This window comes from Thalia democratica, chromosome 6 (genome assembly GCF_965202585.1).
Source record: "Thalia democratica chromosome 6, ktThaDemo2.hap1.1, whole genome shotgun sequence".
Taxonomy (NCBI): Eukaryota; Metazoa; Chordata; class Thaliacea; order Salpida; family Salpidae; genus Thalia; species Thalia democratica.
This window is the reverse complement of record NC_139170.1, coordinates 18,798,537-18,870,625: the sequence shown is the minus strand read 5'-3', so window position 1 is coordinate 18,870,625 and position 72,089 is coordinate 18,798,537. Positions and strand designations below refer to the sequence as shown.

Genomic DNA, 72,089 nt, shown 5'->3' with positions numbered 1-72,089 from the left:
AAATGTTTATTATTAATAACTAGTACAAGTTTTTAGTTTTTCTAACTTAAAAAAGATAATGTTATAATTCCAAATACCTAATACGATTGATATTATATAGTTTTCCTGTTATTTTTATTTGTTTACATTAAACATTAACAATGTACTAATGAAATCCATTTAATATAAACGCAAATTTATAATAGTTTGAAGAAGAACATAACTTAAAAAAAAAATTAAATACAAAACAATTTGATAAAAATTCAACAGTTAGTCGAAATGAACACAGGATAAAAACATTTTATCAGTTTTAAAAAGTTTACTTTTCTTAAAATAATATTTAACTTGTTAGATTTATAAAACTATAAATAAGTAAACAAATTTATTTTTTATTACATAACATAAATCAAACAATTTAAAAGTTACTTCGTAAATGAAGTTCTCACTTTTATAAAAACTACTTGTTAGTAATTTAGTAATGTTTTAGCACTTATCCACTCTAATTTATCTACCGATCCAACACTAGAAAAAATACTTTAAAACTTTGTTTTACTACTAAACCCGTAGGTTTCTAAATTTGTTTTTATCTTATTAAGCTTATAACTACGTACAATGTAAGTACTTTTAGTTGTAAATTTTAATTTTTTTCTTATATATTTGTATATTCGGATTATTAAGAAAAACTTTATATTAAGAAAAAATCAAACTAAATTTATTAGGTATATAACTAAAAAGTTTTCATTTTAAATACTACAAACTGATAAACAATTTTTATGGCTAAAACTTTATTCAAGTTTGTTTTTATATCTTAAAAAGTTTACAAACAACAGTTTACAATGAATTAAAGACAACTTAATAAGCTTTCTAATATTATATAGAGCACTATAAGTATACATCATTCAGTTTTTATACGTACAAAAAGTAATTAAACGCAATTAAAAAAAAAAAGTAAAACTCATGTTGTTTGAAAAACTCTTAACTATGCTAATAATTTAATAAATATTACTGCAGTAAACAACAACACTTTTTAGTTTATATACGCAGTAACAGCACCTGCAAGAAATGCAACAACAGAAGAAGTCATCAAGTAGAATGAGTATCCAAGTGTCGGGCAAATCATTAAACTGTTTTTATATGCACAAAATAATACGATACCAGCCATAATACCTGTAAAAAGATTTCTTTAGAATTTTTTTTCAAAAAGTTTACTTTAGATGCACTTAGATCGTCAAGCATCCAGTCGTGAGGATACAAGTGTGAAAAACATAAGTTTTAATTGATAGATTACAGAAGCTTCATTTATATGTCTCTGTTTTTTTAACTTGTTTATAATTGGCAGCAAAACTGTAGCTAAATAAAACAAATGCTCGGTATTGATCATTTTGAAATTTATTGAGTGCGACATTTATGATTACGTTTTAAATTTGAGAGGGTTACAGCTAATAAATTAAAACGTTCACACTTTTTTCTCAAAATATTTTATACTATAATATTAACATTAAAGTTTTTTTAAATATTTTTTAACCTTTAGTAGCAGTTTAATAATTACGATTAAAGGTATTTTTTTATTTTTACCCAAAATAGTTGACTGAACTAAGTTTAATTATCAAAGTACTAAATTGATTTTATTTACTTAAAACTTCTTACACTCAATCAATATTTAAAATTTATTTATTCCATGCCTTTTTACTAGTTAAAGTTTTTATAATAAGTAATCCTTATTAAAAAACTCTTAAAAATACTTACTTGCTAAAATAAATCTACTTTTAGTTGAAAAATTTACAAAAGTGTTAAAGTTCAGTAATGTTCTTGATAAGTACGCACTTTTGAATTACTTTATTACAAATAACTTTGTTGTCAAAATGCAATTTTTAATTTAGACCGGTACTTTTTATGTACGCATTTTTCGGTTGTGTTCAAAATATTACTAAAAAGGAAGATAACTGAACTTAAAAGTTTTGTAGAAAAAAGTATATTAGTAAGTAAGTTTATTAGTTGCTAAAGATACAATCTTAAGTTAAATGTATTTAAACTACATAGTTTTTTACGTAGCGAAGTGTACTTTTTATTTTACATTGAGTCTATTTTTGGTTTAAAAACCAATTTCTCAATGGTTTTACTATAAATAAAACTTTGTACTACTTTTTTCCTAATGATTTACTAAATTAGTTATAAATAACGGTTAAAATCTCGTTTTAACATTATGCTTATATATAAAAATTTAACGAAGTGTGATTAAGCTTGTTAAACTTAAATTTTCATTCAAATTATCAAAATCATATACTTTACAAGTAAAAACTAATATTTTACAAAGTATTTTTTTGCTTTTAAAGTATTAGAAAACTTAATTAAAATTTAAAAAAGTGTATGTTATTCTTACATCAATTTAAAAAATGATTAATTCTACCTACCAGTTGTAGTGCAAAAAATAACACATGGGATTTTTTGTGATGTTTTTACTTTGATAAGGCAACAAACCAAAGAAAGTACTATGAGAGCGTCAACAACAATGCTACCATATTGTACTGTATGATGATAATCCCACTTTTTCAATTCTTTAGGAAGAGACACTGTTAACAAAGTTACTACTGTTAGTCATCAGAATGTAAAAATATTGCTAAAAGATTTCAAAATTCTATCTGATTTTGTTTACTTTAATGTTTATGTATAATTAAAAACTATTCTTTAGAATCATCTTATTATCATATTATGATACAATAAAATATGACATAATATATTATTTCTTTTATACTCAATATTTTTTTGATAAGTTTTTACATTTGACTACCTAGAATAAGGTTTATAAACTCAAGTTTACAGATCAAAACTTAGCAAAAAGTTTCGATGTTTTTAAATTTTTAATACTATAAATATCTGCAAAATTAAATTTAGAAATAGGTTCATTTTGTTGAAGTTTTAATTACTGTTTTCTATTAAAATATAAAACAAACAAAAATAACTTTAAGACAAAAATTTATTACAATTTAATTTTTGAACTAAAACTAGCTTATTAAACTAAACTTTTTGAAAATTATTTAAAAAAATTAGAAAAATTGTATTAAAATATAGTTTTGTAACAACTATAAAAATTTTTATCAAATGAATAGTTAGAAAACTATGTGAATTTCTCTACTTTTTTGATGTATTATTCATAAATAAAAAACTAAAAATTGAGTTGAAAATTAAATGCAAAAAAAAAAAATCACAAATTCAATACTAATATCTTAAAATAAATATATAACTTAAGAGCTTTACGTTTGTTTTAAGTGCTAAATACAACTTTAATTTACCTAATCTAATTTCACTTGTTTCATGTTCGACTTTTGTCATGAAAACTCCAAACGTAAATCTAAGAAGTATTATACTTCTAACTACAGTATTTAAAAAAATTAACAGTGTAACAATTTGATTTTTTATCTCAATACAAACTAAAGTTATAAAAAGTTCTTAGATTTATTAATTTTTAGTAATTTTTAAATATTTTAGTTTTAAGACTATATTAATTTCTTAAAGATACCTATTGTTTATTGAACGATAAAAACGCGCTCAAAAAGTTTGGTCTAAGGGCCTGGTATACGAAAAAACCGTAAAGTGATAATTTATGTGATTAAATCAATGTTACAAATTATTAAACAATTTTTTATAAATAATGTTTAAGTAGTAAAAAACATATGAACTAACTGTAGAGTCTCATCACTACAAACATTCATAGCAGGGGTAAATTGGCCTGCTAAAAACAATCCGCAACCAATAAGAAGGCAAATAAAGTTTTTCATTGTTTTTACAAACTAAACCACAGAAATAAAAGTTTTAGCTTAGTTTTAGTGTTAGAGTGTTATACTTATAAAAATATTTTTTATGGCGTAGTTTATTTTTTTTACTTATTAAAATTTATCTAAAATTAAGAAAAAAGCAGTTTTAAAGTTTGATATTAAATATTTTCTGACAGTATAATTTAATAACTAATAGATTGAAACTAGTAGTAATTTTCTCCTTCAGTATCATTTAAAGTTTTACATTTAAAAAAAGTTTGAGTCTAAAAAAACGCTTTAAACATCAACTAAATAATCAAATTGAGGTTGAAATAAAAACACTAAGACTAAATTGTTGATACAGTTTTTAGGTAGTAAAATGTTAACAAGTGTTAACTAATTAAACCACTGTTTATTCACACTATAATACAAAGTTCTTAATGAACAAATTTATTTGTTTAACTCTAAAATACATTTTATATTACTTAAAAGTTTTCATTTTAGTTTAAGCTCAAAATTAACTGGTATAAGTGACCTTTAAAAATTATTTTTACATTTTTAAAGTCTCACTATAAACTATTATGATAATAATTTGAAACGTTAAGTAAGCATAAGTATAGTTTGAAAAAGTTGACAATGTAGTTTATTGAACACGATAAAGAAATCGACGATGCCCAAAAAAGTTGTCAACTTATCTGATGAATAAAATAAACTTTTAACTGTTACTACTTGAAACCTAAAAATAAAAAATATTTAAATCACTCTGCTCGCTGTTATTAATAATAAAACTAAAAGTAACACTACTGTATTAAAAAAAAAAACTTCTAAAAGGCTTAAGCTTATTAAATGTTGTTGTTAAGTAAATTTAAGTATATTTTCAATTAATCTACATTTTAAAATTTGACTTCCTTACTATTCTATTGTAATATTATAACAGTTAATTACTTTAATTATCGTGTAATAGTTTTTATTATGTATAAAAATAAGTACAAAAAGCTTATTGAAGGCTTGTTAGCTTTAAAGTATGTACTATTAACTAAAAGTTTGAACTACTACAACACAGAATGCCGTATAAATAAAAAGAGTGTTTAAAAAAATTAGTATCAGTGAAACAGAAACTTAAGATTTAAAAACGATTTAATAGAAAAAATAGCTTATAAAACACTGTACACAAAAAACTTTAGTACAGTAACCTCTCGCCTCTTTACGCACTCGTGACGTTACGCACTCTCGTTTAGTTACGCATTTTAGAATTCTAATAAATTCAAAAAGTAAAATTTTAATTTCAATTCCTCAAAGTTCTTATGACATGAAATTTCTTTCCTACTCAAAAAATCCATTAATATTTCTTCTATACAATGCAAGACAAGTTTATCCTTATGTGGGCAAAGGTCAAATTAACATAAACAATTTTTATTAAAAACTTTTTTTATATTTTATGTATTTTTGTTCAAAAAAAGAGCTCCATTACAGCACCAAATGCATATTTTTGTAAAAGGCTATAGAAACAAATTTTATATAGAAACCACACCATTTCTTAATTGTAAACAAATGCTTAACTATAAGTTGAATTCGCTAAGTAGAATAGAATATAAATGTTAAGTATTAAATAAGTCACATATAAATAAAGTTAAAGATAAAATCTAATTATTTTTAAAGTTAGTAAAATGTTTCTAAAAGTATAATTATTTTATACAAAATTAAATCCTCTATTTTAAATAGATGTATAGCTTTATCTTTTGTTTTCACATTTATAAATAAAGTAAACAATTTTTTAAAAGTAGGAAAGTAGCCAGTCTGCTTTTAACTAGAAGCCATACCAAAAAACAGCCATTATATTAAGTACACTTGGTACCTCTCGTATCTTTACGATCTCTCATATCTTTACGCATTTTTTCTGTGGACACAATGTGCGTAAATAAGCGAGAGGTTACTGTATATCTAAAAATGTTTATAAAATTAAAACGTTTTCTAAAAAAAAACTGAATTAAGTTAGTGCTTAAAGGTTTATAAACTTAAAGTTTAACAACTCTATTTACTAAAGTTCAAGTTTAAAAATTTAAGTTAAAAATCTTTAATTAAAAACTCAAATAAGGGTATTTCAAAACTCTAACAGTTCATACTACGACCTTCTAAATACGACTGGTCAACTTATAATAATTGTAATTTAGAAATTTAAAAATGCGATGTTTCAAAAGATGACTTGTCCTGAACAAGACGTTAAAATGTACCCAAATGGTGTTCGAATCTATAAATGAAAGGTTTTTTTTGTATACCAGGTCTTAGAACTAACCATTTTGAGCGGTTTTTTGACGTTCAATAAACAATAATAATTATGAATTTCAAAGGCGACATTTTAAACTACAAAACACAAAAATTTAAACTACACGAGTTTAAATGTAACATTTAAACTTCAGAGGCTTCAAACTAAAATTATTTCAAACTAAAATTATATAAACAATTACTGTATAAAAGTAATAAAAAAAAAGTTAGTTTTTAGAAAGCAAATTAAAAGTGTTTTATCATTTATCAAATATTTAAAGTTTTCATATCTATTTTAAGTTTTAGTTTTGAGATAGAGTAAGATTATTAGTTTAGGTTATACAGACTACTGAAAGACTTTTTTTGCCCTTTTCTCATAGTTTGAACATTTTAATTGAAATTTTTAAGGGTATAGCTAGCTGTAAATGTTACTCTGTCTGGGTTTAATTATTTTTGTTTAGTAGTTTTTGTAAGTAAATGTACAAGAGTTGTAAAGCTTTTTTAGTTTTTCCGTTGCAATGTTAACAAAACAATGCTTTCAAAAATGCTTAAAGAAGTTTTTATTTTTCCTTAAGTTGAAATAAAAAACTTTTTAAAGGCTTGTATATTTAAATTCTTGGTTTAAATATTATGTTTTAATTGTATTTACTTACATTTTAAAAACAAACTTCACTTCAGGAATTAAAACCCAAACTTTTAGCTTAAGACTTGATTATGTAAATCTTAATAAAAAATTACACGAGTTAGTAAAAACAGTTTCCTTTTGCTCTATGAACTGATGTAATCGCCTAAAAGAAGATATGTGAAAATACTTTTATTGTGTTTTGTATATATATATTACAGCACTAAAAAGATAAGTGTCAATATTTAAATAACTGAAAACACTTAGTTTTTCCGTACTACGCTGTATTTAATTGACAACTGTTTTTGTACATATAACAAATTTTCAACATTGGTTTGATGCAAGAGAAATAAAAGTTTAATCAAAAATCGCTACAAATCAATAAAAACTATGATTTTGTATGATTTTGCAAGATCAGTTTGAATTACCGACGGCGTAAATTAAAAAATTAAATTCTTTAAGTATACCGTACAAAAAAGTTTCAATTGCTTATATACCAACAGTTACCAAAAATAAAGGATTACTATAAAGCACTAAATAACCAATATAAGTATGGTCGTTTTAGTTTTTACACATAATCAAGTAGTTATCAATCTAAAATGGATAAAGAATAGTAATTTAGTCTGTTTGGTCCGTGCATAATAATGGTTTAGCTTTAGATACTACATTGAAACAAAAACTGTGTGAAGTTATGAAACAAAAACTTTTAAATTTTCAGCAGGTAGTTTAGTATTTATTATTAAAAAAATGCTTGATGCTCTGTATTCTAATGAAAAACTGTTTCTACAATGATAGTTTGACTCTTAATGTCCTAAAACTAATTAAATTATAATAGATTTTGTAATGAATTATATGTTATAACACTGACGTCAATGAGGTTTATGCTAATATTTAATAAACTATATTAAAATAAAATTAAAGTTTAAAAGCCTAGATATTTTATCTCCTACATGTTACATCTAAAAAGCTAAAATTAATATATAAAAAAATTTAAATTTAAACTTAGGTGAAACATGTGTAATAGATATTGGAAACTTTTGAAGTAGCTAAATTGTGACTCCTATTCAATATATATATATTAAATGTTTATTACACACAACATAACAACTTTTTATAACAAACACAATTGGAAATGAATTGCACAAAATGTATGAAATAAAAACTTTACCACAAAAAACATTACTTTAAGGTAAAACTAATATGCTCTTATACATATTACAATTGGAACTCATTAGCTTCTTTTTTTGCCGCATTAAACATCATCACTTGTTTGCACTCTCCACCTTTCTGTTGGTCAATTTCAAAAAGCCTAACGTTCATCTGGTCGTCTTGAACGAAAATTCCGATAAAACCGACGTGACTCTCACTGAATCCTACTACTCTGAAGGTGCGGACCTCTTTTGGTATTTTTAAGTAAGCAAATTCTTTTTCTCCAGAACCTTTGAAAAGACTTGAATTGCGACCTTGGTTAACTGAATCACTGAGCTTATAAATAAGCACATGCTTGGAGTTTTTAGCGCTGACAAGATAACTAGAATCGCTGTTAAACTTAAGAAAATCTACTTCTCCTTTTTCCTTTTGTTGAAACTGTTTCAGTAAGTTACCTTCAGTCGAATAAACCCTAATGATTTTACTATTCAAAGGCACAGTAGCAACAAGTGTAGCCCCGAAGTTAAGGGAAATGTTGGAAATATTACGACTGTGAGCTTTAAACGCTTCAATAACTTTTGAGTCGTTTAGTGAAAGCAACATGACAGAGTTTAACTGTCCATCTGAAGAAGGACACGCCAATAACGGGCCTCTGTTATCGTAACTAAGGGAAACAAGATTGGCTGTCAAGTTAGAAAAGTTCTTTATGTGTTCAATCTCTTTGAGACTACAATTCATGACGTTGTTCATTCCTAAAAGCTGTGTTGCAACTATTTTGGTTTCCAAAACAACAACAACATGCTCCCGACCAACTTTAAAATCTTGAATTTTTTCGTCGAACCTGTGGATGTTTTATTAGAATTTATTTTTGAAAATGATAGTAGATCAATAAGGACTATTTGTAAAATTAATGAAATTTGAAAATTTGAAAAATACAAAAATAAACAACAATAACTTTAAAAAAATACTTACTAATAATTGTTTTTATAATAAAAAAACAAGTTTTTAAAGCTGTTTGTGTTTTTTTACTAGTAAACTGTTCGTTTTTTATACCTATACATTGCGAATTCAAAATGTATACAATTCAATTAACTTAAGTTAGTCATATTTAAAAATTTTATACTGAGATCATTGTTCTTACTTTTGAAGGCACTTATTAAATCCACCAAGAGGGCTTATTATGCACAGTTGACGCTGATTATCCAATGAAACGTATAAAATTACGTTTTCAATTACATCATACAAATGATAAGTACCTTTCTTTAAAACTGTTTCTTTCTGTTTAATAGGCATATAAGATTCTAAAAATTATTATAACCTGATATTTTACAGTTTGTAAAAGTCTTTTTTCAACTGAACATAGGAAAATTTACTACTCTTCAAAAGCTTTAAGGCTTAGTCTTGTCTAACTAAGGACTATGAGTTTCTTTATAACAGTCGTTATGTAAATATATAAAAAATAATTGAATTATAAACTGAAATCTATAAAGACGTTTAAAAAGTTATATCGAATCGTGTGAAATAAACTAAATATTTACATTTAAAAAACAGCTAATAATTTCTAATTAACATTTAATCCTCGATTGAAATATTTTGAATTCTAAAATAAAAAAATGAACATTTCTATACAGTATATTATTTTTATGTTGGATTTTTTACATATAGCTGCCTTAAACTAAATTTATTTATTTATTTATTGGTTATTTAACTATTTTATAATACTTATGTAGATAAAAACTAAATAAGTTGAATAGGAATTAGTCCAAGCAATCAAAAAATAAAAAGATATAGAATAAGTTTTAAAAACATTTCTATAACTTAAATCCACATAACTTACTTTTGGTTCTGTAGCATAGTTACTAACTGGAAAGTAGCTAATAGATTCATCATCAGGTAGATACAAACAACTTCCATTCCAACTTGACTTTACGACACAGCTAGAAACTTTAGACATTTTTAATTACTTGTGCTTTAAAAAACATTTTTTCTTGATTATTTATGTTATTCCAATCTACATTTTTAAAACAACCAAATACCTTATTCTTTATATTTTTTTGTTTGCAATTTGATTCATTATAACTGTTATGATTTCACTTGATCTTTTAATTGTTTTCTTAATGTCTCTAACTACATTAATTACAACTTACTGTTCTTTGAATAAATAGCGCATAATTGTTTATGCACTTTGTATTTATCTGTTTATAAAGATAAGTTACAATAATAGTATAAAAAGTTACTAATTTAGTTTATTCAAAGCCAACTTGAATGATTTGATTTGTCTGTATCCTAAAATAAAATATGTCAGATTAAGCATACATTTTTAAATCTTGATTTTTATCAGGTTTAGTTAGAAATAAACTATAGTTTAACGTGTTCTAACTTGTTTAGATTTTTTAAGCCTAAAATCATTAACTTATGTTACTTAATTTTTACTTTCAAAATTTTAAAAAATCCAGTTTTTTCTTTGAATTTTAGGAAATTTTGTTCATTAAATGAAAGTGCTAAAGAAAAGGTAGATATATTCAAAATAAACACAAAAATTTAGTTTATAACCAAAAATAATAAAAAATAGTTATGTAATATCAGTTAAACTAAAAGGCTTACACACCACTTTGTAATTAAAATGATATTAATAGAACACTGTTACTATACATTATTACTATATTATATAAAAAAATTTTTTTTTTTATTCAAACAGACTTACCCTTAAAAATGAAATATTCCTTAAAAAAAAGAAAGTTATTGCAAGGTTTTTCGGTAGTTATTTATAGAAATTACTAAGTACAAAATGTAAAGATTAGATATCAAACTTATTTATGATAATTAAGTAATAATTAGTAAAAATTTTGAAATTTTTCTAAAGTTTTTAGAGGAAAAAACTTAAAGTAAAAAAATCTTTTATGGGATTCAGCATTTTTTTAAATGTGCTACTTTATTTAAACTGTTGATTTTAGCTTTAAAACTAATACAATTAAAAAAAACAAATTGAGCGGTAAAATTGAAATGTACTACTACATAAAATGTAAACTTCTAAAATTTTAACAATTCTATATTCGCTAACTGACACCGCAAGTAAAAAATAAAGTATAGTAAAAAATGTTTAAATGTTAACTATACAAACTAAATAAGATATTCTGCTATCAAAGATTAATACTACTACTTTTTAACTTAGTTAAAATAACATCATGTAAAAGTATTTTAAAATTTTTCGTATAATAATTTCCAGTAATTTTGTAAAAAAAAATTAAGTATAACAAAAACAAAAGTTATAAAAAGCAATTTTTCAATGTAAATTAATTAAAACGATAACTGGTACCATATAAAACCAATAAGTAGTTAGATGTTTTAGAACTTAAAAAAATTAGGTTACAACGTTTAACCACAATGTTTAAAACAAAAAAAAAAAACTGTGTTTTAGATAGATAAAAATGAAACTTTGACTTTAAAATTTTTTCAAGTATAAAAATATTAAAGTTAGTTTTTTTTTTCTTTTTTTAATAAAAATATTATAAAAAGTTAAAGAATTTTTTTTGATAGACTAATGCAGTGGTCGTCAAGCTAATTAATTCCTGTGTACACCAAGCTGCAAAAAATAAAATCGGTGCACCCCAAGATCTAAATTTAATAAGCTCCGCTAGTGGTGGGACTACGTAAACACTTTTATTAGTACATTTCTCCTTAAAAGTAATAACTCAGTTTGTATTTACATGCAAACCATTTAACAACTGAAGCTGAAACTTTTTATTCGATCCTCTTTCTAACTGACCTCTTTATTTTTTTACCTTATTTTCACAATGGTATTTTAATTATATGGCTTTGTCTTACATACTTATTAATTGAACATCTCTCTGCAATTGCTATAAAATCCCAATTTAGTATTTTTTAAATACTTTATTAACTATTAACTGTATATTTAATCTAATTTTATGTATTTTTTTTGTAATCTCAAAATTTCGTGCACCCCTAAATGAGTTTCGTGTACCCTAAAAATTTCGTGCACCCCAAAAAAAGTTTCGTGTACACCTTGACGACCACTGGACTATTAAATGGTAAAAAAAAACGTTTACGAGCTGTACACCATCATTAAAAAACATTTTTGGTTAATAAATGAAATGATCAATAACATTGAAATTAAAATATTCATGAAAAACTTATAGTTTTAATAAAACATTTTCAAAGTATTACTTAGAAAATAGTAACAAAACTGAACTATTAAAATATGACTTAATGTAAAATGATAGATACTTAACTATTTTCCACTTAATAAAACAAGAGATTAAATACATACGAATATATGTGCTACTTTAAAAATTCCAACTGTATTTTCGCTGTAGGGGTGTATTGAACATAAGATTAAACTGCCAGTATAATATTTATAAATATAAACTTTTTATAGTCCATAAATCATATCTGTAAGAGTCACAAGCTTAATTTAAAATGTCCATACGACTAGAAGATCAGCGTAAGGTTATAAGTGTAGACATATTTTTCATAAATAAAATGCAGAAGAAACATTTTCGTTTTAAAGTGATATTAAAATATGAAGACTATTCAGTTTTTTATTTTGAAATTTAACCAACATTAAACAGCTTAACTTCAATTTTGCATATAATGTATATGCAACTTTTATGTTGAAAAATGTGTATGATGTTACTACTGTATTAAAAGTACTTTTTTTACCTATAATGTTTTTTAGGCAACATTATCTAAATAAATATGTTTAAGTTTTAATAAACTTTAAATACGTAGTCAGCAACGCATCTCTTAGTATTTTAATAGCCTGAAGTTGAAAGGTTTATTTTTTACTACTGTTTTTTTATCTTAATTTGTATAAAGCTATAAACACACTTAACGAAACGCAATTTACTAATTTCAGTAATTGTTAAAAAACTTAACATTTTTATAAGTGTTTTTGTAAACTTTAAAATCAAACAAAAATACTAGTACAAACAAAACTTTAAATAAATAAAACTCTTAAAAAACATTTTTTATTGTTTAAACATTCATTAATATTTTTTTAAACTGATAGTAATTTTAATTTCTATAATAACAATACTAGAAAAATATAATCTAAATGATTGCAAGTACATAAACCACTAACTATAGTTTTGTTATTTTCTATATACTTGTAAATTATATATATTCTTATAAAGAGCTTTATACGTACTTAAAAAAACACACATACGAACAAAAAAAGCTAAATACATTTATAAATTTATACTTCCGTGAGTTACTTCCGTGATGTACTTCTAAAAATTACGCATTTTCACATTTTTAGATACTTTAGTTTTAAGTTAGGAGAAAAAAAATTAATTTAAGAATTAAAAATGATATGAAATTTTAGTCTAGAAAGTTTAAAATTGAATTTATATACATCTAAGCAAAAGGTAACTACAATGAATTTAAAAACCACAAGTATGTGAAATAGTTAAAGTGTCAATCAACATGACTTAGTTGACGTGAATTATTAAGGTAAAATCGATATGAAGAACAAAAAAGTTTTTATAAACTGAAGTAGTTCTATGTATCATTTTTAAGTTTATAGAAATTTACATTTTGAGTTATAAACAAAAATGTCTAATAACCGAATTTTATTATGTAAACAAATTGTTAGTCTAGACCAGTGTTTCCCAAAGTGGGCCAAGTGGCCCCCTTGTGGGCCATGACAGATACTCAGGGAGATAAAAAAAAGGTCTTAGGTGTTTTTATAGTAGTTTTGAAACTTACACTAGATATTCTGTAGTTGTTGATAAAGAGCAAGAAAAAGAAAAATAATAATAGGTCTTAGGTGTTTTTTATGGTTGTTTTTGAGTATTCTTAGTACAAAGGGGCCATAGCTTTTTTTATTTCTTTAAAGGGTCCATTTGAAAAAAAGTTTGAGAAACCATGGTCTAGACTAGGGGTGGGCAACGTTTTTCAATCAACGGGCCGGATACAAAAAAAAAAGTCTTATGCGGGCCGGAGCAATTCAAATTAGTGGTTTACCGGATCCAGTATCCGGATCTAGCCAAAGAATGACTTTTTAGATTCGAATCCGACTGGAAACTAATTTTAAGCTGAGATACGGATCCGGTCGGATTCTTATGTAAATAAAAGTTTTGGATCCGGCCGGAATCTAATTTTATGGATACAGTTGATCACTTTTTAAAATCCTTCAAATTCAAAAAATTTCTCAACTTAAGATGTATATTGAGACATATCAGATGTTTAAATGAGGTTTATAAATAGAATTGAAATTGCAATTGACAAAGGTACATATGTAAAATACCGTATTTTAAAAACACTTTGCTTGAGTCAATTTCACAAAAAGATATTCCAACTAAGTTAGAACAACAAAAAGATATTAGGACAAAATGGTGTATATATTAGTACACATTAATTTATAAAGTAATTTTTTTAGTATGTTTTTGAAGTTAAATTCTTACAGTTTTGTTGTGTAAAAATATAATACAAAGTTTTATAAAACATTTGTAATATTGACTCAACGAGTTTATTAATATTGGAATACGAGCCTGTAAATTCGCTTCCGGGCCGATCATTTTCATTTGCGGGCCGGATCCGGCACGCGGGCCGTACGTTGCCCACCCCTAGTCAAGACTAATTAGTTTATAATCATTTCTTAATTACTTCAGTGAAAGGTAATTAATAGGAATTTAAAAACAAACAGATATGTTAAACACTTTATATTTAAAGTTTTAATTAAAATAGATAACTTAGGTGTGAGTTTTAAGATATAAGTCGAAAACGAAAGCATGAAAAAAATATATAACATGCGAAATTAATATTTCTGTTTTGTATTTATTTAATCAGCTCAGATTTGATAAAAACAAGTTATAAAAAAAGTTCGGTAAATACTATAAAATAAAACTTCTAAACTTAAAAATATGACCCTTTAGTTAAACATTTGCGAAGCCGAATTAAAACTGTATAAATAAGACAAAAAGATTATAAGATTTAATGTAAAGTAGTACTATTCTTTTTTATCATCTAAATATAAAAATTATTAGTATAGGAATGAACAATGTTTTATAACTTATTAGATAAAAAAGTAAAATTCTTTGTAACAGCTTAGCAATACATGTATCAAAAGTTTAAACTACAACCTGCTATAATATAACAATTAAAACACAAAAAAAAGTTTGTAGCTTAGCTAACTTCAAGTTTAAATGTTTGAATTTTTAAGTTGTTTTGTTTAAGTATATAGATAAATAAAATTTTAATGCAGCAAATCAAGCTAATAAACTAAGTGTTTTAAGGAAAAAATGAACTTAAACCGTGAGTAAAAATGTTTAAACAAAGCAAGTTAAGTAGTCTACCATTTTAAAATACAAACTATATCGTCGAACAACATTCATTACAATATTTTACGTTATCATGAACGAGGTGACCAACTATACTATTAAGTATTTATCTAATGCTTTACTTTTGTGTAAATATGGTTAAATAGTTTTGTTTTATAATATTAAAGCAACAACTATCGACAACTTTTATTGAAAATTAAAACATATATAAAAACAAAACAAAAAGAATCTAAAAAAAAGGTAGTTGAAGCTAGTAAACTGGTATTTCATTCAAGCTTCTTAGTGGCTTTTGCTTGCTTATGTGCTGCTCTGCAGTGATTTTCCAGCAGAAAAGTACTTTTTTACTTTCTAATGATGATGGATTTCTTCTTTGCTTTTTTATCAGTTCTTCATTTTTTCGATCATCAATATCACTAAGTAACAAAGTATTTAGGTATTTAACAACTTTTATATTGTAGTTATTATAAAGCTAGTAACTTTAATTACACTGGTAAAGCTTACAAGCTTAAATTTGCAAATCTACATTGTATAATTAAAAAAAGATTGATTATTGTATCAGAAGTTTAATTACTAACTAAAGACTGTGTTTAAATTTATTTAGCAGTTTTAAAGTTAAAATATTTTTTATTTAGCTTTTAGCTAAAAATAAAACAACTATATCTTAAATTAGTTTTGTACAAAAACAACTATTTACGTTTCAAGCAAAGCTTTATGATTGTTAAGAATTATGTTTACATCTCCATTCAAAAGGTCTCCAATTATTCCATGAAAAGCTTTGTTCTTTTCCTTTGGGCTACTTAGAATAGAAAAGTCTAAATGAGGTACCATGTGATGTTTCCTTAAAATAACCTGTAGAGAATATTTTTTTAATAATGTTGATTATGCTTATAGCTGCAACATTCTTTTTTAAAGTTTAGTTAATATTGTAAAATACAACTGTTATAGAAAGTATAATAAATGTAAAAGGTAAACATTTAAGAGTGAACTAAATAGTTTAAGTTATGCACTTCTTTACTATTAGCTATTGGTTAAGAACTTTAAGTAAGCATTAAAGTACCTGATATACTGCATCATCTATCTGAATATTTACCCTCGCATTCGACTTGTTTATTTTAGTAATTTTTAACATACAACCTTTTGATACTCGCATTTTAAAATCAGAGTTAACAGAGAGTTTATAACTTTCAAAATCATTTTCTATAACAATTTCATTTGGGCTCATCTGTATAATTAACTTAATAACATCATTGAAATTACAAAATTGTTTCTGTTGTTTATTCAACAACAATTTTATTTACAAGAAAAACTAATTACACTGTTATTTGATATTTTTTGAATTAAATTGAAAAAATATAAAAAACTCAACAAAAAACATTTTAACTTTTTTTCTTCAGATAGTTTGCATAAAGTTTAAAGATTACCAAAGATTTTAAAGACTAGATATTTGCGATTATAACCGTAACATACTGATAAAATAAAACAAGTAGAGTTTAAAAAATACTTATCTAATTACCAAATTAGCGAGTGTAAAAATACTTAAAAATATTAAGAATAGTTAAGAATTGATCATAAGATTAAACAACAAGTATGCATTTCAGTTTTAGAACCACTTTTCTACAGTTACGTGTCTTAACTAAAAAATATTGCTCAATTTACTTTAAAGAAAAGAGCTTATTAAATATAATATTATATTTTAACCTCTGTTTTTTATACGCTCGAAAGGTTTGGTCTAAGGACCTGGTGTACAAAAAACCTTTCGGTTATCGAGTCATATGTCAGAACAGTTTAACGTCATGCCCAGGACAACTAGTATCGAAAGTATTTTGAAATATAACTAACAAAATCAACAAAACAAAACTAAAATTATTTATCGACTCCGATCAGTAAAAACACTAAAACAAATAAAGTTAGTAAATATAGAACGTTATCATTTTCAAACTTACAAAAAGTTTTAAGTTATTTTGAGGAACAATAAAGGACATTTCTGTAACATATGTTGCTTCAAAATGTTGATTCTTTTCAGAACTAGTAATTTCGTCCTTTAGCTGAGTACCGCTAGACATTTCCGCATTAATTGTTATTTTCTTATCTTCATGAAAAATGTTAAATATCTAAAATATTAAATTATTATATTACAGTTATGACCTAAAATATAAAAAACTAAAAAATTATAAGTAACCATAATTTAATGCAGTAAAAGTTTATAAAACCTCTAAAAAGGTAGAAAGAAAGTGTTTCCTTATCTGCATAGTTATTTTTGTTTAAATCTTTAATTAATTTACTAAAATTACACAAAACAAGTTATTGTAATCTAGAACACCATGTAGTTTATAGTTGTACTGAGCACTAATATATACACATTTTGCATTGTCAGTATTTAGAATGGTGTTTATACTGTAAAAACTTATATTTACTTAAAGTGTACAAACTTCTCTATTAGGAGCATTCCAGTTAAAGCACAAATTAGTCTCGTTGTTAACTGCAACCACAAAATGCGGGTCGCCATAAAAGCCCGAGGGATCTTCGTCGTTTTTGACGTTAAAGTTGGGTAAAAAGTCATTTCCGTGGTCCTTGTCTTTGGGATTCTTTATAGACAAACCAATGTTTGAAGCTGTCAAGTAGTCTACATTTATTGGAACTTTTTTTAAAACTTTTAAACTTCCATTTGCTTCATCATCTGTTATGACTATCGAGGTGAATGGAGTAACGTAGTTGTACCTTTTTCATATGTTTAATAAAATATAAAAACAAAGAAAAGTTCTGCTTATAGAAAATTACTAAAAATGTCTTCTTATCGTTGGTTTTAACTAAAAAAGAAAAAAAACATAGTTATATGTCATTAAAATAAAAAAACAGTAAATTAATAATATTTTTTGTCTAACTTTGTTGCAATTTGTATAACTTTTAACTCAGTTATTTGCTTTTCTTCTGTGTTATTTGATTGTGAATATGTCAACCAATCTTTTAAAAGACTTTCAATAGTAACCAATGACCATATGAATTCATTTGGGTTCTATTTTAAATTATACAAACTAAAATTGACACGGTTTTTTTTATTTATTTTAATAAAGTGTTTCGGTTAAAATATCTTAACTTTTCGTACCAATTCTAAAACGTTAAAATTTTATTTTATTTAATTACTATGGAAAAAACATTCTATACTGTTGAACTATAACAGTTTTATACATCGAGTTGAAAATTTAAGAATTAATAAATTGTTTATATACTACATCACTTTATCATCAGAAACTATTTTTTTTATAAACTAATCGACTTAAAAAGAAAATGCCTAACAAATTCATCAATCGGTATTTTTACGTATGGGATTTTAGAAACACTTCGGTCTGTATCTATTTCAAAATCGAAAACAACTTCATCGTTGATGGAAGAATTTCCTTTTATCTAAAACGTATATAAACTAAATTTGTAATAAGTATTTTACTTATGTTTATATTTTTTTTATTAGATAAGGTAAGATATAGTCATTTTTCTTAACTTTTATATTAAAAGTTTATAAAAGAGCAGCACAACTTATATTGTAACAGTTACCTGACTTAGAATAATGCTGCTTTCGTTGCTGTGTAGTATTTTCCCAGCAACAACTACTTCTTTACCTTCGTTTATGTTATCAAAAAAACTTTGCGTACTTTCAAAAACTTTTCCTTTTTCAAACTCGAAACTAATATCACGCATAGAAGGTGTTGTTACATCCCCAACAAACTTTGTTATCTGTTATAAACATTTAAAGAATTCTATCAATTTTACTTTTTACATAAAACATTACAAATTAAAAAAAAAAATTCCAAATTTAATAAAATTTAAACAGAGCTTACTTGGTCCACTGTATTGTGATTTATTTTAATTTTTCTTTCCACACCATTCGTTTCCTTAACAAACTGTTTTAATTCCGTTTCACTTTCCCAAAAATTTCCGAAACCGACTGCGTGGAAAGGGGAATTTTCAGTGTTCAAATGTTGTAACCTCGTTGCGTTTATTTCAGCGTTGTTTCTATTTTCAAAATTAGTATAAAGAGCAATTGTAATGTTTTACTATTTATATTTGTTAAATTATAAGTCGTTATACAAAATTATATTCATGTTTTTATTTGGTAGTAAAAAATGGTGTTTAAACCTCGTATTGAAAAAAAGATATTAATATTGGGTAAATATTAATATTAAAAATACTAACGTTGGGCTTGCTGTCAGAAGAAAAACTATCTTTTTATAGTTGTCGTAATTCAAAGGCAGTTTTTCAAATTCAGTCACTGCATTATCAGCTAAAAAATCATTTAAGTAAAAAAATAATAGACGAGTAAAACTTATTTTATTGAAACTTAAAACTTTTAAACTACAAGTAGAATCGATTGAAAAATATAAATAATTCAAAAAGGTGTGTAAGATATTAATAGAATATTAAAGGGAATTTATTAATATTTATAAAAAAAATTTCAAACAATTTGTTAACACTTATTCTACCTTGGTACGGTTCAAACAACTTATACGCGAGCTCTATAGCTTCTGTTAAGTTTCCGCGTTTTCCGTCATTTGTTGGAACTAAACCCTCAATAAAGTCACATGACTCGTCCACTGTTTGTGACGTAACACTTGCAAACGCGTCAGCATACATCAATGATGTTCCACGATGTCCATCGTAAGTAATGATGTTGAAGTAGTCCTGATAGTTGTTTGAAGTTGAAATTAAAAATGAGTTTTACCAAAGTGTAGCATTTCTAATGCTTTAAGTTTTAAAAGTTTGCAGGAATAAGAAAAAACTTCTAAAGGAAACTATTTAGTAGGTAAGTGAAATAAAAAAAAACCTTATACTTAAAAGTATTTAGTTCAAACGAGTTGCTATGTTTAGAGAACTAACCAGTGGAAGAACAAAGGTACTATGGATACATTAATTAATTAGTTTGTTTAGTAATTGTTATTAAATATTATCAAGTTTTAATAAGCTACTTTGTTAAAGTTACTTTTGAATACACAATAGGAAAACTGAAACATTTTTGCTGAGGATAAAACCTTGTCATATGCATTTAATATTTTTACATATAACTACCTTTTCATTTAGTTTTTCTCTTATAATTTTATAGAAGCTGTTTTTGATTTGCTTCATCTTTATTAAGTTGGCTGCACTATCAACAATAAAGACAACCATTTTAGGCTTGTCAACAAGAAATGGCGCAGAGAAAAAATGAGTGAAGTAGCTACAAAAGTTTTGAAAAATTAAACAAATACATACAGTTTAATTAAATAGTTGCTAAAAATTATAAAGCAAATTACTATTAGATATCAGTTTATAAATATACAGCTTTATGTTTAAGTTTTTTTGACCTTTGAAACTTTTAAACAATTAAATAATTAAACATACCCGTCTGAAACATATGTTTCTCCGTAAACTTGAGTTCTTGCAATGTCAAATTGCGTAATGTATTTTCCATTTGACGTAGTTGGGTTTTGAATAAAAATTACGTTACAGTATTTTTTATCATTGCTGTTGAATTTTTGCTTAAATATAACATATCAAAAAGATTAAAACTTATTCATTATAAATGATATATGTTTCTCCACAAACTTGAGTTCTTGCAATGTTAAAGTGCGTAATGTATTTTCCATTTGATGCAGTTGGGTTTTGAAAAAAAATATTAACAAAGTATCTAACAGCGAAATTAAATTAAGTAAATTTAAAACAAATTCAGACAAAAGTATAAACAAGTTAAATATTAGTTATTTTGATGTAGAAAGCTTTAATAAACATATAAGAAATCTAGTTACTTGCATATAGTTGTTTGAAATATTTTGAAATCAAAACAACATTTTTTAGAAAGTTGCATGAAATTGATTTGAAACTAAGCTTTGTAGTATTTACCTGCAAGTCAATAAAGGATTTAAAGGAGACGTTGTGTTTTCAAACTGCGGAAATTCTACAAAGCTAATTTGCTGATTTTGTACGATGTCAATATCTATTCTTTTTAACGCATCATTATCAGCTAAACTAATTGCATATTCATATCTTCCGTTTTCCTGTAGAAATAAAGTATAAAACTTAATTCGTAGTAATAATTTTGTAAATTTTTTATTTTAAACTTACTCTTTTTAGTAGTTCTTTGTAAGTTAACTGAAATACAGTCGATTTCCTAGGTGGTACTGTCATTGAAATTTCGTAAGTTCGTGTTTTTTCATCACTTATTTGTACTTTTCCTAACATACTTGCAGACTAAAAAAGTATAAAAAATTGCATCAGAAAGTGTAAATTTTAGGTTAGTACCTCGCTTAATAATCAAATTAAAATACAACTTATTTACAGTAATGCAATAAAAGAACTTTTGGTAAAAAAAACATCTTCAAAAAAGTATACTAATTTATTAAATAAAGTGAACTAGTTGTTAACCTGTTTTAAATATTTGCTTTTTGAAGTTAACCATATACTTCAAATAAATACGTTTTACAGTATAGTTAATTTTTGTTTTTAGTTAGTTGTATCACAATAACTATACTTTACATTTTAAATTTAAAAACAAAACACTAACATCTTTAATTAAATGTCCAATATTTGAATTATTTTCAATATTTCCAAGAACAGTTTTTTCATTAAATGGTGTCATCGTAAAATTTGTAATAAAAGCATTTTGCGGGAGTACAAACTTCAAAGTACTTTTTTTAGGTGTACCATGCGTATTACGAACTTTAGAAATGATTTTTGTCTCAGCAATTCTGTACAGTTTAGATTTATTATTTAAAAATATATTGTATGTTCAGTAAATCCTTTAATGAAGTTTATTACAATTTACAATAACTAATTTGTTATTTTCTGTCAGAACTTTGCTTTGCCAAAATTGACTAAGATCTGTGATTTTTATAATAAAAGCTAAGCTTAACAATCGGTCAAAAACTGTAAATTTGATAACTAATGTAAACCTGTTTTTTTAATTAGTGGTCGCAAGCCAGGAAGCCTAGAGCCGCACAAGGTATTAAGCTTAAACAAAAAAAATCCTAAGTACATATACCGAAAAATATGTTTTAATTGAAAGACTTAGACAAAATCGATATATAACTGTCAATATGTCTACTCTAAAGCCTTAAACTTTGATCTTTTAACAAAACTAGTTAAGTCACAACGTTTCCTTAGAATTAATAAAATATTGTAATAGTTCTATTACTAGATCATGTTTTTGTCTTATAATAAATATAGTAATTTTAAGCTAATTTATCAGTTTTTTTATCTTTATCATTTGAATTACTGTTTTTAAATGTTTTATTTTCACTGAAAACTGTTTAGAAAAAATATTCAAACCCATACTTGTAATTAATTTAAAGTGCAGTTAATCTAGAATAAAAGGTTTTAACCTGCTGACAATAGTTGTTTTTACTCTGTGCGTGACTATCCTTGACGCTTTTGTTATTAAAACATCATCAACCACGTATTGAAAAGAATTTTCATCTCCTCCTTTGACTACAAATAATATTTTTTACTTAGTATACAACTTTTATAAACAACATTTAATTAGTCTGAGTCAAAACAACATATTGTAAAAAGTAAATCTATATTAAATTCCGAACTGCAAACAAAAAAACAACAGACAGGAAAGAGTTATCTTTGAAGAAGTGTAACGGCTGACATCCTGTGGAACCGATATATCAACAAATACTACTTTAGTTTTTCCAGCGTTCACTTCGAAAGCTCCTCCTCCTCTTACAGCTGCAAATCCTTCATCGTCAGCTACATCAACGTTGTAAACGTCCTAAAAAAATATTTATTAAAGTCGTAGTGTACTAGGAAATAATGGTTCTAAAAGTTTATATATTTTCAAACTGCATTTCTTTAAATTAAAATAAAAAAATCCTTCACACTGGATCATTATGTACAAAACGGTTTAACTGTCTCTAAAAAAAATAAGAAAATAGAGGTAAAAAATAAATAGACTCGAATATAAATAGTTTTAATATTTTATACAAGCAAATTACTTTTAAATTTTATGCACATCTCTTTGCTAAGGTGCCGATTTGTAAACCGCTGTTATTAACTATTATAAATACTGTCAACATAAAACAATTAAATTTTATAATATACTTTGGTTTTTGTTTTAGTTAAGTAAAAATCTAGATGTAACACCTAGTTTTAAGTTGTTTTATAAACTTGTAACATCGCAAATTAACTTATGTAAATAAAGAAAGATTAGTTAGTATACTGATTATAAGTAGGGTTCCTCAAAGCGGGTAATAACTAGTAAGGAAATGAAAAGTAAACGAGTAGTTTACTAGTAAAGGAGCAATTGTTTTCTAAATTTCTGCTTAGGGGGCGATTTTGAAAATAAGTCTACGAAACCCTGAGTTAAAGTACAAATTCTACACTACCAACATTTGTTTTTCCCTTGTTATTGACAGTGTATCGAACAGTAGCTTTACTTCCAGCTTCTAACTCGATATTACCACTACACTGTGAAGTCATCATTTTTGAACTATCAACTCGTATATTTGATACTGATATTGGGTTTGAAAAGTACCGAGAGAAATCACTTCCTTTAAAATATAAATCTTAATAAAGTATAATGTTTTAGTTTTTAATGACATTTAGTTTCATGTTAAAGACTTAAAGTCTATTTTTGAAGAAAGAAAACAAGCTAATAAAGGTTAAAAACTTAGAACAAAATAAAAACAGAATAAAAGTTTCTGTGCATATTTATTAATAACCTTGAATTTTTCCTTCGACAACAACATAGAAAGGAGCTATATTCTTCGGTAGACCCTTTTCCAGTAGAATTTTTATACCAGATGACATACTTCCTTTTTCTACGTGGTAAGGAGACATAATATTATTTCCAAACTCATCTACAAACTTTACTTTCTCAACATAACTAGCTCCATGCTTCTCGTTTTCAGTAGGAAATCCATAAAAATCAATAAAAAAAGCAACAGACTGATCGGCATGTGGTAGACCGGTGAGAATCTAAAGTTTTAACATTAAACATTTTTAATAGTTTTCTTTTGGTGTCACCTTATGTGTTTTTCAAGGCTATGTACATTAAATTCTTTTGATATTTATATTTTTAAAGAAAAACACATTAATATTTTTATGGGTGTATTTAGATAAAATATACCATTTGATTTCAATTAATTTACTTATAGTTAATTAAAACTTGATTTGTAGGTTTATTTAGAAAAAAAAGTGTTTAAGAAAGTAGTTACAGACTATTGTTTTTACGGACTGGGTATAAAAAAAAAGACACTAGCAAAAAGTTTCGAAAATCTAGTTCTGTATTTTAGTTTAAAAAAAAATACAAGCTTTAAATAATAAATTGACAGCATTTGTGTATAATCTAGAGTTGTAAAATATTCTTTTTGATAGTCTTTACTTTGTAGTTGCTATTATCTTCCCCTATAAATTTAGTTAGAGTGTTCACGATTATACCAAACGGTGTTCTGGCTGATATTATTACATCACAGTCCGTGCTTGATGTGTTGCTTTGAAATCCAGTTAGAGACCAATAACCAGATGTTAGGTTTGAAATGACTCCAGAATATGCAGTATTATCAACTCTGTTTTAGTGGTTATACATGAATTGTAAACACTTAGAATTTTTTTGAATCTTTTAAATAGCTCATGCGGTAAATATAAAAATTAAAAATCTTTAAAAACTTAATAAGTTTTAGTAATCTATAAAAAAAAATTTTTAGGTACATTAACGTATTTATCTTAAGCTTAATTTTTTATGTTAGCTGAAAGAAAATTTGTTCATATTTTATTCTATAAAAACTCACTTATTAAGGAAAATAGTTTTATCGTCTTGGTCAGGATCAGCTATTTGAAACTGATCACATTTTCCTGAAGCCTCAACAACCAGTTGTGTAATAGTAGAATCAACTAAAAGTTCTTGTGACGTATTTAATAATGATTGTGACGAGTCAATACTGAGTCGTGAGCGTTGTACTTCTATAAGTCCTTGCACCAATCTTGTTTCAATAATTTGTGTTGCTCGTAAAATTTGGTTTTTGGTAACTACTAGAACCTATAATCAAAAGTTTTATAAGCCAAAAAGATATTGAAACAAATCCAACATTTGTTATTAAGACTTATTATTATTGTTTGTAGTTTTTGTCCTTAAATTTTTTTTTTGAGGCATCTTTTAGAAACTTTGTTAAAGAAAATATTTAATTTTTTTTCTAAATACTAAAGTAATAGTACAAATCTATTAAGAGTTTTATACTTTTAAGTCTATTGATTTTACAGTTACAAAAAACATATGTTCTAAGTTTTAGGCTAATTATTTTTTTTCCATAAAATACTAACTTAAGGTACTAACACAACTTATTAAAACTTTTAGTAACCTGTCCCCCAGTTTCATCTGCAATACGCTTGTATAAATCCCTACAAATTTTTATGTGAGATTGCGAGTATTTATTTTTTTGAACTTGCTTTGTTGAACAGTGTGCTAGATCATTTGTAAGCAGAAAAATTATTTTTATTCGTTTGTGCTGAGCTTGAGCTATCACGGAATCCTGTTATCAGTTCTTGTTGATAAGTTTACTAGTTTTTTTTATCTACTACTTGATTACTTTTAATATTAGTTAATTAGAAACACTTTAATACTAAAAATGTAAATAAATAACCAATACTTCTCTTTTAGAAAATAGTTAATTAAAAATATAACTTTAAGAATTAAGAAATATACCGTTTGATAAGTATATTGTTTATTAATGTACTAAATTGTACCAAACTTGAAGTTTTTATAAAAAGAAGTTTGGTCCTGGAATACCAACTTCACTAGCTGTTACATTTAGTTGAGTATTTAACTATATAGAAAAAATTACATTTAGGAGCATATGAGTCTGATGAAATATTTTTTAGGCTATGTTTAACTATATGTATACTGAGTTTAATCAGTAAAATCATTCTAGCCACGGCTTGCTACAGTAAACATGTAATTCAAGAAAAGACATTTAAATTGTTTGATTGTTTTATTTAAGAATGTTTTCTACTCGCAAGTATTTTTAGTTCAAGCGGTTAATTCTAATTTAAATATTCTAAAAGTATAACTCTTAATATTAGTTCTTATTAACAAGTTTAAAGTAAGTTTACTAGCATGTATCACATAAAATTTACTAGTTTTTATTTATATACTACTTGATTACTTTTAATATTAGTTAATAAGAAACATTTTAATACTAAAAATGTAAATAAATAATTAATACTTTTCTTTTAGAAAATAATTAATTAAAAATATAACTTTAAGAATTTAGAAATATACCATTTGATAAGTATATTGTTTATTAATGTACTAAAGTGAACTACATCTATATATATAGTTTTTAAGGTGTAAAAGTAAAGGCAGCTATTTTGTTTAAACAATTAAAATAATTTAAATAATATGTAGTCAGATTAAGTTATTTTAATTTGTATGTTATTTATTAAGTTATTTTAATTTGTTTTTTTTTTCATACAAGCTTTCAAATTATCTAAATGCAATGCTTAACGATCAGGTGTAAGCTCTTTAACTTCAAAAAGTTTATGGTGTTTCAATTACTTAATCTGAAGTAAGGTTCTTAAAAAACTAATCTCGACAGCAATGTATAAGCTAATATAAACATAGATGACTTTTAAAAGTAGCCTTTGATATCAGTTGTTCACTTAACGATAATCTTCAAAGTTATTAAAAGAAAAATTGGAAATTTTTGTATAAACAATACTGTAACGTTTTGTAAGTGTTTATCAAACAAAACTCAAGTGTTAGTATTACGCTATTCAAGTAAAATACCACAAATAAGATAAAAGCGTATAATTAACATTTCCTTATAAATTAATTTGAAGTCTAGTTTTTGTAAACTAAACCGATTTTTCGATAGTTTAGGTTTAAAGTAAATATTTTAAGTGTAGCTCTAATGAGTCGCACAAAAGCTTTTTAATACAATCAAAATAACTATAAAACATAAAAATAAGCTCTAACTTGATTCTAAATTTTTTTAGAAAACCTAAATTTCAATAATAGTGTTTTTATATTTAAGTAAATATGTTTGATAATAGAGTATAAAAACGAGACACTTTAGTTAGAACTTAATTTACATATTTCCTTGTATAAACTGTAGGCATAAAGTTTTTACTTTAACGTAAAGAAAACTAATAATTTTTTAAAGTAATCTCTATTTTAATTTATTCAAAAAGCTTCAGATTTTAACAAACACTAGTTTGTATAAGCTGTATGTTACTAAGCTAAACGACATGTTTAAAGAAGATAATGCTTAAATTCATCTTTTGTTTCAATTATACATATATTTTTTATGTGATACATGCAATTTAATTAGATGAGAATTATAACTGAAACCTATAGTAATTTTGTACAGACTTTAGAGAATGTAGCAGTAAAAAGTTGTAAAACTAAACAACAACTATCATTTGAACAAACCTGCAAGTCGTAGTCTTTTGCTTCGACGTCGGTGATGACGTAAATGGTGCTTCCCCTTTTTGTTTTCGCCACGAGTACCTCGATTGCGGTCAGACACATTTCAGGGGAGTCACCTCCTCCCTTTGCCCACAACTTGCGCAGGGCCCGCTTGAACTCACCCCCGTGTCGTGTCTTAGTGACGTCATAAACGAACGGGTCGTTGAAGGGAACGAGAACGTACTCGTGAGGCTCGTCGATGGTTTGCTTCAAGTTGTTTGTAATCAGCTGAAACATTAATATTTAATTTTATTCATATTGTTTGAACTTTTCAATTGTTACAATTTTTTGTCGCATGTTTCTTTAATTAAAGTATAAACTTAAAAAATTACTTCAAAAAAAAAACCTGGTAAAATCACGTAAGTTAAGACTTTGACAAACTAATAATCACTTAGTTTTTCTTTTAAGTTTTAGTGGGGATAACATTTTGATGTTTGTTAAAAACTACCTTATTGATATATTGCTAAAGTTTATAATTTACTTTTCCCATAAAATTTTTAGCGTTCGTTATAGAAGTGTTATTTCGCTTAATTTCTTATGATTTTTCAGTCTTTTATATTCTAACAATGATTAAAACTTGCTTGAATTTGTTTTTTTTTTCAAGGTGATTACCGTTTATTGCAACTTTTTGTAAACACAATACAGTAATTAATTACTTGTCATGTCAAGTTTTAAGAAGCTTTGTATGTTTGTTTGTGTTAGTTACTTGATTAGATTTTTGTCCGTTGTGACTTGAGTCATTACAAAAAGTTATAAACAGACTGACTAAATTTTTTAGCTTTTCTCATATAACTGAAAAGCCTTAACATTTATTTTTAGTTAAACCAACGTCAGATAAAGTTTATTTTTGACTTTTCAGTTTGTGTACTTTCCCGTGCCATGAAAATTTAAGTGTTACTTTTTCTCTCTGCTTTTTGCATTTTTAAACTAAAATGTAGCAGTTACATGAATATTGTTAAGCATATTTCTTTGATAAGTTACTAAATTGCTTTTTAAAGGTATACTACTGAACAATAACAAAACTTAAAGTACATAGTTATTTTTGTTTAGTAACATAAATGACTAGTATATTCAACTATGTAGATAAAAAAGTTTTTATTAAATTGTTTCAGTCAAGTACCTCAACTCTTTGTTTAGCAGCCTGTATTTCACTCTCCATGCTCCCAGTATCATCTATTGCAAACGCCAGTGTGGTTCCTGATATAAATTCTAACAGAATACCAAAACGTCTGTCTCCTATTTCGTCGCGTAAGCTTTATTTAATTTTTTTTGTTAGAATATATTCTAACAATTAGTTAGTAAGCATTAAAATATAATAATTTTGTGAGAAAACTTTTATATCTGTAAACTGTATATAAACAAATTTAAAACAATGTAGAGCAAAAAAAAGAAGTAAATAGTCAGTAGTTTTGCATTGAAAAACAGTAAACTTACACAATTTGTGTAAACTAAATATATAAAAAAAACATATTTCTTACATTTAGTTGGTCTTGAATTTTTTTGAAAAAACTAAACAAACTTGCTCAAATCAGCTGCCATCATCAACTGCGCTTCATCCTTCAGTTCAACCTGGAGGCATCTAAACTCCTCCCAATTTTCAACAACTTCAACTTTTGACAGGTTTTTCCTGAACTTTTTTTCGACCAGCTGGCCGACCGTCGACATGAGCAACTTTCCCAAAGCTTTCCGTCCCTGATCGTAATCCTCGAGGGCAACGTGGCCAACTATCTGGTCTTTAAGTTTTTCACAAGAATTCGCAGTTCCACGACCACTGCTATCTGCGTACACAAAACTCATCACGGTTGTCACGTAATCTAACGGAGATGCGCGCTCAGTATACACGCTGCGGTAGAGAGATGACGGGGTAGTTGTGTCTATGACGTCGTACTCGTTCCAGTTGTCAGTGACGTAGTCTCTGGTTGAAGCGGTGATGACTTCACTGATGAGCTGTTTATAGGGTGCACAGGACGTCGGCGGAGGTTTGCGGCTCTCTTTTCCTAGTCCTGGCAAGGAAGTCGCTTGTACGGAGATAAACCAATTTACAACAATTAACAATTTAACAATAGTGCATCGTAAATAACCTTGCATGCTTGTAGCTATATTTTGTTTTCGACGCATTGATCGTAAGTTTATTTTCTTAAAGTAAACTTTCTTTTTCAATTCTCTGTGAAACTTACGACTCTTATAGCTATACTTGCCTTCCTTTTTTGCTCTTGTCTCGATTCGACATAAACTACCGGGAATGGGAGAAATGAATGATTTTCCAAGAAAAATTATCCAAAGTAAAAGCTCAGTAAAAATTTTTTGTTTAATGTTTATGTTATCCAAACAAAATTTTGACGTCGAGATAAAACTACTTAAAATTATGATTTTAAAATTGTTATACTTTGAAAGCTTTTGAAGCAAAAGTAAATTTGTTATTAACCAACTTTGCCTTAAGGTTTTATTTTAAAAACTCCAAGTTAGATTACTTTCTAAACTAACTTAGTAATAATTTTTTTTTAGAGTCTTCAATTACTATTTTTACTTCTTTTAAAGTTATGAATCTTGAAATTCGTAGTATATAGCTAATTCAGTACTTTTTAAAGTATGGTATTATTTAAGCCAAGGTTTTTTTTCGTACACCGTAACTTAATTATAGGCTTCTACAAAAACTTGGTCTTAAACAGTTAAAAGAAGAAGAAGAATATAATATTAAAATTAGTTCTTCAAACCTGGAAAAATAGTCTGTCTATTTTTTGTTAATAAGTTCAGCAAGCATCTATTGGTCACATTAAACAATTTTTGTTTAAATCTTCAAATAAATTTATATAAAATCAACAAAGCATCAACAGAAAAATTGGTTTAGCTAAACAAAAAACTGTCGTATATAATTGTAATATCTAAGAGCTGATAAGAGTTTTTTATTATATCAAACTACTTCTATTTTATCTTGGGTTATAAACTTTAGCTTAAAACAAATTAAACAAAGTAATTTAAAAAAAGGATACCAAGTTCAGTGCATTGTGCGTAGATAAACTATTCATGTAAGAACTTTATTGAATATTTCATTATAACCGTTTTTTATTTATTTATTATTTCTACGTAGATAAGTACTATTTAAAAGATACATTTGTTTAGAAAATCATATAATAGCTTTAGTACATTATTTAAATAGTATATCAATTTGAATATCTTAAGCATGCTTTTTAAAATAAAAACTAGTTTTTTCTTAACTTAATAAATAATGAACTTTACCACAGGACCATAAACAACGGCATCTGAGACAACTCACGAACGGTTTCGTCCTTATTTGGACTCATTAGAAGCTTTTTTTGACTTTACCCAAAAACAGTCGCTTCAGTGCTTATGTACAGCAGCCCACTTGGTTAGATTTCAACAACGGTTTCTCGCGAGTGATGAGTCCTAATATGGATGAATCCAGTCCTGGGTTGTCTAGGACGCCGTTGTTGTTCATCGTGTTATCAAGCTTATTATTTATCATTGATGGCGCGAAACATCTCAGTCTTGATAATGATGGTCGAAATAAATAGCGGTTTGTTCTTATTAAAATATATCGGTAAATTTTTACACTTATTTAGTGTATATCTCTTGTTTAATATATATAAAATTACCGCACTTGTTTAGTGTAATTCATTTAATTCAAATTTTTTTATGAAATAAATGACTTGTTAAGAACTAAGAGTAATAGTATTATGCATTACTATTTAAAAAAAATTATTTCGAATAGTTGTTAGTTAAGAATTTTTTATGTTAAATAATATTTTCCTACAATTTAAAAGCTAATATTGATGACCTTTTAAAAAATTGTTGTATACAATTTTGAAATTTTTTTGTTCGAAGAATTTACAGAATACTTTGCGATCTAACATTACAAGTTAAAAGAATTTAATACATAACAAACTAAAATTTTATTAATCGATTAATTCAAACGACAGAGCTAAATAACTTAGATCAACTAACTATTGCGCTTATGTTTTATATCAAATTTAAACATAATTTAGATTAGTTACTAAATCATTAAATATTAGAAAAAAAAAACAGGATATACTTTTTTGATGACAATAAGTTTCTCATTGTAATAAACTATTAAACCTAGTGATAACGCCAATATAAATTTATTTAATAAAAGAAAATACCTCTGAACTTTACTTCTATTTATATTTGTCTTGGTTTAGAATATCTTAATTTGAATTTTATTCAATTTTTGAATAACTGTTTAACTTAACTCATAAATTTTACTTTTTCAATTTTCATAACCTAGCTAGTAACTTAAAAATTAAATTTATCTAATTTTAACATGAATTTAAATATCATACAATAAATATTTCTAAACTGAGTCATTCTAAAAAAAATCACAAACATAATATATGTATATTTATGTTAATGTACAGTTTATAAAACATAATACAAAAATAACTTATTAAAGTTCTAAGTTTATAATATACAATTCGTAAATTATTAGAATGGAAATAATTTAATATTTAAAAGGTAAAGATAAATCGAGTTTAATTTTACAAATGGAATTCATCAGTGTTTTTTGCAGCATTAAACATCATCACTTGTTTGCACTCTCCACCTTTCTGTTGGTCAACTTCAAAAAGCCTAACGTTCATCTGGTCGTCTTGAACGAAAATTCCGATAAAATCGACGTAGCTCTCACTGAATCCTACTACTCTGAAGGTGCGGACATGTTTTGGTATTTTTAAGTAAGCAAATTCTTTCTCACCAGTACCTTTGAAAAGCATTGAAGTGTGACTTTGGTTCACTGAATCACTGAGCTTATAAATAAGCACATGCTTGGAGTTTTTAGAGCTGACCAGATAATTCGAACTGAAGTTAAACTTCAGAAAATCTACTTTTCCAGCTTCCCTTTGCTGGAACTGCTCCTTTAAGTTACCATCAATCGAATGTACCCTAATTGTTTTACTACTCTCTTGAATAGTAGCAATGAGTGTAGCTCCATAGTTGAGCGCAATGTTTGAAATGTTACTACTGTGAGCTTTAAACGCTTCAATCGTTTTCGAATCGTTTAGTGAACGTAACATAAGAGATTTCTTATCTGAAGAAGGACACGCCAATAACGGGCCTCTGTTACCGTAACTAAGGGTAACGAGATGAGGCGTCAAGTTTGAAAAGTTATTTATGCGCTTAATCTCTCTGAGACTGCAATACATGACGTTGTTCAATCCTAATAGCTGTGTTACAACTATTTCAGTTTCCAAAATAACAGCAAGAAGCTCTTGTCCCACTTTAAAATCCCGAATCTCCTCATTATACCTGTGGATGTGTTTAGTTGCAAAAGTTTAAATAATATAAATAACAATCCTTTTTAGAACTAGTGTGAAAAAACAATTTACAATAGTTTGTTAAATATAATTTTCAAGTACTTATAACAAGAGACAAAGAAGAAAGTTTAAAACAAACTTACAGGCTTAAACTTTCAAAGTCGTATTTAGCTTTAAAAAAAGGTTTCATACCAACTATTAACTAGTCAAAGTTGTGTTTTTTAGTGCAACATACTTCAACTTTGTCAGATAATAATATCATATTACGTCTGTTATTTTATAATAAAACAGTTAAATATTTTTCTTACGTTTGAAGGCACTTATTAAAACCACCAACAGGGCTTATTATGCACAGTTGACGCTGATCACTCGTCGGAACATATAAAATGAAGTTTTCTATGACGTCATATAAATGATAAGTACCTTTCTTTAAAACTGTTTCTTTCTGTTTAAAATACAAATTGTAAGCATTAATAAGACTTATTTAAAAGTTCAAGAACACATTTAGCACTAGAAATACTGTGTAACATTTTAATACTTAGTTTCGTTAATTCAGTTACTCATAAACTATTTTTTAACGACTAAGTATGTAACTTCAAAAAATTAAAAAAATTAAAATCATCGATGAAGTATTGTTTGAAAGAAAATATTAGTGTTTTTTATAACTAGTAGATAGTAAGAAACTAACATATATCTTTTTTGAATAAATAAAAACACAAAATACTATGAATAAGATAACTGAAGCATTTATTTAAAAATACAGGAATCTAAGTTATTCGTAGAACGGAAAAAGATAAATAAACACCATCCTCTATTACTTTAATGGTTTGTTTTATAAAAATGGTAAATTACTACAAAAATAAAAAAGCAAAAGAATTATGTTAGTTATTAAAAAAAAATAGAAAAAATATAGTCAAGTTTTTTTGTAAACTTTAAAGTTTCAACGATTGCTTGTAATCTATTTTTTGATCTACAAAACTTATCTATCAAACATTATCTCATTACAATTAAATAAACGCTTAATTTTAAGATATACCACAGTACGAGCTCAACTTGCGAGCAAAGCATTCAACTAAAATTTGTTTTTACTTCATAATTTTTAGCCTACAGATTTCAAAATTTTATAAGTTATATTTTTTGATCACTTAGAAATAATAATGAAAAATATATTACCATTAAAACGATCGTATATTAATTAAACAGTTTTAAAGACTGTATTTCAAGTACTTAATTTTCTGTTCCATTTATCATTGCCTACTTACTTTTGGTTCGTTGCCAAAGCCGCTCATTGGAAAATAGCTAATAGAATCATCATCAGGTAGATACAAACAACTTCCATTCCAACTTGATTTTACAAAATTTTTAGATACTTGAGACATTTTTATAAACTGTATAAACAAGAGAAACTAAAGCTTCGATTAGATTATTTAGTATAATGTTTATGTATTAGGGTTTTAATACAGTTTATAAAAAAGGAACTATAAAAAAAATTAAAACAATTTTAATTAAGTTGTTCTTTTTAATCACTCTATTACTGTTTATGAAGAACAAAAAAAGCTCAAAATACTTGGTTCTAAGACCCGGTGCACAAAAAACCTTTTGGTTATCGAGTCGCACACCACTTGGATGCTTTTTAACGTCTTGTCTAACCTATTAATTAGAAATAAGTAACTAGTTTAAAACTAATTTAATGCCTATCAATGCATCATTATTAAAGTTAAACAAGTCTTAATTTACTAAATTTTTATAACTTTTTTTAAGATTTCCTTTTTTTTTGGTTTGTTTGTTCGAAAAAGTTAAATTTTTAACATGTATTACAGATAATACAATACGCCATAGAAATATTTTTACTTTTGAATGAAAAACTTCGAAGTTTCTTTTGATTTTATTTAACTTAATTAATGAAGAGGTCAAAAAGAGAAATTAAAGTATAATTAGTTTTTTACTTTTTCATTTTGAAAATAAAGTTTGTTTAAATCCAACAAAGTTGGTTATTTGTCAAACGATAATTTATTTATTGTATTAATTTTGTTAAGTTATAAATAGAAGAAGGAGATAAACATTCATATATATATTTTTTGAAAGTTTTTAAGCAAATTATAAAAATAAGAAACTAGTTAAGGGTGGGTTGGTTTTTAAATCGGCAAGTCAGATTTATCAGGAAAGTTATTTTGCTGGCAAGGCATGTCAAAAATAGTCTTTTTTAATTTGAAAAATATACTTGAAGTACATAAGAAAAAAACATTTTTAAACCAAAAAATACAAAATAATCATTTGTTAAGCGCTACTAGGTAGTAAAAATATAAATAATATCAAACTTTTTTATAAAATTTTTCATTGTGATTTGCACAATTTGTTACGAAGTCAAACATTCGTGGCGGGACAGATATTTCTATTTGAGTTAAACTATAGTAAAAAGAGTCTCTTAAACATACATTTAATATAGTAATAGTAAAAAAAAGTTTTTTCAATAGCATAAATACTTACCTTTCTGTTTTACAATTATAAAACTTAATTAAAACTTTAAAAATTCAAAAGAGTAACAATCTTAGTTATTTTTTATAATATAATAATCAGTCTAATATTTAAAATAAAAAAAGCTTTTTAATGAAACTATAAAATTAAGTCATTAGTTATAAACAAAAGTTTTGACACAAAAAAATTCTTATTAAATTTGTGACACTTCAGTGTATTAACTGAATAAATATTTTTTCAGTTTTATACACTAAAAGCTTCTACATTTAAATCACACAAATATGTTTCACAATCACATTGTTAACAATTTTTCAACAATAAAAAAATAAAAATTAAAAAAAAAATATTTAAAAGTTTTTATTTAAACTATGAAAATATACTAGTGTAAAATATGTTAAGACCTTTAAATTTTGTTTTCAAGACATATATTGGTATTAATAAAATATAATTGTGAATAAAAATAGTTATTTTGATTGGTTACGAAAAAATAAAAGGTACACAAAAACTTAAAATACTATTTTTTTTGATTCTCATGAACAAAATTTTATAACATTGAACATTAACTTAAATGTACTATCAAAATTATTTTTATGATAAAAGAAACAGTACTACTTTCGAAACTTATTAATAATAAAAAAATCTAATAAATGTAAATAGTTAAAGTCTTCAAAACTTATGTTTTTTTTATGTGTGGTTACTATAATTACACTTATGTAACTTTTAAATGTTGGTTACATATTTAATAAAAAATTAAAAACAGTTGTTTCACAATAGTTTTTACACATACAAATACTATAAGCTAATTATTTATTATTACTCGTCAAGATTTTTTTTTCATAATAAAATAATGTTAAGAAACAAATTAACGATACAATAAAACTTATTTGAGTATATTTAAGTTTGAAAATCGAATTGTTTACGTTCATAAAACCTGTCTAGAAGTATATATTGTTTTACAACAACCTAGTTATTTTTATTATACAAAACTTTTCTTACTACTTTTTTATTAAGTTAACAATAGATAATGTCCTAGACAACACACTAAACTGTATCCGGCACTGGATTATCCGGGTTGTATGACTCGATAACCAAAAGGTTTTTTCGTATACCAGACCCTTGGACCAAGCTTTTTGAGCACTTGTTTTCTGTCGTTTAATAAACATATGATAATAGTTTATTCAACACGATAAAAAAATCAACACTCAAACATTTCAATCAAAAGATCTGGTGTTTAAAGAATATTTTAGTTCATCTAGCTACGCACCAACTATTTACTTTATCTTTTTTTTTTTTGTTATAAAACTATAGTAAGTAACATTAAACATTAGGAGTTTGAAAATCTATAAAACAAATTATACAAAAATACAAAAATATAACTTAAAACGACTCAAACCGAAATGTACTTTAGTACACCAGGTCCTTAGACCAAACATTTTAAGCGCTTCACTTTTACCGTTTAATAAACAACACTAAAAGAAAAAAATCACAAAATGACATTTAGCTCAAAACAACTTGTCATTAAAAATATAAATGGTGTATAAGTGATATAATAAACTTTTGCTAAATTTAATAAACTTAAGCCTACTGAATCGTTTTAAAGATCAAAAGTTTGATAAGCATGTTTAACAGCTAAAAAAAAAAAAATAAAATTTATATCTAATAACATAAATAAATACTATTGATTTATAAACTATACAACTAGGATTTAATGATTTAGTTCAAAAAGGTATTCTAAACAAAAAACAAATATTTTTCTAGAAACATTTTATTATAAACATTGCTTTCTTTTATAATTTAAAAACTTGAATGAAAACTTCGGAAACAAGTCTAAAGATTTAGGCTATTTTTATGTGCTGTTATTTTTATGTACGATAGTTATTAATAACAATTATGGCCTATAAAATTAAAACTGTTAATTGCAACTTAACTATGTGTAATTTAAAAAGAAATGTATGATTTGATGAAACAAAGCGTCTTAATTATAATTTTTGAGTATAACCTTATTGTTGTCATAAACTCTATTTCTTATGAAAGATATACTTTTAACTAACTGATCCTAAATAGAGCAATTAAATGTTAAAAAACTCTAAAGTTACATTACTTTTTTTTTAACTTCGACTATCAAGTAAATAAAGAGTCTTAATTAAACTATTAAGTTTAAATTTATAATAAAATAATTGAGTAGCATTTGCTGTTAACAATATATCTATACTTTTAGTAGAGTAAGTATTGTTTGTAATTAGATCACGCATTTTTAACTCATTGTCTTAAGTTTGTTTTAAATGTTTACTTTTGTTTTACTTTATATAAAACTACTAAGCTGTTTAATTTTTTAACTTAAAGTATTATAAGCAACGAATTTATTCATTCAAGAATTAATTTTTTAAACTAAGTTTCGGTCTAAGACCTCGTCAGTGCTTAAATAAATCTAAAATGATATGTGACATTCATGGAAAAGAGCATTCAAACAATTAAATTTAAAAAAAAACGTTTACTCAAAAAACTTTACTTTTGAGAAAAAACTTGTTTTTATTTTTATTTTAATTAAATTGATCAATATGAAATAGTATTAAACAAAACTCTTATTAAACTGAAAAATTACAAAAGATACCTAAAAAAGTTCTGGTATTGGTATCTTTTTAAAAATAGTTCCTTCTAGCCAGAACCTAGATCGTAAAGTTTTGCGTGTTAAAATAAAAATATGTTTTAAAATTTCCAGCAATTAGTTTGTTAATACAGATCCTAGCGAAGCAAGTTTGCTGGAGTGTATAATAAAAATAATTTGCACAGTACTTTTTCTTTATTGAACTGTCATATGTTTCTCTGTCTTAAACACCTTATTACAGTTCTACGGAGTTCTGTAAAAAAAAAGTACTGCAAGAAAAAAAAAGTAGGTGAATATGTGTATTTACGAAAGATAAGCCTTAATTATTGTACCACATATATCTCACATACATATTGTGTTTTTTCACATATATTAAATCTAGTACTAACCATTAATTACATTGTTTTACTTTGCAATCCCCTTTCACCAAACAGTATATACAAAACGAGCATGCAGCTGTAGATTTTAAGTAGTTTACTTTTTTTTTTAAACGTTATAAATTCGACAAAAAACATTGATTCTATAAAAATGTTAAGTTTTGTCAAATTGGTTTCAAACTATAATATGATGCAGAAATTTGAATGTTTTTAATGCAAGTATACATAAAGTATAAAATTTTGTTTATTTTATAACTTATCAAATAAAAAATATATAACGAATAAAAACTCCAAAGATAACTATAATAAGTTGTGAACACCCACACAGTTGTAATAGTCTCTCATGCTCTTAGAACTATTTAAAGTATGGTACAATTGAAAAGCTTCTTTAAAAGTGTCCGAGTAGTAAACAACTAAAGTATTAAAATTGATTAACTTAGAAAAAATTATTGAAGTTTGTCAATAAAAAGTATAAAAGTTAGGTTAAACTTTGATTGTTACCCTTGTATTAATTATTTACAGGAATTACTAAGCTCTTAGTACAATTTACATCATTGATTAAACACAAGTATATCTAATTAAAAAACTTAGTCTAGATGAGTTTTTCAATTTAGTTAAATGGCTATAAATTTGATACATTAAATAGGCTATAGTTTTTATTAAGTAAAAATTTTAAGTTAATGGTAACTAATGAGCTTACTTTTAACAGTAAAAATATTCTATATTCTTGAACTTTTACAAATTACTTTATCACGATAAATTTAGAACTATTATGCTGTTGTTATTTGATCTTAGGTAGAAAAACAGCTGTATATGTATGCACTTTAAGATAATTCAAAACGATCAAACTAATTCTAAAAAACGGTCTAAGGAGCTCGTGTACTATCGGTCATCAAGTCATGCATCACATGCTTAAGTTAACTATAATAAGCTAAAAAAAAAAAAATCAAATGTCAAAACTTGAACTTCAAAACAAGAAAAATTGTTTATAAAGATAAAAATAATTAATTAAATGCGACAATTAAATTAGTAATAAAACTACATAAGCAAAATAGTACTAAGTAAAAACTAAGCAAAGAAAAATATCAATCAAGTAAAATTTTAATATATTTTAAAAACAAAAACAACTTAAAATATGCCTTGTAACTGTTCAAAACTGTGCGCAAAAAAGAATTTGAGTTTTTACTTGTTTTCATCTTCTTTAACTTTACAATTTATTTTTCGTTTAAATTTATAACTTAGGTTTTTGTTTTTAAAACTTCAAATATATTTTGATAACTTAGTTTCATTACTTTTCTCTTTTTTTATATTAGTGATACTGCGTACTATCTTTTTTTTCAAATTCCAACCAGTAGATCCAGAATATTTCCTTAAATCCCTTTTATATTAGTCCGTTAAAACAAACATTGAAAAAAAAAATCTACCAATAGAAAAAAAATGTCGAAAACTGTCGTAAATATTCAATAGAAACACCTGCAAACTTTTGTGTTACTGGATAATAACATATATGAAATATATAATTGACACAATAACAAAATCGAACAAGAAATTTAAAATGAGTTATACCTTAATGTTTTCGATTAAAAGTGTGTAGCACCCTTAAAACTGTTTTTTTTTAAGTATTATACAGTGAGCGTTAATAACAAAACAAATAATTAAACTGAATCTACTAGTAGAACACTAAATCAAGAATGTACGGCGATACAATATATGATAAAAAAAATTTGAACTCAAACATTTATGGAATTTAAAAATTGAAACGGAAATTATGAACTTAAATAAGAGAAAAAATTTACAAATTAGAAACCCCAAAACAAAAAAAAACTTGAATGTTAATTTTTTTTTTATTGATTTCAAAAAAGCACCATGGTTTAAGTTTTTCTGACATGCCCACATTTTATAAGTTAATTAAATGATACTTTTTTATGATTTATAAGCTAAGCCTGCTCTATATTTTTGTATACAAATATACTTCTTTTTACATTCACAGTTGTACATCGTACAATAAACCAACTTCGTTTATATTAGTTACAATTATAGCATAATTATCTTACTATTAAATGTACAGTATATTATTAGACTAAATTTACAGTAATTCTACAAAGTATAAGTTACAGTTCTCTTATTGTTTTTCATTCAAGTAATACTCTAACACCACTATTATGAAAGTTTTTATTAAACTTAAAGCTTAGTGCTTTAGCTAGTTACAAAATTAAAGTATTTTTTACCTTACGATTCTAAATTATATACAAGACTTATTGTCATTGTTAAAATAAAAGTATAACTGTTGCCTTTTTTTTTTGCAATTATTACTATGTTAGCGTTTAAAAAGCTATGTAATTGATAAAACTTAATAGATTAAAACAGTGGTGTAAATGAACTCAAGTAAATATTAGTAGTTCGAGTTAAAAATGAAATATTAGTAGTAACAGCGAACTAAAGTTTTCAGTAGTTTTGCAAATACCGAATAAAAGATTACGATACTCATTAGAATAGTTCGGACACTAAGGTTTAAGTTCAATTTTTTTCTAATTTGAAGCATGCACATATTTCAAATATCTATGAAATTGTTTTTTGGATTAGTAAGGTTTTTCAGCTAGCAATAAAACATTGTTGTTCTCTAAATACCAAACGTTGATAACTAAAAACTGAAGGAATTTGATCTACATGTTTTTATAATATGCTTTTAGTAGGATTTTCAGAAATTTCCCTTTTTTAAATATTAAGAAGTTTTTATCATTAATAAATTGGTTTCAAGTTCAATAAAAGATGAAAAATGGTATCAAAAATAAGTTATATTCTCCTACTAAACTAAAAAGGGTATTTCACCTTATTATTTAGGTTTCCTTTCTATAATAGTTTTAAACCTAATTACTTAAAACAACATTTTCTGCTTTTATGTATTTAGATGGTAACTTGAAACTCATAAATAATAAGTTGCGAGTATCATTTACATTTTTTTTTATCTTTAGAAAACTTTTTTTAGTTTCTTACAGGCGTTTCTATTGTAGTAGTTTCGCAATTACATTTTACGTACTTGTAGACTGTAGCTTAGTATAATTTACTAGTAGTTTTTTTGACTTTGACAAAATTATCTTAAAAAACTAGACCTTAATCCGGCAAAATTTCAAGCTTACGAATACATTGTATATTTTCATGTACTACTTATGTTTACAGATGTAATTTAATTTTAAAAAGACTTTTAAAACTTAAAAGAGTTAGTTTTAAACCATAAAATCTATTATTATAACAAAAAATAAATTAGTCTTTTGTTTAATGATTATTATTGTTTCTATTAAGAATAATAAAGTTATTTAAAAAAACTTGTTTGCTTTTAGAATTACAAGTGTTTTGCTATTAGAAACCTACGTCAAGTTCAAACTTAAACTGTTAATTCAACCCGTAAAAGACAAAAAAGTTGTTTTTTAGCAGCATTTTTAATTCTAAAAATGTCGTGCATTTATTTTATTTTATGTGTATTAAATTTTTAACAGAGTAATTTGTAATTTATCAACTGATGTAATGGCTTTTAAAAGATTGTTGAACAAGGCTGTACTAAGTTGCAACTTTTTGAAGTAATAATGTTTACTGAATGTTAATTTTTATCTGATAAATATACGTGTTTTACTTCCACAAGGTTTGATCATACCAATTCGATTATCAAGCCACAAGCCTTCTTTAGACTGAGACCAGTTTCGTCCTTACTAGGACTCATCAGTCAGTCACAACCGAAAAACTTGCAGTCATCAATCCATAACAACTTTTCATGTCTTAACATCAAGAATTAACAGCCGTTTATTTTAAGCAATATACTATAGATTTGTTTGCGGCTGGATACAAAGACCGATCAAGACAGCTAGCTATTGTAAATTCGTTTTTTTGAGAAAGAATACATAAAGATTAGAGAAAACTTTTGTTAAAATTTAAGTTAGAGGTCGGCAACGTACAACCTGTGGGCCGGAACCACAAAAAGAAATCTCTAGCTACATAGTTTTTCCGGGAAAAATCTAATTAAATTTTGGCTGTTGTTATAACTTTTTTTATTTAAAATTTTAATTCAAAATTTGGGATACAGTTACGCCTATCGAATGATTTTTTTTTCGATATTACTTTTTTCGAGTTTTTTAACTTTTTATAGCTTGTTTTTTTTAAACCACGAGTTTCTCAAAACATTTTATTAAAAGTTTAATTAAAATAACTGCCCAAATAAGTGCAATGGTATTATATTTTAGAAGATATCAGATGTTTATTGAACGAAAAAAAAAGCGCTTAAATATTTGGTCGTAGGACCTGGTGCTCAAAGAACCTTTTGCTTATCGAGTCATACATCAGGATACAGTTTAGAGTCATGTCCAGGACAGTTACTAATAAAATAATCAATTAAACAAAATGAAAAAAAAGAAATGAATAAAATAAAACTTAACATTTGTTTTAGCTAATGGACTATAAGCTGTATTACAGTACATTTATCATTATTTAATTAAGTACCATTATTCTACTTAATAACAAAACTTGAAAAGTTATGTCTTTATACAATGTTACTTGTAATATATAAACTTTGAAATACAACCAATTAAAAGTTATTCAACAACATAAAACATCTCACTTTTTAAAACATACGATCATTTACATATCTGAATTTAAATATCGTTATTTAAAAGTTATTATATATAACTTGTTATATTAATATATTCCTGGACAAGACGATAAAAGGTATCCGTGTTGTGCAACTTGATAACCGAAAGGTTCTTTGTGCACCAGATCCTACGACCAAATATGTTGAACCCTTTTTTGTCGCTCAATAAACTTTATACATTTATCAAACACTGAACTTACTGAGTTGCGTACAAGTTTAAAATTACAAAAATTTTTACAATAAAAAAATTGCTGTTACCTTGTTAGGTATTTTGCTTATTTGGAATATTCTTACAAGTACAAATTCGTACGGTACTAGACAAAAACTAGTCATCAAAGCTCATGCTTTTATCAAATTAAATAATAAAGTTTTACAACTACATTTGTATTACAAACATTATATCTGTTAGATAACTATTTTTATTTCTAGTTTATTAATGAATTACGATCTATAAACATATACAAATATTTAAAAAAAAAGTTATTTTATAGCTTTATAAACAAACATATGTGAACTTGTAATATCCTAGTTCTATACATTTTTAAATTGTCTGACAATAATAGTTAATGCAGAGTACAACTATTTAAATTGAGTTTAGTTTAAAAAAAATATACTAAAAACTTTGAAAGTTTTGAAGTAATTTTAAATGATTTTCAAAATAAAATTATTTTAAGTTTATTGATAAAAAAAAGGATATATGGGTATTTATATGTGGGGTACTTTGAATCAAAAAAATAATTTTATCATAAATAACTACTGTTGATGAGTGACAGAGCGTCGCGTGTTGTGCTGCCAAAATTGCACTACTTTAAAACTTTGTAAGAAAAAATTAAGTACTATAACGTTTTGTTTATTTTTTAGAATAAAACCTCTTATAAAACTCCAATTTAGATAACGAACATTTTGCTTACTACACTGCCGAAAATAGAAAAGCAAAATTTCTTCATGAATTACCGCAAAATCAATATCTTGCGGTATGTAAACTAAGTTTAAAATTCACTAAAACAGTACAGGCTTAAGTATCATTTCACAGGTTATTGTAAACAAAAAATTAAAACCAAGCTAAGCAGAGGCAACTCAAGTACTTTCAAGTTTGGATAGTTTATTTTGACGAATAAAGTTTTTAGAATAGTACGTTACTGTTTAAACCAGGGTTTCCCAAAGTGGGCGATATCGCCCCCCTGGGGGCGATTTTAGTAAGTTGGGGGGCGATAATTAGTAAGGGGGCGAAAGGGTGGGCGATAACTAGTAAGGGGGCGAAAAGGGGGCGATTTTAAAATTTTGGGCTGTCATAAAATTTTTACTTTTTATAATGATATTTTACTAATTTTAGCTTGCTATTAAATATTTGACCCTGAGGTAAAACTTTAACAAAAAAAGTTTATTTTGTTTATGTAAAATATAGAGAAAAAAATCAAGTACTTATGACTCCCATTTTAAAGTAAATTACATATTTTTATTTATATATTTTCTTATTTAACAATTACATAGATCATAGACAATCGGAATCCCTCTCACCATTTATAATCTGACATATATGTTATTTGGGATCATAAATGGTTTGTGAAAATCTATGTTGTATATTATTAAATTTCTAAGTAAACTGGCAACCCTGTATACTTTAATTTTTATTGGAAATATCATGAGGTGATAGTTTTATCACATCATGATATTTCCAACTATTTTTGAAAAGTCACTAAGTTAGACTAAAAAATAAAACTGTAAAGAGTTGCCATTTTACCTTGAAACCTGGAAAAACTTGGAATTTGACAATTTACGCAAAAAAAAACCTAAAAAATGTGGAGTTTTGAACAACTTCAACATATTAAGTAGTTAAATTTCGGTTTGACACAAAAAAGCTATCATATAGTTAAAAATATTGATCCCTTCGAGGCAGATCTTTTTGAAGTATACTAACAGGAAACCTTCTCAGACTTACAAACTGACCTTTAACTTAAAGTATATTTTTCCAAAGAACGATATGAAAGCTTTTGGACTCAACAAAAACTAAGGCGAAAGTATCCAATCATTTGAGAGGAATTCAGATTGTTGTTTATAGTTTTTCCTACTAGCTATGTTGTTGAGAAAGCTTTCAGTTCAGTTATCAACATCTTGAGCAATAGATCTAATCTAGATATTTGTAAAGGAGGCTTTATTTTACTGATAAAGAATCAGATTAGAAAAACTTGCAAGCAGTCATGAACCTCATCCTTAAATTATATTAGAATTCAGTAGCAGACATTATTTTATGAAAGTTTTTTTATTTTATTTGATTTTTTAAAATACTTCTTATTTAACCTGGTTTGTATTGTATTTAAGTAGTATTTTGTAAAAAAAAAATTATTAAGTTATTTATTCTACAACAGGTTTGCATAATGCCTAATAAATATTAATTACGGTAGACTTCTCTTGAGTTCGCACTTTTTACCCAAAAAAAAGTGCAAATTTATATTTTCTAAAATTTAACTTGAATAAAGTCTATTACTAACTAAGTATTAATAAACAAAAATATATAATATTAAATATCTTATATAGATCTATTTTTTAATGAATGTTTGTTTTATGTTTTAGTTGATTTCATGTTATATGCATAACGTTTTTGCATATAACATATTTAAATTTATCATTTTGTAAAAAGAAAATGGTAATAACTTTTGAGTTTGCACTTTTGATTTCGTTCAAAGTACGAAATCAAGCGGAAGTCTACTGTATTTATTTAATGGTTTATGTTTCAAATCTATTAACAATTTTATTTTAACCTGGTTAATTTTGTAGTTTATATTTGTCGTTTTACATTACACTAAAGTTTTTATAGCATAATGATTAAAGTATTTGTTTTAAAGAAATTTATTTGACATATTTTTGTTATTACTTGTTTTACCTGTATAAATAAAAAAATTTTGATAACCATTAAAGCTTTTATTTCAATTTTTTTTTTTGGTTTTAAAAGAGTATAGAATTGAGGTCTTTATTTGAAATGACTTAAAATTTTTCATTTAAAAGATTCTTAAACTCAATTTTATTCTTTAACTTGATTTATTACTGTTAAAAAATCTTTATATTAAGGAGTTTTAAACTATTAATACAACTGTTTTTTGTTTTATCCTAATTTTTAATATATTAGCAATTAGAATGTGTTGTTTATTTTAATAGTTCAACACTAGCTTTTAGTTTTTCACTTTTTTCTTCTGGTAAATTATTACAGGCTAATAAATAGAGAAAAAATAAAATTAAACACTATTAAATAAGCCATCAAAAAGACTGCTACAGTTACAAAACAAAATTTTTACCTAAATAAAAGAATTTTTTAATCGATTACTTTTTGTTCACAGAAATAACTGTGAAACTTTATTTTTTTTTTTGAGTTTAAATTAAGAAAAAATAAAAAGTTGAAATTACTATTTAATAATATTCTACTACAAAACATATCGTTTAAAAAGTTTAAAATTTAGTTTTTAACTTTACAACTAACTTGCTTATAATATATATTAGCATTGAAATTAATAATTTTACTGCATTAACTGAAGCTGTTGATGAAACCACTTTTCATGTAAGATAATCAACCAGTCGGTCAAACTTCCTTAAACTAGATCAGAAATTATGTTTTTATATTTATTTTACTATGTGTAAAATAAACTGTTCATTCTTTTATAGTTTTTTAATCTCTGGTATAGTAATTTAAGAATATGGCTATTTGTAAAATAATTTAATTTTTTTGTGCGGCTTAAATAAGTTACTTTGTAATAACTTCTAAATGTCCGAAACTCGTTATATGAGAGACTATTATAATGTCAGGTTTCAGTTAAGATTTTTGATGGGTAATGTACGTCTAAGATCCAGTAAAATTTCGGCCCGCTAAGTAACTTGAAAACTACTTGTGCAAAGTAAACAAAATTTATTTTTTTGATACTTAATATTTTGAAACACACTTTCAATTTGGTTTTCAGTTCACAATAGTATTTCCTAGATCACAATAATACTAAATCATTTTATTACAAGTTTGTTCGCGTTTTTTAATTTTCTTATATGTTTTTTTTTAATTATGCAGCCTGCAAGTACATTTTTTTAACGAGTTGAAACTAAAAAAGATTTTTTTAGTAAATATTAATTGCTGACTACAAAAGTTGTCCACCACTACCCTAAAAAGTTCATTGGTTTCAAAGCAATTCATATCTAAACAGTATTGATTACAGATTACACAAGGCTTTTTAATAATTAAGTATTTTAATACACTTTACTGGGCTTATAAGAAAACAAATATAACTTATTTTCTCAAGCCCTATAAACTACTTTGAACACAGCCCAAAAGTGCGTGCATAAGAAGTAACAGACTAAATTACATTTTAAACACAACTTTTTCGGCTCAAAAGTTTGTACTCAAGAGAAAAACTTCTTTGTAAAATCGCGGGGGGCGATTATTTTTCAAATTTCTGAAAAGGGGGCGATTTAGAAAATGAGTTTGGGAAACCCTGGTTTAAACTGTTAAGTGAAAGAAAATTCAAAGTTTTACGACTTTAATTTTGGTTTTAGATCTCTCAACGCTTTTATAACTAGTAACTTTTAACACTATTCTTTTTTTTCACAATTAGACCAACATTTTTTCTACCATTCTAATTTACTTTAATTTTAATATACATATTTTTTAAAATCATAAACTTCTCTTTTAATAAGTATTAATTTTAATTACCATCATATTTTTTCTTAAAAAAACTTCCTGATATAGTTTTGTCAATTTTAAAAAACTATGTTAATTTGACGCCTAAAAAATACTGTTGAAATCATCAACTCAGTTTTTTGATACTAGTTGTTTAATATAAAAAAATATTATAAATATTTTAACTTAATAAAAAAAAAAATCTGTTTTGACAATATAATTGGTTAATTTTTGAGTTTTTATGCAATTAAAAATAAATTTCTGTATTTCTTTTTAAGTGTATAAGTAACTAAGCTTATAGAAAAAATCAATTTAATTAATTTTTTACTCAGTTTTTGTTTAATTTTTTATAAAGACAATTATTTCCAAAAATTATTGTAAAAGAATAAACCTTTTTTATACTTCAAACTGTTTAAGATTTATAAAAATCTTTGACAACAAAAATAAGAAATTATATCGCTTAAATAGATAGTGGAATTTAAAAACTTTTTATAAAGATCTTTGAACATTACTAAAATTCTTTAAAATATTTTTATTAAAAAACTTTTACCTCAAACTACTTTTCAAGCTTGAAATACTTATCTAATATTAATTTTTCAATTTGATCAAAATAGTTAATATTTTATTTGTTATATGTATTTCTTTCATAATTAGTACTGTCTTATAGTGCTTTTCACATAAATTTACATTAAACTCAACTAACCTGTAATAATTTCTGTTCACTTTATTATGGCAAAATGTTACCTTAGAGATATTTAAACAAATATACAACTTAAGACTTTTATAAACTTCTAATACTAAAAATAATTTTTTGTTTATTTTAGAAAACTTGACTCAAATGATAACGGTGTTTTAAAATAATTCTGGATAATTTCAATACAAAACATATCTAAAAAAGTATTTAAAATTGATGTAATAAAATTTTAGATTCTGTTATTTTGATGCGAAGAAATTTATATTAATTTAAAAAAAGTAATAAAAAGTAATGATTGAATAGATGGTTTATGTGCACACTGTCTATTCATTTACTTTACAAAATAAGATTGAGGGGAACTATATACAAATGTGAAAAATACAGGTTAACAAAAAATTTTTGAATATTTTTCCAGGTTTTCTGAATTTCAAGTTTTTTAATAATTTTCCTCCAGGTAAGTACGTTAAAAAAAAATACTTTCTTTTTAACGTATGTTTTTTTTTGATAATTTGTAGTGATAATATTATAACTTGTTTTAAATTAATTAATTCAAAGTTCTCGACTTAAATGTCTAAAAGTAGATTTTTATCCAATATTTATTTTATCAGTTTATTACTAACAAAACAATGTTTCACTCCTACACTTGCAAATAGGAGATCGTAGTAATTTATAGTAAATTATTTTTTTGCTTATGTTACGCTTTTAAGAATTTTGTTGATAATATAACTTTTTTTTTTCTAGTCTATATTGCCAACAAAATTCTTAAAAGCGTATTATAAGCAAAAAAAAATTACTCTTGTTTAGTATATTTAAGATTTATTTTTGTTGTTAAACCATTAGTTTTTATTTTGTTTTACTTCCATTTATTTTGTTCAAAAAATTTTTTTCAGACCTATTTACAACAACTGAGGATCTCCTATATGCAAGTATAGGAGTGAAACATTGTTTTTTTGGTAATAAACTGTTAAAATAAATATTGGATTTGTAGTGATAAGTTAAAAAGGTGTTTTTCAAAATATTTAAATAACTACTGTTATTGATACTGAATTGCTATTTAAACTTTGTTTTATTTTATTGCAAACTGTAATAATATTTTGATTAAGTTTATTTAAATTTCTTCCCATATGATTGTTCAAAAGATTTTTGGAAAAATATAACATAAAAAGCAAAATTTATTTAAAAACTTGTTGTTTGTTTTAATTTCTTCTTATTTAATACTAATGAATCCATTTAATTAAATATTTTTCTAAATTTGCACTAATTTTATAAACTTAATGATATTATTTAAAAAACTAAGTGCTAGAACTAAAAGAAAATTTTGAAAGTATGTAGGCTTAATTCAAGTTTCATATAACTTACAATTCGCCTTGTATTTCTACTTCCTTCACTTCAAAAAGGTCTATTACAAACGTTTAAATATTCCATCTAAAATTTTATTTTAACTAATGATGATAATACCTTTCTATGCTTAAAAACACTTTTAAATTCAAAATTAAAAAAATATGTAAAAGTTATAAAAGATTCATCTTGTAGAAAAATAGAAAGACAATAAATCAAACGTGTTTCATGTGTTGTTTAGCATATTAATAAAAAAACAAAAAATTTGTGACTATTTAGTGAACATTTGCTTCAGATTATATAAAAAGCTAAAAACTAAACTTTTACTTTTCATATTTTGTATGTTTACTATGTATTGGTGGGTTTCAGGACCTGTGTGTTACATATAAGTGAAATTTCCACAGTGAATGTAGCCAACTAGACAGAGCTGGTCTTTCCGCAGCCTAGTGATGATTATTAATTGTGCAAGCCTCAAAACATCAGTTAGTATCTTATTGTTTTTATAAATATAAAGAATTAATGTAACAGCTTTTATTACAAAAGATAATTGAAACTGTCGTGTTTTCCAATAAGTGGTTGTAGTGTTTTAAGTGTGCAGAGTTACGTGTTTTTTTTACATAATTTCCTCTAAGTTTTTTATTTAGATATTACAAGTCTGAGATAGTATATGTATTTATTTCTCTAAGCGTGTTTAGAGTTTCTGAAATATTCATTTAATTTTTTGAAGTGGTAAAATACTACAAATCGAAAAAAGTCAAAAAATGATAACTTTCTAGTTTTCTAAAGTACTTTTTCTATTCACCTACAAAAATCAATACTTAAATTATAGTATTGCCATAACAAAATTTCTAAATACACATTTTTTAAGCTAAAATATACAATTTAATTCACCAAAATTAAAAAAAAAAAAATTTTTTGATGCTTAGGTTGTCAAATACTAGGTTTTTTAAGGTTTATGGAAACCCTAAAAATAAAATATGTTTACAATAAATTAAACTAAAGTTAGTTCAAGTAAGCGAACCGAAAAACAATCAAAAACATTATTTTAACTTATTTTTTATCTACTAAAATCGTAAAACTTATTAATGCAGTCTAAAACATTTTACTTAATCTTCTCTAATAAGCACGGAACTAAACATAACAAAATTATTCTTCATTTTCAAGCCTTTCTAAAGTTTGCTCAATTTTTCCAACATAAGCAGAAAAGGTTGGGTCTGACAAGCACAGCATAACAAATTCTTCTAAATTAGAACTGTGTGAAAGTGAACAATTTCATTTAGCAAAAACTTTTTGAACTACAATTTAAAGAAAAAAATAAGATTTATACCGAAGAAGATTTCGATTAAGTGTCAAATTATACACTTACAGCTACTTTTGAACGTATATAAATATCAAATGTATAACTTATACAAAATAAAACAGTAATACTTATTACTTGTATTCGTTATTTTAATCCCTATTCAGTGATAATTCTAAATTGTTTTTTTTCCTTTCCTGCTATCTGACTAAAATTAAGAAACTCTATCTAATCTTGTATATACTTATGGTGTACAAGACTTACTAAAAAATATATTTCAAATTAAAGTTCAGAAGGACAAAAACAGCTGCCATTCAAAAAAAAAGCTAATGAACTTAATGAACAGATAAAAACTTACTCATTTTCTTCAACGTGTTGGGGTGTACAATGTTGTTGATACCTAGCTGGCATCTCATTAGACTTAGAAAGAAAGTTTGACACTAAATTCGAAGAACTCTTAAATACTTCAGTGTCTTTACTTAATTGATCTTCAACGACAACATTTTGAATGACAGCATTTTCTTCCTTATACAATTTAGTTTTTAATTTAATTTTCAACAACACAGAGAGTAAATACATATTGCAATTTTAAATATTTAATTTACAACAATCATGTGTGAAGCATAATAGCTTAATTAAAAAGTCCCGTTTTATTTTTGTTAAACATGCATTCTATTTAGCAGTTTGATGTAAATAAATTTAAATTCTATACTAACCAGTTTATTTTATTTTTTAAAGTACTCAATGATCAGTATACTAACTTTCAGTAAAATTAACTCTAATTCTTTTTTCTTCAAAACTGGCCTAAGAAGAAGACAAAGATACGAAATATAATCATTATTTTATTGTCTAAATTGTCGGTACGGAAATGTGTACCTTAATAAAGTAATGAAATATTATGCGTATATTGTACTTTTAAAATATAGATGTTAATTAAAATATTAAAACCAACCTTATCATAAAACTTGAGTTTGTAACTACATGAATAATTACACATTGTTAAATGTTTTGTGAAAATATATGACATACAAACTTTGCTTGTAAGACATTGTGAAAAACTTAACACAAATTGCAGAAACAGAAAATAAATTGATCTTTGTAAGAAGTAAATTAATCTCGCGCACTTTAGTTTTAAAATCTAGTAAAATAAAAAACTACTTTTTTAAATAATTGAATTAGATTTACTGAATTTATGTAACACATTACATTATCTTTGACAAATTAGTGACTAAAGTATAACTAGTTTTTCCTAAAAAAAATAATATGGACATAAGACATAAACATGGTTGCCACAGATCAAGCTGAGAAAAATTTCCTGACTTTTTACTAACATTTTTCTGACTTTTTTGAATTAAACTCTTAATTTAAACTTATTGTAAATTACATAATCTATTACTTGAAACTATATAAAGCTTTCAAACTAATTCTAATACAGGTTAAAACAACAGTTTTTTTGCTGAATTCAATCACTAAACTTCCATTACATCTATTGAACCAGGTACCAGGACCAAATACTTTGAGCGATTTTATTTTTGTCGTTCAATAAACAACATCAGTATGATTGATGTATTTGCAATAAACATCTCTATCAACAAAATACTTGTATTATTACCTTATAAACACAGCTTGTCTGAAAAAAGACACAATTTTTTTAACATTTCCTAGCATTAACATATCTAAATAAACGAAACGATATATAAGGAACTTTTACAACTAAAACCTTAAATTAATAATGAACTTTCACAACTAAAATCTTAAAACAATAACGAACTTATACAGTTGAAACCTTAAAACTGTAAAGAACACAATTTTTTAGAATTTCCTAGCATAATATATCTAAATAAACGAAACCACATATAAGGAACTTTTACAATTTAATCCTTAAATTAATAACGAACTATACACATCAGTTTCTTACATAAAATACTAAACTAACTGCTTAATTATAAAGAACTCAATTATTTACTTAAACAAAAACACTTCGATTCTAAAATTATGCTAGATAAACTTTTATGTATATATCACAGTATCAATATGGAAGTGTCCTTGCTACAGATCATCAATACTAAAAAATAACAAAATCTGCTTGTTCAAGTAGGGTACTTGTTCAATATGTTAATAGATAAATTTTCCAGTTTTACAAAGGATATTTTACTAATTTATACCAGATGAAGGCATTGGAAATTAAATAAGGAAAATTTTGGAAATTTTTTCTGATTTCAAAGAATTTTTAATTAGTTTTTACCATTAGAAGGCTTTGGAAAATAAGGAATTTTGTAAATTTTAACTGACAAAATCTGACTTTTTTTTATATTTTACCAAATTTCCTGACTTTTTTTCTGACTTTTGTCAATTAAAAAAAATTCCTGACTTTTCCTGATTTCCTGACCATGTGGCAACCCTGCATAAAGTTCATAATTAGTAGAACTTAATAATTAGTTGCCTGACACATGTTATAGATTTGTAAATTAAAGCATAAAGGTTATTATTTGTATAAAATTACAAATATTTTAATTAGGGGTGGGCAATATCTAGCCTACGGAGTAAAAATGAGCAGCCCTCTAATGTTTACAGAAATTAAGTGGAATACGGCCTGCAATAAGTAAAACTGCAGCCCGCAAGCATATAAATCTGACTTGCTAAACTAAAAACTTAAATTTAAACTAAATATTCTGGGCTTTAAATTGAAGAGCAAAAAATGCCAAGTATAATTTACGGAAGATTTGTAACTTACACTAGTTATAGTAAAAAAAAATCAGATAGTGTTATTCCACATAGTATTTTATCAAAATAAATTTAAAAAAATAAGCAGTTTTGGTGATTTAAATGAAGTTGAAATGATCCGGCCCGCCAATAACTAAATTTTTTCATATCTAGCTTCCTGACTAAAAACTATGCCAAAATCTAATGAAAAAGACAATGTTGTTTTATTTAAACTAATTTACAGAGAATTTGTTAAATAAAATACATCAGAAACATTTTGTCGAATCTCAGTTTTTAGTTCCAAGGAAAAATAAAAATTCACATAAAATCTTCTTGAATAAAAAAATAATTAACTAAATTCACCAACTTCATATAGTTTTTAAGGATATAAAATAGTAAATACTTAGTAGAAAAAAACTTTATCTATAATAAAAATTAAGTTGCAAAAAAGACAAAAGGTTATTAATTATTATTAATAATTTTGAGTAAAATCAAGTCAAACTACTTTAAATTAAGCCGTAAACATAATCTGCAAAACATTTTCATCTAACTTAAATTAATTCTTCTTTAGTTATTGAAACTATTATTAAGCATCTTGTTTTTACTGTGGAATAAAAGTTTTTTTATATACTACGCAATACTTTTCACAACCTTCAACTGAAAGGATTATAAAAATTTATTTTGTAATATCTATAAACTTCTCGAGACTTTTATAATTTGTAGTAAACTATTTAGTTTATGTTCAAGAGGTATGTATGAGCGGTATACTATCAAAATCCACCAATTTTTTTTTTCTTTATTTGTAAATTTATTATATATTTTTTTAATTTTTTTAATTTACTTTTAACTATCACTGTTACCCCTAATCCTTACCCTCGATCGGTAAGCGGTTCTCGAATTTGACTGGGTGAATTTTAAACGCGGGTGGATTTTTAACGTGTACCGTGTGAGCAGCATAGAGGTTCTTAAACAAAACGTACAGTAAAACTATTTAAAATGATGTGTACTGGTTTATATTTTATATTATAAGAATTAATTTTATATTTGGTATAATTTTTTTTTTAATAATATGTTTTGAAGTGTAATGTAAAACATTTTCGAAAGTTTTTATATTTTATAACAGAATCTAATTAATAACATAGTTTGTAAAACATGTAAACAATCTGTAGCAATTTGATTGTAAATCGCAAAAACAAATTGTACAAAAAAAAATATTAAGCATATGTTTCATGTTTTATTGAATTTAAGAATTATTTAGAAACTATAAAAATGATAATAACAAAATTGTTGGTCGTTTGTATCAAAAATGTAAGGGAAATAGTAAAAAACTTGAAATTCATGATCTAATAAGAATAAATGTTTGAAGTTTAAGATTTTATGATCAAAACTAATAGATTAAAGAAAACATAGCAATTATAAAACTAACTTAAACTGTTAATTTTCTTCTCAAACAAATGTTGCATATCAAGGAATTATATGTCAATGATATGCAATTAATTCTATATGATTATCATTTTGTAGAATAAAAAATCTAAGCCTAAGTAAACATTTTAGTTAGATTAAGGGCATAGGGGAGTCCACCTTGATTTTTACAACTTGATCTTACTTTATAGTTTTATCTCAGTTATCAGACATTTTTAACCGCTTGAAAAATTATTTTTTGAGATATAAGCAATCAAAGTCGGTGACCTTAATAGGTTTCAATGGAAGGCGCAAACTAAAAACAAAAAAAAAAGACCATTTCACTAAAAACTTATCTCCTTTTTAATTTTATAAGCAATCTTCATCAAATTTTCACAGAAAGTCTATTATTAAAATTTAAAAAGATTGAAAGCAGTAATTTTTCAATTTAAAAAAATAAAATTTGTATTAAAAAAAGACCACTTATTTTATTTTTTAATATTTTAAAAATCGCAACATCAATAGTTTTTTAAACTATAAAAGGAACGTTTCTAAAATGTTTGAGGTCTTTAGCTAATAAAATGAAGGAGAAGATAGATTTTTAGTGATTTTTTTATATTTCTGATAAAATTGACCCTGAAAAAATTGTTTTTATTACGTTTGTATCGGAAACTTTTTATAAAAATTACAACATCTCAAAAGCTAATTAAGATTTTTTAATTCTATAAAAACTGCCTTGTAGTGTGTATTACAAGCTTCCATATAAGATCCAATGTTATTTCAAGAAAAAAAGTTGGACACCCCCTAAACCCTTAAAGAGTTTATTTTAATCACTTAACTTTTAAAGCTAAATATATTCGAAATATGATAATTACCTTCTCTTCAATTGTATTTTCTCTAGGCTTTTTAAAGTATTTCTTAATTCTTTGCATGAACTTAACTGCGTGCTCATAACCTTTTACAAGAACTCCACTTTTGGAACTTTGACAGAACTGTAATTATTTTTTGCATCAAAACTTTTTTTTTTTAAATTATGTATGAGAACTAACAGTTATTCTAAAAACTCTGTTCTTATCACTGTTTGGATTTTTAAGAGTAACCAGAACTTTATTAAGTTTTCTTATTGCTCCAAAAGGAACAGTTCCAACAACAACATCTGGTCCGCCGCACATAGGCAAAAAAATACTTTCTAAGACAACGCTATCATTAACAATTAAAAGGTGGTCATTTTCGGTTATTGTCAACTCCATGGATTTACCTAGAACAAAAACTAGGTGTTATAAAATAATTAACAATTTTAAATATTAGTTAGTCATTTTTAATTACCCAAAACAACAGTGATTTTTACTTTCTTTTTACCTAATAAATAGTTTTTTTTTTAAGTAAAACAAAAATAGCAATATAAAGTCTTTAAACTAGTGATCTACCAGATCCCGGTCTTTTTTGCAGGCCATTCATTGTCCATTTCTAATACATTATTATGCTTTAGCTGAAGTTTATATTAAATTAGTTAAAACTTTTTAAAAATAAGGGACTTTCAATTAACTAATTTTGTCCGAGTAGGGGTGAATAACATATGGCTTGCATATCTTTCCCATACCTGAATTTTTAATGATTACTATCACCACTAAACAAGGAAATTGTGAAACACTTTTCGTATAAAAATTCAGAAGTCTGATATAAATTAGGTTGAGAGTTAAGTATGGTTTTAATTACATGGCCTTATTGTTATAGAATGGTGTAGAGCAGGGGTCGGCAAACTGCAGCCCGCGGGCCACATTAAAAATTTTATTCAACTAGTTTAATATATTAATATTTTCAAAAACACAAAAATAAAATTTTGGTGTTACATTTAAAGGATATTCTATTGCATAATTTTTTTTTGTTCAAAAAATTGTCTTTAAACATGTTTTTTGAAGCACATAAAAAAATGTTCCTTTTTGACCTGCGGACCCCTGGTGTAGAGACAAAGTAAAAACTCATTTTTAGTGTAATTTTACGTAAGTATAGCTGCCTGCCAAAGGCTGAACAACTCTCAGTATGTTATGTACATCTGCCCCACTGACTTATCTTGACCACTTGACTAGATATATATTATAGAACATTGAAAAATTATAAAAAGATTAATTAATAAAGAAACAGAAAATATAACAATTTAAAATGTGGAGAAAAAAATAATTTAATTTCATAAAAACAAGAAGCTAAGTTTCTAAGAATTAATCAGCATACTTTTATTGATCCTTTAAGGAAAATCTACACTAAAAAGTACACATTGAAAACATACGCATGAGTTAAATACAAAATAATATTTACATTTTCGTAACTTTGACAGCCATGAGAAAAGAAGTTTGTATACTTACAATAAACTATATACCTATTACATTTTGTTAACATTTATAATACTGTGAATTTCTCTATGGTTTACTTTTTTTAAGGAGCTAAGAGTTTTTTTTTTATATTAGACATCTTGTTTCTCAAAAAAAAACTTCTGCTCCTTTTAATTAATTGAATCAGCATCTAATAGATAACTAGTAAATATGAAGTATTTATAAAATATTACACTAGTAATGATAAAAAAATACTATAAGTTCTAAAAAATATTAAAATATACACTTGGATGGGTTTATAATTATAAAATTTAATCAACACAAATACATGTAAATAGTTTGTAGAGTAGTAAATTATATTTAAAATAATGCCTCTACTTTCTTCAGTCTTCCATCCAGCTGTTGACAAATTAATGGAATCTAAATCACCATTTTGATCTAAAAAATATTATAACAAATAACTTCCCACTAATATCTAACAACTAACTATTTTTCAACTATTTCATTTTTTTAAATTTAAATTTGGTTATGCCATAATTATTCAGGTTTTAGATTGTAAAAAGTAAAGTTTTTGAACTTTTAAATAAAGTTATAGTGCTTATTTTAAAAATAATTTAATCAAATAAAACATCAACAAACAAAGCAAATAATTCAAAACATACTTTCTTTTAAGAGTAACTGTTGGTATTTAGTTAATTTCCATGTAATTGACATAATTAATTTCACAATCTAAGCAAAATCAAAATTCTATTTTTAACTCAAAGTAGTATATACAGTGCATTTTCCCTCGCTAATCTGACCGGTTTAACTGAGAAGTAGATTCAATTAATTCAGCTAAAAATAATGTTTTAACTTTATAACTTAAAGCCAATATAAATTAAACTGTTTACAGTGTGATTCATTTTTGTTAAATTGATTTAGACTTTATCAAAATTAGTTTTGTTTAATTGTTTAGTTCGTTGAAAAATATGAAAAGAAACTAATTCTACAGAAAGTTTAGTGTGCAGCTTATAATACTTAGTTATATATAAACTTTGTTATATGTTTGCATTACATAAAATAAAACAGGTACATTGTTTGTAATTAAAATAATGCTTTGTTTTTATCCGGCCAAGGTCTAATCAGGTCATAATTACAAAATAAGCTTCCCAACATAGCCAAACTAGCAAGGATGCACTGTACAGACATTCAAAACATATTTGACTCTTTGTCAAACTTTATTAAGTATAGATTCAGGGTTGTTAAAAGTTTTTTGTAAATTTCTTCAAGTTTAAAAATCAATTTTTTGGCTCTTATTTAGTATAAAATTAAACTTAAGTTAAAAAACTGTCTTAAATAGTATAAGTACATTGAAATAATACTGTAAAGCTATTTTAAATATGTTTTTAAATGAAAACATTTTTTAAAATACAATTAAAAATTAGCTTTAAGATTAATTTTTTAATAGTTAATCAAAATTTTGTTATTCTGCATGAAAAAATAGTTTAAAACTCCAGGTTTTTAGTGATTTATGTTCAATACTCCAGGTTTATTTTTTAATTTTTCAAACTTCATGTTCTTTTGCCTAAATTGTTAAACTCCAGGTTTTCCAAAACTCAAGTTTTTTGGCAGCCCTGATAAACTGCACAAAAGCTTAGGAAATTCGTTTAAGAAAATTTTATTAAATTTAAATTTTAAGAAAAGAATTACAAATATACTGTTTAACAGAAGGGTATCATATTCTTTAAGTGCCTTTAGTTTTGTACAACAAGATTAAAATATTTGTCAACTTATACTTATAATTAATAGAAATTAATTGATAGTTACTAAAATAACAACAGAGAATAATTGTATCACCGTAACATAAATTTATTTGCAGATGATGCAAAAACATTTAGTAAGTTGAATGATGTTTTACAACTAACCCTAGAAAATGCTTACAAATTTCTAGAAACAAGAAAACTAGAAATATTTTTTTATAAATGTCATATTCTTAATACTCACAAAAGCAAACCTAACTCCACTGATGAATTACAAATGATAAATTACTTTTTACTAAAGTATTTAAAAAATTAGAAATAAAAATTTTGAAAGTTCAGAATGGAAAAATCACATTAACTATATTTTACCAAATTACATCAGTATCATCCTACAAATATTTATCTATTTCAATTATTACTCTGACAAAATTATTCATACTGCACGTTTACACAATCTGAAGTTCAGCACTTATAAATATACTCTGTAAACCCGAGCTAAACACAATGTCTGACCAACACAATATGTTATCAGATGATTCAGTGTTATCAGAGGATTATACCTAAACTCAATCCAATAGACTTTAAGGTTTGGTCTATGTCATGGGTCGGCAAACTGCGGCCTGCAGGCCACATTAAAATTTTTATTTAACTAGTATAACATATTAATATTCTCAAAAACACAAAAATAAAATATTAGTGTAATCCTTAAAGGATTATCTATCGCCTAAATTTTTTTTGTTCAAAAAAATTGTCTTTAAATATTTTCTTTAAACCACATAAAAAACGTTCCTTTTTTGACCTGCCGACCCCTGGTCTATGTTGAAAACTGATAGATGCCTGTTAGGATGCATGACCAAATTACTCTTAAAATTTTGCTTTATACTGGTATATTAATATAGGGAAAAAAGACTATTTTACTAAAAGTTAAATTCCTCCTACGTTTTTGAAGTAATTACCTGAAATGGTTAGGAGATGTTCCTTGCAAAATTTGGAAATCTTTGTATAAACAAAGTTTAAAAAATAAAAAATTTATAATAAAAAAATTCTGTTAATTTTTAATTTTTTTTTATTTTTATTAATTTTTGTTTATACAGAATTTTCTAAATATGGTAAGAAACATTTCCTAACCGTTTCAGGTAATTATCTCAAAAAACGTAGAAGAAAATAATTTTTTAGTGAAATAGTCTTTTTTCCCCTTATTAAATATATTGGTATAAAGCAAAGTTTTCAAAAGTAACTTGCTCCAACAGGCTTAAAGCTAGTAAGCTAACTTTTTTTGTGCTGTCTATTCATGTGATTTTCCAGCCTCAAAAAAGTTTACTAAGCAAAATTCCAAGGTTGGGGCAACAGATGCACCCTAATGCCTGTCACACACAACTGTAGAGATTGTTCAAATATCTTTGGTTAAAGCTTGGGCCTAAATATCACATAATAAGTAGCATGCAGCAACTGAGGGTTACAGATGAAAAGTTTAGTAAACAATTGCTGCTGACAGTATTTATAAAAATATTGTGTTTTTTTTACGTAAAGATTTTAATTAAATATGAAGTATGCAGCTTTAATTTTCTTTAAACAATGAAACTTAATATTGCCCAAGATCATTTACTACAACCTGTATGTACCAAGTTCTAAATATTATTCTTTTAATTTATATTCTATAAAACACTTCTAGATAAAAATAGATTATTTAATTTCTTAAAAGTATTTTATTATAGAACAGATAAAAAGATTTGTTTTCAATATTTGCTTTTTTTTTCAAAATTCAGCTTCCTATAAGTTGTTGATAAAATTAATTACAACTGTTTCTGAAAATTTGCAGTGAATTGCTACAAAAATAAAGAAGATATACTTTAAGTAACATTTCCTTAACTTTAAGAAATTAATTGTAAAAAAATTATATTTCATTACTTTTTTCACTTTTCACAAAAATAGTTATAGTTCAAATGTTAATCAATTGTTTTTCTACAAAAAATATTGTTAGTTCCAAATAAGATTTAATATTAACTTGTGCAAAAAAAAATGTTGAACTCTTTATAGGCATTTATTGTATTTATAATTATCTAATTAACTTTTATTTTTAATGAAAATTTTGAATATTTAAACTTATAACATTGCCTAGTGTTGGAAACCATCCAACTATTTTTATTTTCTTTTTTTTTCCTAATTTATAGTTTAAAGATTTTAAAACTTAATTAAATTCAATACAGTTGCCATTACAAATAATATTTTTTATGTATTTACTGAATAATAAGGTATGCAGAACAAGACATTTTTCTTTACTCATTTACTGTGCATAAAATTTTAAGACTTAACTAACTTAAGCCACACTTTGTTACTTACTTTAATAGTAATTTATTGGTTAATTTTATTGTACTTTCTTTATTATAGATTTTATATTCAGTTTTATACAATGATTATGTATGCAAACATTTTCTATAGTGCTTTTAAAGCATTGAAAATGCCTATGACCCTTATTCTAACGTAATGATATACTAGAATGCTGCTCCTGCTCTTAGTTAAGCAATTTTCTTATTCATATCGATTGGTTTTCTTTTTTTTTAATACACTTTGAATAATATATTGATCATACTTAAAACCATTCAAAAGTTTTAAATCTTTAGTTTGAACTACTCCATTATGTTCATTATTGATTATTTGCTCATTTTAAAACTTTAACATTTTGTACAAATTTTAAATTTTATAGTTGATGAGCTATTTAATCAAATTCCGTACTCTACTAAACTCTAGAAAAAAACTCTTTTATAATATATTCCTAAACTTAATAACTTTAAATATTCTGCTTTTTTTTGTTCAATAATCTTGTTCTTTAAAGTTTATAACCTCAATAATAGCTTACTTTATACAATTTTTTTTTTATTAAGAATTGTATATATTATTAAAAATTGGTCAACATAAGGTAAAACTAAAATTCAGTGTTTTTTTATCTGGGAAAACATTCTTTTTTTTTTGTAAACTGCAATTATAAAGGAAAATTGGTGACAACCAAAGAAAGTGGTAACTTTGTTTGCAATTTTCCTACATTTTGTTTTTTATGATTATGATATTGAAATTCAGAATAAAAATGGGATATAGTAATGGAGAAAGCTTGGAATGTGTGGCTTGATGACTTAGGTGTCCTTAACTGAAAAAGTTGTAAAATCAAAACCCAGTGGTCAACACATATAACATATAAGTACATAAATATAATTTAGTAAATACAATATTTTGTTTACAGAACACAGTTGAAGTTTGTTGATTCGTTAAACACAGAAACATATGTTGGTACAATAAAGGAAGATTACTGTATAATTTGTTTTCATTTATACTCCAGTGAACTTGTTTCACTAGGATTTTTTATTAGCAAACGATTAAATCTATATTTTGAACAGTTACTTTTATATTTATTAATTTCAAGTTAATTAAATAATGTAAAAATAACTAATGATCATGTATTATACTCTTTTAATTAATTAAATTTATTGTTAAATATGAACATGTGATACTGGTGTTAAAGACTTAAAAAGATTGAACGACTATGGTCAATGGACAAAGACTTTTTAGTCAAGAGGTTACACACCATTAGCTTTGTAAAACTTTGTTTTTTAATTACTTTATACACAAAAACTTCACATTTAAAATTAAAAAAGTTGATTTAATATGAACATCTTTTTCTGATTTTTTAAGATAAATAAGTATATGTAGCTAATAGAGTAGACTTCTACTGGTTTGCAAATTGAAAGTCCATTATTGTTTATAACTTTATTCTAATTTAAAAGCTTTTAAGAATACTATTATCATATGTAAACATATTGTTAAGTGTTCACAATAACAAAAAGGATATAAATATTCATTAATATCAACTCAATTAGTTAATTGACAATTTTTTTATTAAAGACAAAAAAGAGCAATCTAAAATTTTTGTCAAAAGACCTCGTGTACAAGAGGTGTAAAACTATGGATACAGTTTTAATGTGTATGTGATAAAGCTGTTTTATGGTTTAATTTAATTTGTTCTTTAAGGGCATAGGGGAGGGGGGAGGGGGTAAACACCCTTTTTTGGTTTTTGATCTAATTTTATATAGTTTTTTCTAGGCTAAAAAATGCTTTATACAGATTTAAAAATTTCAAAATAGTTTTTGAGATATAGCCGGTCAAAGTCGGAGCCAACAATAGGTTCCTTATGGGAGGCACAAACTAAAAATCTATCTTCTCCTACGTTTTTTGAGATTACTACCTCAAACTTTCAGGAAATGTTCCTTGATATATTTAGAAAATTCTTTCGGAAGGAATTTAAAAAAAAACTAAAAATAAAAAAATTATATAAAAAATAAACAAAAAAAACAGTTTTTTTTTTGTTTTTTTGTTATAAAATTTTTATTTTTTAAATTCTGTTCCGACAGAATTTTCTAAATATATCAAGGAACATTTCCTGAAAGTTTGAGGTACTATTTTAATAATAAGTAGAAATTATTTTTATCTTTATTTATATGTGAAATTTATATTCTATTCTACTTAGCAAATTCAATTTATAACTAAGCATTTCTTTACAATTATAAAATAATGTTTATGTATTAATATATAGGGCAAGACTGCTGTATTATTTCTTTATGTTTTAAACTCTCATTATTTCATTATACTTTCATTATTAAACACAGTCTTGGTTATTTCAGAATTTTGATTTAATCTCTTATTGTTAACAAAATTTCTGATACACTGAAGTATAACTTAATGTTTATCAATTAGTCAAGTCAAAGAACAAAAATTTACTAAGTCTAAAGATATAGAGAGGTGTATTAGCATTCAAAAACATATTTTAATTTAAAAATATACATAAAACCTAATTTGTGCAATATTAAAAAAATTAAAATTTTTATTTTTTTAATTTTATATAATTCTGAAATGCGTAACTAAACGAGAGTGCGTAAAGATTCGAGAGGTTACTGTATATGTATTTGGTACATCTCGTTTAGTTACACACTTTTGTAGTGGACACAATGTTCGTATATTCGTGAGAGGTGACTGTATAAATATTTTAAACAAAAAAAAAACTCATAAAAATACGTCCTTTTTGATGTTGTTCTTTAAAAAAATATATACTAAACTTTGCTTAATAAAAAAAATTAGCATAGAGACATAAATTTTTATCAAAATGTTTTTAAGTAAACCAATATTCAATCGCTTTTTTTTCACGTTTATTCAGTTTTTTCAGGGATCGCACAGGAAACAAGAAAACTTTCAAAATATGCACCTGTTGTACAAAACTTTTAAGTTTTGATAATTATTAATTTTACAACAACTTTATTTTAATTTCTTATTGAAGTTTATCGTACAGCCAACAGTGTTGTCTAAAAAAATAATTACCACGATAGTTATAATCTATGCACATTAAAATGGTATGAAAAACATTTGTGCACTGCAAGATCAGAATTCTCTAAAAAGTAGACTATTTTTAAAATTCAGTTAAATCTAGTACAAACTTTAAAACTCTTCTCAAACTTGCCAGAAATTTTCTTTTTGCTATTCATCATAAACTGCAGAAAAAATATTTAGTGCAAGTATCAAAATGAACTTCATGCACCTTTAATTTATCATGTACCCAATTTTCGTATACCAAATTCTCGTGCTTAACGTAAAGAACAGGGGCGTGTTTTGACTGGTTTCCTGTTTCCAGTGAACCCCATAAAAATAAAAAAAAAGAAAAAAAGAGTCTTAGAATATTACTAAAAACGTTGTTTATTGACTTTGTTTTGGTTATTTGATAAACTTTGAATAATGAATGTTTATTATAACACTGAAAGATAAAAAAAAAATCTTAACAAAAAATGCTCCTTTTTGCCCAGCTGAAATAAATTTTAAATAAAATATCAATCTTGACGTCATACTAGGTAAAAGTTTTAAAGTAGCATTTTTTTCTAGGAAACTTTTTACTAAGATACTCTTAATTCCTACTATAACTTGTTACTTAGTATAAATAACTTTTGATACAGTATTGTTTTTGAACTAGTAAGTACAATTTTACTTAAAAAATGTCCGATATAATCACTAAAGTTTTATTTTACTAAGTTGGTTGTATATAATAATGTTGTGTGAAGCTTTTTTACTTTAAAGTTTATATTTTTTGTTTATGTGTCAACCAACTGGATTTAAACCTTGAAAAGTTCAGTTAGGAGAGTTTTCAGATTATCTTTAGACCACCTGGCTATTTATTCTTTTATCATTTAATGGTATTTTGATATTTTTTTATTTAAGTTGTTTTATTTTTGTATATCTGTTGGCCACAAAGTTGGTTCTTGATTTATTGAAATTTTTAACTCAGAGAGATTACAAAATCGTTATTAGAATTCCTGCACCATCAGGCAAACATTTAATTATAATTTAGAGATATTTTAATTTTGTAGTAAAAGTCTAAACATTTTTTGGTAATTACTTAGGATGATGTTGCACCAATATTAAGCTAAAATTATATTGTGTTTAATATCTTTTTGAACCATAATTTTAGGCTTAAAATCAATATTTTAAGCCTTTTATAATTGATCTAAAATTATTCTTCGTTTCAAAAAAGCTATATAAATACATAGTTAGAATTAAATTCATTTGTTAAAAACTAAAATAGTTAATTGATTTTATTTTACAGTATATGAATGTATATAAGTTATTGTATCATTTGCTTTACTTTAAAAATAAAAGAAATTAAATATATAAGTTTTATTGATTTATGTTAAATAAGTCTTATTTATGTAGTAATAAAATGTATTTTTTAAGCCTAAATTATGGTCAAAAACAACATTGAATTTAATATAATTTCAGCTTGATATTGGTGCGACATCATCCTAGGTAATTACCCATTTTTTAGTGAAATTTCAATTTTTATAGATAAAATCACTTCAAAAAATTTTTTTGTTATAAATATAATTTTTTCCGGCTCTTTTAGTTTTAATTTATCTAAATTTAATACAGTATAATAAATAAAAATGTATAATATTTTTCCATTACTACTTATATGTTTTTTTATTTTAAACAGAAAAAATAAATTTTAAACACAGAGTTTTTCGGCTAAATATTGCGTACTCAACTGGTAGTGCATACCTAAGAAATGCTTACTTTTAAGAAGAGGAAAATTAAGAACAAAAAAAATTGTGAACCCCCTTTGAAAAAAGTCTAGACACGCCCCTGGTAAAGACCACTGTTATACAAATCTATTGAGTATTCAAATTAAGATATTTGTACCTTCTTGAAATAAATATAAATTATTTCTTCGAACAGGAAGAAACTACAATTTTGTTTTAATATTATTACTACCAACTTTTATTAAAAGCGTTAAATAGTAAAAACTTGATAATAAATAATAAAACGAATAAAGTTAAACTTATATTGTAATTTTGATACATTTTCAGAATCAAAACATAAAAAAACACTTAGTTAAAACGTTTTTTTTTTGTAGTTCAATAATTTGAATAACACGAAAGTAAATAAATACATTGTCATATATTTAAAATTTACAAGCTATTGATTTGTTAATATAGATCCTGACGAAGTAAGATCTCTTGAATATATAATAAAGATAATTTGCACTCCGAACTTTTCTTTATTCAGCTTAGATATGTTTTTCTGTGTTAAACAAGTTTACTCAGATCCACGGACTTCTTTAAAAACAAAGTAATTTATTGAAAATAATTAGTGCATTGACTTTATTAATTAATGCTTATCAACTATGTTTTCCATTTTTACAACTTCTAACATCCAGATTACATTACATTTATTGTATCTATAATTAGTAATTAGACTATAGTAATTATGGCTTATATTTCATTAAATGCACATACTCATCTGCTTAACCTTCTATTATTTTCTTGCAATATTTTTTTTACTGAACTCCGCGAAATTATGTTAATTTGTTGAACTCAGAAACACATTTGTTAGTTGAGTAAAAAAAAGTAGTGTACAAATTGTTTTTATTAAACACATTTTCTAAATCAGCTTCTTATATCCGTAAAATAATTAATATATCCGATCCGCTATTAATTTCACTTTAGAACAACTATTAAATACTATTAATAAAAATCCTACTTATTTGAATAAATAACAAAAATAAAGATTAAGTTATTGTAAAGAATTAATGTTTAAGTTTTTATCAGTTCAAATCTTTTTCGCACACAAAAGACCGATTCTCGTCACAACCGATTTTGGTTATTATGCCTTTATTGTAATCGAAGCAAACTTTCTCATTGTCAATATTCTGCACCCAGAATGCATCCCGTGTTTCAAACAATGGCTTGATAGAATCTCTGAAAAAAGTAAAATCTACAGCTGTTATTGTTTGTAAAGCAAAAAGCACAACATATATTTTAATATTTCCGCCGTTTTTTTACTTATATGGAAAAGAAAGTATGAAATCTATTTTTATGAGCTTTGTTTAAAAACAAATTTGTTCGTCAAATTATTTAAGTGTACTAATTTTTTTTTGTTTGACTATTTTTTGTTAACATAATCTTTATTTTTGTTTAAAACTGTTTATGAAACAAAAACACTGTCGACTGATTTAAGGTTGAAAATAGTATAACTAGATTTTAATACTTTAGTTTTAAAAGTATGTATGATTTGAGAAGTATTTTGTAAAATATAAAGCATTAAAATAACTGAAAAGAAAATTATGCAGGTACGAAAAGTTAAAAATAGAAATAAGGTACGTCAATTGATATGTGTTTTTTGTTATTAAAACAAGCACAATTGAGCAATCGAACGATTCTTAATTCAAAACATCTACAAATGTTCAACACAATAATAACTTAAAAATTCACTTCTATTTTATTTTAACTCAACCTACCCGATGTTTGAGACGGACTGCGATTGATGTGCCTTGCTGTCCGGTAACGCTTGAAAGTTTGCCACATCCCATCCGTCTCCTTTTCCTTGGCACGCCTCTTTCGCGTCCTTGTAAGTGGTCGAGTGTTGGTAATAATTGTAAAAATACGACTTCCGACTCGATTGCGTTTTTATCAAACGCCTCTCTTCATACAGCTCAACAACCCAATTATAACCTTTGAAATGGTTAATTAAAAAAAGAACAGTAATTGGCTGTTAGGTTGTAAATACGATGCCTATTTTAATTAAAAATCGTTTAAATAAATATTTTTTTTAACAAATAATGCTTCATATAACCTAATCGGTTGAGGTAAAACCATCAAAAAATTGACCTACAAGTTTAAAGAACAAAAATGTTATTAACTTTCGCAGCTGCCCCATTTCGACTCGGAGTTGTAGCACCACGGCCAGTACCAGCTGCCGTACCTTCCGTGCTGGTAGTAACCCCTGGTGCAGCTCTCGTCTATCCTCGGGTACACGTCGTTGTCGAACCACATGCTGAAATCGCACTGGTAGCCGTCGAAGGTCGTCGCGCTGACGTCCGATATGTTGCCGCAAACGAAAAGCTCGTAGGGATCCACGTTGTAGCAGTAAATGTCATCTGGAGCGTGTAAATGAAAATTGTTGTTAGTCAGAAGTGAGTTAGGTTACTTTTGTTGGTTTATAGCATTTTTCTTAAATAAAAAAAATGCTTAATTTAAGCAATGGTAAAGGTTTTTTTTCTGTATTTTAGATTTTTTCGAAATTAATAACTATTTACTATCGTTTAATAAAACACTAGTTGCTACGGTAAATTGTTTTAATAACGAAACAAAAAAAGTTTGAACATATTTTATTACAGTTTTCTGTGTTTCCATATTTACTTTTTCATTTTTCAAAGTTGATTTATGTATTTTTATTGAAATAAATAAATACTTATAAATACTATAATAAAATGTGTACGGATAAATAAAAAATAAAAATTTGTAATTATTTAAAACATTGTGAATTTAATTTTTTTAATTTAACCAAACTTTTTTTAATAAGACTCAAGAATAATTGTGAAAAGTATACAATACCTATTAAAGTATTAAATTTTAACTTTACAAATTATTTTATACATAGTTAAAAACAGTATTTTATGTGTAAAGTGTATTTTAGTTATGTATAAACTTAAAGAGTTAAGTTTAATTAACAAGTTTTGTGTTATTACAGTAGTTTAAATGCTTTCCAATTAAAAAAAAATTGAAATATAAACTAACGTGCATAACTTGTACAGAGAAATAGCGCCAGAACCTAAAAATTTTTGTTACGAGTAGAAATAAAGTTTTAGTAAAAAAAAAAAAGTTGACTGAATATAAACTTAATTCTGTTAATAAAATTTTTTCTAATACTAATCAAGCTTTTTTTTATTCACTTATCGTTTTAAGAATGATTAAAAATTAATACAACTAGTATAATATCAAACTTAATTAACAAAAAAAAAATTATTGTAACAAAAGCTTTATATACAACACTTACCAACAAAATATTTTTTTTTTCATTTTTTTATGCTTTTTCTAGTGTTTTAAAATGCTCCAATGTTATAAGAAACATATTTTATAATCATTTATATCTATTTATATAGTTAAAAACTTTGTTTTTAATCAAAACAAAAATGTTTAGTAACAAACAATACAGGAAAGTTTTACACGGAACTTACTTTGTACTAGTTGCTTATACATAATTTATATAATTATGAACTATTTTTGTAAAAACATAACTTAAAAGTTTGCCATTATAAATAAGCTTTTATCTGTTTTGTTTTTCTTCGAAAAACCTGCTCTAAACTTACGAAAAGTAAAAACATTTCAGATTTAAGACTATAGGGTTTATCTTTGAAATTTTATATGTATACTGCATCAAAGACTTATTATTTTTTATACTTTTACTAGCAAAACAAGTTTAAGTAGTATTTTAATGATGAATTTGCTAAATTTTTTCTTCGTAGTAAAAAAAATATTGTCAAATAAAATATCATAAATAAACCCTTACATTCAAAACTATTCGTTTATTACTTCTTTAATATATATTTTTTTTTTCTTATTTCAAGTACAACATTTTTTAAAGTAAAAGTTTTATATCAGTAGTATGTAATTTTAATATTAAACAAACTTGAATACTTTTCTAATTGTTTATTTAGTCATATACAATAAAAAAAAAACGTAACTGCAAGACAAAAACTATTGCCACAGTTTAAACTTTATTCACATTTATGATTTAAATGCTTACCGTCTTTAATTAATATATTACTTTTTAACTTTGAAAATAGCACCGTAAAAGCATTTTTTCTTTAAATTAATACATCACAATTAAAAATATAAGATATTACTTTGTTCTTAAATAAAGTATATATATAGGAACTATGGCTGCTATTGGCCTAATAATAATTTTATCGTATGTATTTGCTTTTATATAAGGCATTTAAACTTATATAATGTATGTAAATATTTGTATGCAAAAATAATTTAAGTAAATGAGTACCAGTATTTAAAGTGTACTAGACATTTACTGAAGTGAAAACGTAGTAAGATAAGTTTAGCTCACTAACAAACTAATTCAAAAACCAAAAAAAAAGTATTAATAATATTTTAAGTAAAACATTGTAGACAATTTTATTCTTAATCTTTTTTTTGAAATTTTACAAAAAACTAAAAACTAGGTTTTCCTTCTTTAGAAAACTTAAATAGTTAGAAAACTTTCAAGTTTAAAGCTAGACTAGAGGTCGGCAGGCTGGAGGTACTTGCAGGCAAAATTTCGAATTTAAAATAACTTTGCGGGCAGCAGTTTTTGTTATAATCAACTTTTAAAATTTATTTTTGTTCAGTCTGGTACATGAGTCAGTTTGAGTTTTGATTAGTATTTAAAATACATATAGGAATTTTTGTGTTGATTATCTGTGTAATAAACTAATATTTATATGCTCAGTAATTTAACTACTTTACTTTCACCTTGCACCGAAACAAACGAGCTTAAAAAGTAATTCTAAGCCAATTTTCTTCTATTTACTTTTTAATTTCTTAAAAAAAATATTCTTATAACTTTAATATAATTCTTTCCTACGTAATGTTTAATAACTTTCTATATATAATAAAAGTTTTTTTTTTAATCAAACAACTAGATTAAAAAAATTGACTAAATAGTCATGGTCCTATTTGTATTATAAAAAAATTAGGCTAACTTCAAAAATTTACGTTTAAACTTTCAGTAAGCTGTTTGTTTTTTAAACAGCACCGCATTTTGAGACAAGAAAATTAGTCTAATAATCCAACCTGAGTACTTAAAAATGAACAAAAAATTTATAAAGGCTAATTAAAATGAATACTTTTAATCAAGTACTTATAGCATTATTTTTGTCGTTACATAAGTACTTAACTACTTAGCTTGAAGATGTAAAAGTTTATAAAACTTTTTCAAAATAAGAAACTTGTTTAAGGTAGCTTTAGAATTGCAATATAAAAGTTTTAAGCTAGATTGATTAAAAAAAAAAACTATTTTAAACTGTTCCTGTTTTTCAAAAATTTTGAACTAACATAAATATTAGACAACAATTTCAGTACTAGTACTAAAACGTAATAATATAATACACGATTAGTAAAGTTTACTAACAATAAATCAATCGTACACAACAAAAATTAGAAAAATGCTACTTTTCATAAAAAAAAGTAGTTTTAACTTAAAAACAAGGTATAAAAATATACTGAGTTACAAGTAAAGCAAAAAATAATAACTGAAACTTATGGCAACCCTAATGGCATTATTTTCAGTAAAAATTACCTTTTTTTTAAACAAAAACTCTTTTCACAATAGAAAATCATGATTGCTTCATGAAAAGTAATATAGAATTATTTTACTAAACACATTGGAAACTGTATTTCTTTGAGAGACAAGCTTTCTACTGAAACTCTGTGAGATACAAGAAACTAAATCTATATGAACATGGTCACTAGCAAAGGCAAGCTATGAAGTTGCAACTAAGTTAGTTTTTGTATGCTTTCTCACAACTACGAAAGGTGTTTATGTTATGTGAACATAAATGTATATTATGAACAAAAAATGTTTCATTTTATACAAATACATATATCAAAACATTTGTATTTCTAAGGTCAAGTTTAAAATATCAAAACTGCAATGGCATTTAAAAAACTAACTTTTCACTGAAAATCAATATTTTATT

General features: G+C 25.1%; 2 protein-coding genes across 2 annotated transcripts; both read right to left on the bottom strand.

The window, feature by feature from the left end:
* Positions 1-31,994: 31,994 nt before the first annotated feature.
* Positions 31,995-33,027, bottom strand: LOC145839421 (uncharacterized). Its single transcript, XM_082946994.1, has 2 exons — positions 32,930-33,027; positions 31,995-32,778 (listed from the first exon to the last, which is right to left on the bottom strand). The coding sequence occupies exons 1-2, from the start codon at positions 32,974-32,976 to the stop codon at positions 32,013-32,015; spliced, it is 813 nt and encodes a 270-aa protein (XP_082803120.1). The 5' UTR covers positions 32,977-33,027; the 3' UTR covers positions 31,995-32,012.
* Positions 33,028-50,661: 17,634 nt separating this feature from the next.
* LOC145839400 (uncharacterized) lies at positions 50,662-58,018 on the bottom strand. Its single transcript, XM_082946974.1, has 6 exons — positions 57,956-58,018; positions 57,672-57,731; positions 56,016-56,224; positions 55,842-55,958; positions 51,221-51,387; positions 50,662-50,817 (listed from the first exon to the last, which is right to left on the bottom strand). The coding sequence occupies exons 1-6, from the start codon at positions 58,005-58,007 to the stop codon at positions 50,712-50,714; spliced, it is 711 nt and encodes a 236-aa protein (XP_082803100.1). The 5' UTR covers positions 58,008-58,018; the 3' UTR covers positions 50,662-50,711.
* Positions 58,019-72,089: the final 14,071 nt, after the last annotated feature.

Bases quoted from the DNA above. Each gene is read 5' to 3' on its own strand.
- LOC145839400 (XM_082946974.1), bottom strand. From the start codon at position 58,007: ATGTCAATTACATGGAAATTAACTAAATACCAACAGTTACTCTTAAAA. The intron at 56,225-57,671 runs GTAGAGGCATTA...TTTTTGTTCTAG, and splicing joins TGGATGGAAGACTGAAGAAA to GTAAATCCATGGAGTTGACA. The intron at 50,818-51,220 runs GTAAGTTTTTAT...ACTTTCACACAG, and splicing joins CAACACGTTGAAGAAAATGA to TTCTAATTTAGAAGAATTTG.
- LOC145839421 (XM_082946994.1), bottom strand. From the start codon at position 32,976: ATGAAACCTTTTTTTAAAGCTAAATACGACTTTGAAAGTTTAAGCCT. The intron at 32,779-32,929 runs GTAAGTTTGTTT...ACACATCCACAG, and splicing joins GACTTTGAAAGTTTAAGCCT to GTATAATGAGGAGATTCGGG.